At 39.9% G+C, this 72,089-nt stretch overlaps 3 long non-coding RNA genes across 4 annotated transcripts; 1 reads left to right on the plus strand and 2 right to left on the minus strand.

Moving 5' to 3' along the window:
* Positions 1-3,424: 3,424 nt before the first annotated feature.
* LOC128787195 (uncharacterized) lies at positions 3,425-4,792 on the minus strand. The gene is made up of 3 exons (XR_008430604.1): positions 4,553-4,792; positions 4,356-4,432; positions 3,425-3,507 (listed from the first exon to the last, which is right to left on the minus strand). It is a non-coding gene; the product is annotated as an uncharacterized LOC128787195 (long non-coding RNA).
* Positions 4,793-20,877: 16,085 nt separating this feature from the next.
* On the plus strand, positions 20,878-21,712 carry LOC128787196 (uncharacterized). 2 transcript variants are annotated; one of them, XR_008430606.1, is made up of 4 exons: positions 20,878-20,949; positions 21,038-21,131; positions 21,229-21,291; positions 21,490-21,712. It is a non-coding gene; the product is annotated as an uncharacterized LOC128787196 (long non-coding RNA). The 2 variants fall into 2 exon arrangements; XR_008430605.1 differs by having other exon boundaries at positions 20,928-20,958.
* A 17,717-nt stretch (positions 21,713-39,429) lies between these two features.
* LOC128786578 (uncharacterized) lies at positions 39,430-50,933 on the minus strand. The gene is made up of 2 exons (XR_008430345.1): positions 50,789-50,933; positions 39,430-39,552 (listed from the first exon to the last, which is right to left on the minus strand). It is a non-coding gene; the product is annotated as an uncharacterized LOC128786578 (long non-coding RNA).
* Positions 50,934-72,089: the final 21,156 nt, after the last annotated feature.

A 72,089-nucleotide genomic window follows, 5' to 3' on the forward strand; every position in this document is an offset into this window, starting at 1 on the left:
ATACTGAAGTGATTATATTCTATGAAATAGCTGATCTTCTGACAGTGTGGCTTTTGTTACATCTTCCTTTGTTAGATTCTGGGATTATTCTTGGCTTTGCAAAAGACAAGGTAATATTTCTTAAGCTGCAAGCATCTGTAAGTGAGCTCTGCTTCCCTGAGGACTGGTTCTCTTCAAGCTGTCTGCCTGGCTTTCCCTCCTTTGGAAAAGGGAAGTTTCTGCTTAGTCCCGTTCCATTCCTGCCTGCCCTGTGGCTTCTGGCTAGAGCATGGCTCTGGTATCTGTGAAGAGCTGCTGGTTCTCATCAAAGGATGCAGCCTTTGTAAACAAATCAGGGGCACTTTCATTTTGAGCATTTGGAATGATAAACTGAAACATGACTAACTTAATAGAAAAGTTAAGTCTGATAGAGTTCTCTAGGAGACTCCTGCAAACATCTTGTACAAATCTCATCAAAAGCTGGAATTACAGGTCTCAGTTACTTTCCCGGGGCAAAGCAGAATCATAATATTAATTTGCTTAGTCACAGGAGTCAAAACAAAGCACTAAAGGGGGTATGGTAAAAGGAAAACAAAGTTATTAACCTGACAGTGTCTTGGTTGATCAATTGCTACAAACAGGAGAAATGAAACTGTGGAGCCTTGCAGAAAAATTATGCAATGTTATGAAACAGATGTGGAAGAACTGATTAAATGCACATATCCTTTGTACTTGAAAATTATTTCTGGAAGCTTCCAACCCTAGTCATGGCCCTATGTAACCAATCCAACCCTATGTAAATATAGTGAGCCAGAATCTCATGCTGCTGGATCAGTATCTAGAGATCAAAAATGACAAAGCACCTGCTGAGCATTAGGGTACTCCTTTCTGTCTGCTCCTTCTATCCAGTGCCTTGTGAATGACTTATTTAATGACATTTAAGAATTGATTACGGTTATTTGAAAGCCTGCTTATATTGATGATATCTAGCCATCTCCAAACATATCTGGGTTTCAGATGTAGCTTGTTAAGCCTTACCATGTGGTTGCCCTGCATGAGGAATCACTAACACTCTTGTCTGTGAAATGGCATCATTGGTCAAGAGCCATGCACTTTTGTTCTGTAGGAGGAAGAATTCCCTGGAGTGAGCTGTCTGATTTCCAACACAGTCCCCACTGCCATTAAGATGCAGAGGCCCAGATCCTGCTGGAAACTCCACTGGTTCAGGTGTACTTTCATGACAGATCCCAGCATCCTATGAGACACTCCAGGAGCAAGAGGTTGTCACACTACAAAATTATTTCAGCTATCTAGGGTCTTCTGTGACATACCTGTCACCCCTAAGTAAGGATAGGATGGGGAGCAGCTATTCAGCTGTGAGTTATGTGGCCTTGCAATAACAGCACTGAGGGGTCACGCCTGAACCAGGTCATAGGCTTCTTCCCACTAGAAGGGTGACAAATAGGGGACCTTAGTACCCCTTTTTAATTCAAAGTATAGAGAAGGAATTGTATGTAAGATTTTTCTCTGGAATGACATACAAAAAAGCAAGGGGTTTTGCATGGTATCTCAGCGTGTAAGGGATGGATCACCAAGGCTCCCCCTTGGCTTAGGGTTATGGATGAACTCTCCCCACAGCTGAAATGCTACAGACCAGCTGGTAACGCTCTGAGACAAGAGGTTGAGAGGTACTTATGGCTGTATACAATACATTTCATGTGGAAAAAAGGCAAAATAAAAAGTCCTATGCCACTCTGAATATGTGGCCTCTTGGGGTAAGAAATAAAGGAGATACTGGGTCTTGCTTAATGGTTCTCAAGCAATGAATATTGGATCAGCTTTGGTTTCCACTTGGGCTGAAGGTGTGGAAGCACTTTGTACTAAAACACTTTATACTAGGGGCAGCTGGATGTCTGCCTGAAACAGGAGAATTTCCACTGAAGTTCATTGTCTGTTTTGAATCTACTGTCATTGGAATTTTTGCATAAATGGTTATTTTTTCAGAAAAAAGGCTACATATAAAACTTACGCAAACAGCTCTGCTGAGTGACCTAACAGGGTAATTAATAGGAGGTTTTTCTGTTTGGGGTTTTTTGTTTGTTTGGATTTTGTTGTTGATTTGTTTTTGTTTTTTAAGATGTTTAGATATTCAAGTCAAGCAAAAGCTGAGACATAATAAATTTAATAGCAAAAAAACAAAAAAAAACCAAAAAACAAAAACAAACAAAAAAAAAAAACCCCAAAAAACTAAACAAAAAAACCCCACAAAAAAAACCCACAAAAAAACAAACAAAAAAACAACACCAAAAGCCCCCGAACTCTGGGAAGGACTAAACTTCTGAAATTTTAAAAGCTGGATATTGACTGGCTGAGGAGCAAACTGGGCATGAGGAGTAGTGTGCTCTCGCAGAAGAGAGGGGCATCAGCATCCTGGGCTGCATTAACAGGAGCGTAGCCTAATCCAGGAAGGTGATCATTCCCCCTGTTCAGCACTTGATTGACCAAATCTGGGTACTACATCTAGGTTTGTTTTTCCTTTCAGCTCCCCAGCCAATACAGGAAAAAGTGTTAATAAGCTGGAACAAGTTCAAGGCAAAGCCATCAAACTGGTCATGGGGGGGCACTTGGCTGTGAGAAGAGGCTGGGGGACAGGAGCCTGTTTGGCCTGGAGGAGAGGGACTTTCAGAAGGAGCCATCTGCAGAGCCACAGTGCCTGTGGGGAGGTTAGCTGAATGGATACAAGACATCCCATGGCAGCAGTAAAGGATTGGAGTGGGTAGACTCTATCACTGGCATTTAGAAATCCCAACAGGACCAAGCTCTAAACTCACAGCTGGCTCTGCCTGAGCAGGAGGCTGGGCTAGAGACCTCCTGTGGGCCCTTCCAACTTGAGTTACTCCATGGTCAGATGGTCAGCTTGTGTTTTAGGTTAACAACAGTAACACCTCCAAGTCAATGGCATCTGGATATTTTGCCAGATCTGTGCATGATGGATTGAAGTCCTTCAGGCGTAGTATATTTCTTGGGATAGTGTTAGTCTCAGGTGCTGTCTCAGGTGACAAGTATGAAGCCCAGCTAGCCAGCCTTTAAGAGGAAATCAGTGCTCCTACAGCTGAAGAGCCATGAGAATTTTCTTACAGACTATCTCTCTCTATAAAATCCCCTTCAATTGGAGACAAGTAACTACAGTGAGTGGGAACAACTAGACTACAGTCTTGGCAGAAGGGATTGTGTTTTTTCACTTTGATGTGAAAAGCTCTATTTGATCAAAGAAATTCATACTTCTTAAATGTTTTAAACGTGCAAGAAAAATCAAATAAGACCTTGACTTAGAGAAGGAAAAGCTTTAGTTTTCTGAAAGGCAGAAACTGCTGTAAAATTAGCTGCAGTGACAGTAATCATGTTGTTTGTCATGAGTTATGATACAGTTGAGAAGGAAGATAACCTCTGTGTAGTGTCAGCTTTATTAATACAGCTTACCTTGGCTTATCTGACACACCTCTTTTACTCAGCTACCTCATTGCAAGGCTTGTTGAAAAAATGGAAAGGGGCAAGAATTCAGATGGCTTGTTTAGGTTGCAATGTTTACAGTCCCAACAAATACTGATGCCTTCATGGATGAATCCAACTAGTATTGTACTAGTAACTAGTATTTGATATTTAATATACTATTAATATTTAATTAATAGTATTTAATAATATTTAATTTAATATTGTGGACTCCATAAATGCATCATACACATAGGAACCCTTATTTAAAAAAAACAAAACCATCATAAAGTGTTGATGATTCTGACTCTAGGCATATTACGAGTCTGACAGGTACTTGGAGGCTGCATGATATCTCTCTGCCCAAATGGTCATGTAGCAAAATGCTGGGAAACAAGACGTATAAAAGCACCTGATGTCCTGGTGGCAACTCACTTAGCTTCTGAATTAAACTGGCTTCATTATCTTAGGAAGTAACATAGGATAGAAAACCTTCAGCAGCTTTTGAGACTGTGACTATTTTTAAATCACATGTCTTGTGAGGCTTGTTTTGACCACATTTCAATGTCAGTAACCTAAAGTATGAACTTCTGTGCTGTCCATGCTGACTTGATTTTTAGTCTCTATATTTTTCTTCTTCTTACTTGTAATTTAAAAAAAAAGTGGTCTTGGTGGTCTAGCACATTTGCCAGGGCTCTGTCATCTCCTTGCCATTCACAGTGTCTTTTAGGCTGTCATCAGATGTACAATGGATGCTTTCCCAAGTTTTATAAATTATTTTTTTTCTTGATTGTACTAATATCAACATTATGGACATATAAAATCTCATTCTCATTCACTACATTTCCTTGCCATAGGCAAGAAGAAATTTCTTGCAGAATAATCACCTTTGTCTCACATATGAGGTCTCCTTCATCTGGTATTCTTCTGTGTATCCCAAGATTGTCTTTGTAGCTTGTTTTTCCTTCATTTGAAGAGTTTGTTTAAAAAGAAAACAAAGTGCATGCACACACACATGCTCCCAAGCTCCAGCCAGTTTAACTACCTATTTCAAATGCTTTCCTTGAGTTACCCGACACCTTACCTGTGTTTGGGATATGTCTGTGAACAAATTCTTGAGTTTTAACAGCCCATTGCTCTTGTTCTAGGCAGGGTAGGTTTTCCTAATTATTATTCAGTCTCCTTCATATTCTCTATCAAATGCTGCTCTACTATTAACTGCTTTACTATTTGTCTTCAGAAATAGCAATTGCACATGTAGTGACCTTACACATTTTGGACAAGTAGCAGGATCTGACAACATGTCCTTGTTGACAGTTCCTGATGCTCTCAGTGGGCTGAGGTCACTGTTGGAACATTCCTGAGTGTTTCCAGTGCCATGCTTTCAGATGGCTGCTGTGGTTACCATTGTCCATGGCAGTGTTCTCTTCACCTGATGCTGTGACTTAATAATGTCACATCACCATGGGAAAGACATATAGCTGTTGAATACTTTTTTTCCCTCTTCATCTGTCTGGGGACAGGAATCTGATTTTTCTGCTCCTCTTTCTGCATCTTTGATTTATTTATTTTCCACTATTGTGACTTTCTAACTTCACTTACTTGCAGGAAGCTGTTCTCTTCTGCCATCCTGCTCAAGATTCAAGGGTTAAAAGTAATACAATATGAGACATTCAGATGATGTTCCTTCCTTGCTATCTACTTTCTCAAGGCCTTCATTCAAATGTTCACATGTAGTCCTGGCTCTCTAGCTGGTCAGACATGTAGAAAAGTGTCAGGCCAATAAACAGAGATGAGTGATATGGGAACACTGAAGTGAAGGACCAGTTTGTTCTACCTATGGGCTTTATTTCACCCCTCTCTCTGCTCTTCCTTCTTGCTGCCTGCAGACCACTCAGTGCCAGTGAGGCTGAAATAACAATAAAAAGGATACTGTTTATTTCATACCTTCCTTAGAAAAGTAAAAGAGGAGATTGAGGGGATCTGATCTGCCTGGCTTTAGTCCTTAACATTTGCACTACTTCATTAGCTTTAGCTGTTAGGACTGAGGAGGGGACAGACACCACACAGGCCCCACCTCTTAGCTGTGGGGAAGCCATCGCATGGACACGTCCCATCTCCTTGCGGATCTGCAGAGACGCCTGCCTTCTGCTCCCCTGGCAACACTTGGGTTTGAGACCCCTCCTGAGGGTGCCCTGGCTCTTCTCAGGAAGAGATCTAGCTCTCAATTTACAGTGTAGGGAACTGTAAAATATGGCACATGTCTGTCCTGATGGGAGCCAGTCCGTGTGGTGGTGAGGTTGTTGTTGTCTCTAGTGTGTTGTTGCACTGGTCACAGCAAAGGTTTCTCCCTTCAGCTAACTCCAAAGAGAATTAAATCTGTCTCCCATCCTAGCAGCCCTGATCACCAGGCCACAGTGAAGTGTTGCTCAGGGTCTGTCTGCCTTGAATTGGTTTGCAAGTAGTTTCAGGCAAGAAGCAAATGTTTAATGGATTTAGTCACCTCCACAACTGTGCAGGGATTTTTAGAGAGACCAGGCCTTCATTTGGGATGTTGACAAAAGTAACTAAAATCTATCCTGTCATAATTGTTAATTAGATGTCCCAAATCCTTCCCCATAAGCTTAAATTGGTGGGTACTATTGTTATGTTTAACAGCAATTCACCTAACATTTAATTTTGTCAGCTATATTTGAGTTTGATGTAGTTCAGTTACTACTGCTTCTTTTAGATTGATGAATTTAATTTACAGACAGCCTCAACAGCTTCACTGCACAGACGAGAAATTAATCCTGTGTTTAAACAAAGAGGAAATAGTAAATATTAACTAACTGCTTTCAGTCTTGAAGTCCTGATAAAATGTCATGTATAAGAATTGAGCTGTAGCCTGTCTAATTAACCTTAATTTGAAACTTAACCAGCTTCATCATTAGCAGAGAACATTAAATACAAATTCTTAAAGCTATTCTTGGCAGTGAAAAATGAGGTCATCCTGCCAGACAGCTACATCAAATGATAAACTACATAACTCTGCCTCCTCCCACCTCCCTGCTGTGACTAGACCATTAGTGATAACCACCTAATTCTACCAAAGGGGATTTAGTTGTCAGCAAACAATCCTGGTCAAGGCCAAAAACCTAAAAAACAAATGTAAATCTAATTTATCTCATCTTCTTTCTGTCTGTCTAACAAACTTTTAACTCCAGGCAAAAAAAAGTTTGCCTGAATAGAAAGTAAGTAAGAACATGTCCATTCTTCCTACCACAATAAATATCTAATATTTGATGCTTCTCCAGTCTATCACAATTGTTTTTCCTATCCGTTCTTTTGTGGCAAGGGAGAACTACAAATGTTTAGAACTGAAGACCATAAGTCTGCAGGTAAAAGTATCTCAGTAATAATGTATTAATCCTGTAAGTTTTCAAATGGTTTTACATTACAGAATTAGCTGGCTTCAAGTTATCCTTGTTCATGGTCTTCCATCTCCTTGCTCAGCACAGCTGAGAGGCTGGCCTTGTTTATTCTGCTTCTCCCTCTTTCCATGCTGTTCTCTCAGTGTGCAAAGGAAAAGGAGCTTTTCAGGGAATTTTGCTGGAATTTTTGTTTGTTTGAGGTTTTTTTTTTTTAATTATTATTTATTTTTATTGTATTTGTTTATTTACAGTTGAATTTACCTGCATTTGTATTGTGTCAGAGCTGCCAGCATGCTTTGCTCTTGTGATGTATTCAAAGCACTCACATCACCCTGGATATTTCAGTGGCAGCTGCTGACTCTTACCCTGTGTTGTTAGTTGTTATCAGGTGCTGATTCCTTCAGCAAACATAGTGAAAGGTATCAGTCATTCCCTCAGCTTGCTAGGGTTGCTTCAGCAGTGGCCCAGGGGGAAGGAAACTGTTTGTTTCCAAAATGGCCTGTTGGTTGGTCCTTGACTGGTGTGCACTAGGGACAGAGACAGCCTAAGAGAAGGATTTAAGAGAAGCTGAGCCTTTTCTGGGTCTGAACTCAGTAAGGCTCAGGAGCTCCTGGTGGCAGGTTGTTGCCAATGAGACCATACATGTAAGAATCCATATACACTTCTGTCTCCATTATGGACCTAAAACTGATTTTTCAGGCTCACACATACTTATTTCAGACTGTGGCGTGGGCCATTGTACAGCCCTAAGGTTTCTCTCAGCAACAGTTATTCAGCTATGTATTTGGTAACAAACTTCTCTGCTGAGATCTTAACGGAGACTTACTGATTTTCTTCTGACAAAGAATTCTCTGAAATGTAAAGAATTATCTGAAATTAGAAACCAGAAATACTTCCAACAATAGTGTCTCCCTATTGTTAGAAAATCTGAAAGTGTGAGCTGTTTTTTCATGATTAAAAACATTTATATGAATGTTACTAGTCACAATTACTGGTTGAATTGAAGAGAAATGTTTGCTCAGCAGTTTGCTAAGTAAGATACAACCTTCACATAGCATGAGATTTTAAAATTTTCTTAAATTTCTTATGACTTCCTATCTGTGCCCAGTAGGAGCTTTTGTCTGAGCTGCTGCAGGAGCCTGTGACAATCTGCAGAACCAAAATATTAAGGCATTGTTTCCAATATAAGTTGTAAATTGTGGTAACATTTCTGGATTAACCAGTAGGATGTATGGTGGCAATCTTCCTTTTTATTGATGTGAACAATTCAGACCTTGGGCTTAGTTCTAGGTAATTTGAAGCAAATAAATTGATTATTAAAACGAGCCTTGTCAAATGAAAGAAGGCTGTGCAACAAAAACAAGCTCAGAATCTGTAGTCTTTTCAAATTGGCACCAGATAACAGTGTTCCATCAGATTTTAAATCTAGGACTTCACTCTTAGTTGCCACTGAGAGGCTGTTCTGCTGCATTGTATTCCTCATTATGCTGTCAATAATTTTACAACAGACATCTTAGTTAAGATTCCATTAAAATTTGCAGTCCCCTTCGATCACACCTTGGTTTATTTTAAAAGAATTATCAACCTAAGAATATTTTAAGAGTAAACTTGAACAAAACTGATTGCCTTTAAATGCTGCAGATCTGGAAAAACCCCCTTTTTCTGCCATATAAAAACTCACTCAGATTCTGAAGGCTAGGACACCGTGGTAATCTGAATGTGTCCCATGTAAAATGTTTCTCAAGTTTAGAATCTTAATGCTGCATTTCTAAAGCCTGAGATGTATAACCTAGATTATTTCATTCAATATGTGGGTTTTGTGTTGCTGTTTTATCCAGCGATTTAATATAATCAATATAAGTAATAACTGTTGAAATACTTACAGCTCTCCCAATGTTACTGGTATCAGTCTTGAGAGCAGGCTGTCTTCAAGATGATTGTCACAGGAAAAAAGAATGGTGCCTCTGGGTGCTGTTTGAAGTTATTGGGAAATCTAGCAGGAGATAGCCAGATAAATTGTAGATGTAAGTGCTGATCTTGCCCTATAGAAAGAGAAATTTCAGCCTCCTGAATGGTTTAGCAAGAATATTTATACACAAACACTAGTGTTACCTGAAATCATCAATTTGCAAACAGGATATTTGCACCAAGTAGGGAAAGAATGTAGATGCTGTTGGTTTTGTCTTCATGCAGGAGCATGGATTAGACTAGAATTATGGTCTGTCATTCAGGGACTTGTGCTCAATGAAGTATCAAAGGCGGTACATGAAAGCATTGCCATGAATTGAACGCTTCAGTCACAATCAGCTGTTACAGAGATGCAGATTTGAGAGCACTCTTAAAATATTTGCATTAATTGCATTTGTAATCTTATTTATAGGAATGAAAACACGACTGTAAAATAGCTTATTAGTCTAAACTATGCAATGATCTTTCCTGACAAATGTTAAACAATAAGGTATGTCAATCAATTTGATTAAATCAGTCAACTGTTTGATTGATCATGCTCTCCCCAATCCAAAATGTCTGTCAATTCTCTTAAAATATATCAATGTCTTAGATGGCCTCTAGAATCTTCTTTCATCTTTATTTTATTTGCCACTGTGACACTATTCGTTAGCAAAAAAGTATGAAATAAAACATTAACAACAAGAATTAGTGGAAAGCCAAGAGACTAGAAATTAAAGTTAACTATAAATTTATGAATATTTGTACTAACCTGATGATAACCATCATTGCTATTATTTTTGCTCTCAGTAGAGCATGCCCTTATTTTTCTGAGCACCAGTCTAAAATACACTGAAAACCTTCAGTAAGCCCATTTTGAAGCGGGTAAAAATCCTGAATCATAAATTGTAGCAGAATCTTTAGCACTGTTAAATGCTGCTTACCTTTCCTTTCTAAATGGGTAGACTACTAAATTTAATTTTTTTAATGCACCCGTCATACTAGACTATCAGCTGATGTCTACTGTAATTTACTGAGACAGGCTTGATATGCCTGGAATATGGAATGACATACTCAATTCCCGTGGTCTCTTCCTTCCTTCTCAGAGCCCTAATTTACAGAAGATTGCTGTTTCAGCTGAAAAGGCAATGGATATTTTTGAATGTTTTCCAGAGATTTGCCTAGCTTAAGGTCAATCATAACTGAGTCTGAGAAGACTAACATAAAGACTGTGTATAAAGCATACTTTTATTAACACAGCCCTCCCACCCCTTAGAGTACAAACCATGTAATGATGCCTGCAATATCAATTCACAGTGTCAAGCAAAAGTGGTTGGAATAGCACTCAGGCATACATTTATTTATAATCCTATCTTTAACAACCACCTGAACTAAAAATAATATAGTCCAGTAAATGATTCGTGAGCATTAGAGGAAATGGATGACTTCTCCAGTGAAAGTTAGCTGTCCAGTGAGGGCATTTCTACTTTTCTCCAAGCATTTTCCTCCTTTATTTTACCTACAGCAAATTCTCCAATGACAAACTTATTTACAGATGGTTGAAACTCTCCAGGGGTAAACCAGCCTGAAGCATTAAAGACAAGCTCTCTGAGAATAGATGGCTGAAAAATATCAGAAGGTCTATGAGGAACACTTTGTCTCAGCTGACCAGAGCTGTCTAGCTACAGCTCAGCTTTCTGTGCACATGGTAACAATGGACATGGTCTCTTGTTACCCTTTTCCTTGACTTTAGACCACTGCCAGAAAAAGACTTAGCAGGCATATCAGCAGTCATCTGCAACCTTCCCTTCCAGACCTTCTCCTGCATAGGCTTTCATACGCTGTAAGAAATTGTCACTATGCAATTGTTACAATTGTTTGACTGTTTTAGTTCCCTACACCTGTCTTAGCTGCTGCTTGTAGGTACTACATTTTTCTCTAAGCTAATCCTGCAATCTTTTTTTGCCCTCTTTAACCCCTTTTTGCCTTCAAAAACCTGACATCAAGTTGGTTCTCACCATTACAAACAGCTTTAATTTGGTACAGGGAAAGACTGATCCACAGCATCTGCATCTGTCTCCACAAACTTCACTAACAAAAGCTGAGGAACAGTTTTCAACCTAAATTTTGAATGATAGAAGTAAAAAAAATGCTTATTCTTGTGTGATAAAGGCAAAGGAAACACAAATTTCTGTTGTCATAACAAATCACCTGCCCTCCTGCCTTTCTTTGCCTTGAGCCACCCCCACCATTTGCTGAGATGGAAAGGGTAGGCAGCTTTCTCTGACTCTCCCAGAGACTTACCAGCTTGATGAGAGTTGACCTCTGGCAGCAGGAGAGCTTACAGTTAAAGGGCTGCAATATTTTATGTTGGAAAATTACCAAAATGAATTCTCCAGGCAGACAAAAGACAGTCAACAGCACTAATGCACATCTGAGTGTGAATAAATACAACATCTTCCTTGCTTTCCTGTCTGCTTTTCTTCATGGTCAGTGTTCATGCCATCCCTTAGATGATGGATCTTAAATATCCTTTGCCATGATTGAAATAATTTGGGTAGGTGTGTGTTCCTCTAGGCATTAAAAATCTTGAGTTTCCTGTTTATTGAAAGTTCTCACCATTTAGAAATCAGGACTGAAATTAAACCTTTATGGGACGACCAGTGACTGCTATCCTGCTGCTGCATGAAGTCAGTCCCCTGGAACAGAGCCAGCCAATATTTTTGGCAGTGTTCCTGAAACAGCAAGAGGACTTGCTGACCCTGACATCTGGTGCACCTTATGAAATCCAAGCAATTAATCGTGATCCGAGGTAGAATCTCTCTAGACTGGCTAAGAATGTCTGTTTAGCAGAAACCTTGTGGTATTCATTAAGACCCTTCCAGATAATTTCCAACAGGTAATTCTCCTGGTCTTGAACAGCATTAGGTAATGTGTTATCCAGAGCCCACTGTAACATTCATCTCTGCTTTTTTGGAAGGTAAAACTAGTGATTATTTATCAGGGGATATGACTGACTGAAAGCAAGACTGAGAACAGAAAACAATCTTTTGTGCTATTGTCTAAGGTGCCTTCAAGGTTCAAAATGTTGTGCAGCAATGTGGATGTTAGTAGCACTTTTCTGTTGTAAAATGGGTCTTGCCCTCTATTGTGAGTCACACTGGCTATATGGTCACTGTAACACTCACCAGTTTCCTGGGAATGGGCCATAGACATCTTTTCAGCATAACTATTTCTTAAACTTTGGTGGCAGCAGGTTTTGTTCTTGCTACAGATGAGCAAAAAGGAGCAAATGCAAATTATATGTCCTTGAGTGTGAATCTGCTTCCCTACTCTAATGGAGGAAGGGGAGCAAGCTGCTCAGGTAGATGTACAATGCTCCAGCAAACCACTTATTTTGAATGGACATGGCATGTACATACATTTCCTAGAAATAACCAGGAACCCACAGGGGAAATTTAGCCCCAGTGAAAGCAGATAACAACCTGGTGAGATTAAAGGAGTTTACTTATTTACACTAAAATTGGGTATACTGTCCCAGACCCACTGCAAATGGTGTCATGTTGGAAGATATTGTCAAAAATTATAAATTTATGAATCAATTTATAATATTATTTAAATTACCTTACATTGGCACTGAGGTCAATTTACTTTTTTTTTTTTTTTTTTTTTTTTTTTTTTTTTTTTTTTTTTTTTTGCCAGTGTTTTCAGGAATTTGTTAAAAGGCATAATTGGTTGAGTTTATACCTGTCCACATAAGATTTTTGACTCCTAACTTCCAGATGGCATTTACACCATTCAGGGATACTGTAAATATGGACTTTGAAATAATATCTGGCTCCTTAAAAGCAGGATCAGAACTAAGTGGTGGAATTGATTATTGCACAGTTTGTACTTCAAATAATTGTCAATACCCAAAAATGAAGCAAAACTTGCTCTGGTCAGGTTTGGAGATCTTGCAGTGCAGGTGCTTTCTTAATCCTATTGCTACACTGGGAATCGTGAAATCTCAGTTAATGTGCGCAAAACCAACTCATCATGCAAAAAAAAATTCCCAGTTTGTAATAATGCATGGATTTTTCCAGCATCTGAGGTTAAATTGTTCTCAGAAGGATACTAAGGAAAAAAAAGTTCCTGGAAAAATTGTTTAAATTTCCTGTCCATTTCAAATAGGTGTCATTTCACAGACCCAAAGTTAATGGAAGGCATATTTCTTGGCACTGTGTTTTTAACAGTAAGGTGGGCTTTAAACTTGCTTTCTCTGGCAGAGAGTGAGCAGATACTTTAGAGAAGGGCCATGCATAAAACCAGAAACATTTAGATCCCATTCAGCCAAATGAGTTAAGGGTACCCAACACTTGAAAGAATATTGCCCTGTAACCTTGAATACATAGTTTAGTACAAAACAGTGTCCTTTTTCATCCGTATTCTCTTTGTAGGATAAAAATGCTTAAAGTTTCTCTCCTATTACCACTTCCATGCTGTGCTGTTCATTTGTTAATCCATTTACAAGTGTCTTGGTTGGATATAATACTAGTACATAGGAGACCACAGCAAGAGCCAATAGAGTTTTGAAAATGGGGAGAAGGTAGCTCCTATTTTCCTGTTTGTATGTGAAGTACTTCAGTCACACCTTGGGGCATAAATTAATTTCTTGTAGCTAAGAACACGAACAGCCACACTGACTGCAGAAGGGTCCATGAAGATGTTCACACCCAAGTGATAACTATGGTTTTCATTGAAAGGAAGTTGAACTGCAGGAGAGCAGGTTTGGCAGTTAACACTTTTTTATTTTGAAGAAAGGTATTGCAGGTCTGGTTTTGAAAATGTCACTTTAACACCAAGGGCTTCAGTTAAGTCACTCCTGCCTTGTGCTGTTACAAGCAGAATCAGGCCTTGTTTGAAAAATAAAACAGGATGTTCCCTTCAGTTTAACTGCAGGACTCATTACATGCTCTGTATTTAAGTGGTGTTGCAGACATTCATGCAATACAGGCAATACATCTTTGTCATGGTGACAGGTCTCTTTTGGAAGGGAGAGTTCTTCTCCTTCCCACTATGAAGTACTGTATGTTCTGTATTTAATGTGCACAACACTCTCTGAATTCTTAAGCTTTTAATTCCCTATGCACAATCTGTACACTTTGTTGGAGGATGGGATGCTGATGAAAACTCTCCTGTGATTTGCATCTGCCAAAATGGTACCTTTAAATCATCACCTCTTTAGAAAGAAGGTGATTCTTGGTGCTCTGTCCTGTTGCAACCCTCACATCAGCATATCTCCTCTGAAAAATCTTTCTAATGCTGTAGTTGGTTTGTCATGCACTCCACAGTTGCATATGGGTGGAAGGTTCTTCCAGATGATAAAAGAATTATGATGTAAACTGAATATTTTTTAGAGGAAAAAGAACCATAATGTTCATTTGTCATGTATTTGTGTGTTGAGAAAAAGAAAAAAATGAAACAATGTTGATTATGTGCAAAACTAGCAGCCAGTATCAGAAAGGGGAGAAACTGGGGAGATTATTTAAAAGATAAGACTTTATTTCTGCATCTACATCTTGTAAATATTTGACATTAACAATTCTGTTGACTACAGGGGGACTGCTTGAGAGACCCAGAATCTATTTTTAATTCTGCTGAAAACCACTTAGTTTTGACCAATAACTGCTGAGTAATAGAGGAGCAGATTGCTTCTCTGTTTTGTTTTGTAAAGGAAACTCAAAGTGAAGCTGCTAGAAAAGGGCAGGGAGCGAGGAATGGCAGCTGGAAAGGCAGAGGTATGTGCCTACCAAAGTCCTTGAGGAGTATAGGACAGAGGCACAGCGAGACACAAGTACATGTAAAGCTGGGCTATAGTTTTGCTCAGGGAATTCAAAGTCACCATTTATCTTACTACTTGGCAGTCATGTGCATAATGAGGGCCATCTTTCTGGGAATGTTCCTTCTCACAGTCACTTTTGCCCTTCAATCTTTCTTTATCCGCAGTGGGTATTTTTTTCTGATGGAAGAAATAACTTTTTCTGTTATTTCTGTTGAAGAGCTATGGCTTCAGTCTAATTTCTTTTATTAATCCATAGAATTTAAAGCATTTTACAGAACAGGTCGATACAGAGGCAGAAGACCAAGCAGCTGCTTGTGCTGTGTGTGATCAGAGACAGGAAATGCACAGAAGGAACACAGGTGGCTCACCCTCCTGGCATGTTATAAGCAGATCAGTGATATTCAGGAAAGAAAAGTTCTCATGCATGAAGAAGGTAGAGTAAAATACATCTACATTACCATTTCAGCCTCAGAGTATGCAAACTGCATCCCTTTGGGGAGAATGAGTGGGAAAGTGTGCATGAGAGGAGCACTTCTGCTGCAGCCAGTGGTGGCAGTCCTGTCCGTGCAGCTGGACTGCTAGACCTTCTCTGAGGTGGTCCCTGGTGAACTGGGGATTGTATGGATGTCATATGCTTGGGACAGGCTATTTTGCTTTACAGGTCTGTTTCTGTAGTGCAGCTTTACTTACTCATGTATGCAAAGTCCCAGCGAAGTCACTGGGCTCAAACCATGTGAAATGTGTGGAATACAGAATGTTAAATTTTAAAGATGAAGAACTTCTTTGTGGTCATTTTCACATTCCCTATGCAACTCCTCTTGATACAGTGAATTAATCCAAGAAATTCTAGTGGGCTAAATTTCAATAGTTCATTTTTTTAAATGTCTGGGCAATTACAGAGCTTCAGAAACTCGAGGAATAATTACTATACTATTTTAAGATGATTCGTTACTGCCTTAAGATGTGCTTCCAGGAGAAAGGAAAATCCACTCAGCTTCTTTGCAACAATTGCACATTATTTGAAAGACTTATAACTCACATACAGCCAGTTCTGTGAAAGATTTATGTCTTTCTCTAATCATCCAACAACAGCTGAGGAGAAGTTCCAGACCAAGAGTACAGCTTTTTAAGTGAGGTACTTGCAGAGGCTAGCTACAGAATCTCTTAAAGATGGGGGGAGAAGCCCACAAGCCATGTTAGAACTTGCATCTGGAAAGAAAGCATTCCTAAGGCCTGCAGAACGAGCTCTAATATCTTCTGGATTTGATGCTTTGTCTCATGGGTCTTCAGTACGCATTGTAGCAAATGTGTTCTTCAGGGGAGGACATGGGGGCTGGCTAGGGATCTACTATATAATTTGCTCTTTTGAAGGCTTCATCCTGCCAAAAATTTCTGGGAGGAAGTAAATCAATCCTAAACTTTCTGTTAAGAAGGAAAAAACTCTGCAGTTACTTGCCACTAGATGTCAGAAAAACTACATGGTTCAGCTGGAATAGAAAATCTAACTGAGAGATTTTGTTGGCTGTTTAAGCACTTGCATAACACTTGGACGGGTCCCAAGGAAAACAATTAGACATTTGAGTTTATTTTTGTTTGCATGAAATAGTAAATATGCTGTTGGGTCAGACTCTCCTCTCATTGCCTCCAGAGAAAACTGGAAATAAACTTTTTGTCAAGAGTTATACCACCCTGGAAAATAGAACTGCTTCTAGTCTCGTCAGCAAAACCTTCTCATCTAGATTGCTGTGGTTTTCTATTCTTTGTATAAAGCTGGTCTCTGAGTTTTAGGCAACTCTAGCAGAAATGTGGTGGAGGGTGAGTGGATTGGTCCTGATTCAGCAGAAATAAAAGCTGTTGTGGTTGGGATGCTTGTGCATGCGGAGTAAGCATCAAATGCTATGTTTCACTATATAGGAATATACGTAATTCTTAGTTCCCTGGATAAAACTGATGCAAATTGAAAGTATTTATTATGAAGAATAATGCCTGAAGCCTCCTATAGAATTGTGATGAAATATATGCAGATTGACCTTAAACTGTATCCCTAATTCCACAACACAGTTCAGCCTTAAGAGGACAGTTTGCCCTTTATGGCTACTGTTCTGCTGCTTTACTGATGCAGCTGCAAACTTTCTTTTGTAGTTCTGGCTGCAATTCAATACATAAATGAGTGGTCAAAATTATATTTGTTAGTTGTCTATAAGGTGAATAGACAGGGCATTGTTTTCCACATAAATGCATATATATCTTACTGCTTTACAGGCTGAAATACACTCTGGAAACAGCACAGAAGTTCACACTCAGTGGATTGATTTTATATTCTAATGTATGCATTTCTCTCTGGGAGAAAAAACATGTCCCAAATGAAAAAAAACAATATGGCTTGTCAAACATGAAGATTTGTGAAGCAGTTCCATATTTCTAAGCTCTTGATGTTTACTAGACATACAGAGTGTTCAGTATTTAAGGGTCAGACTGTAACCTTTGAAGCAACATTTCCAGGAAAACTAGAAGGATATTGGGCCAAAAAGAAAGAGTCTGAGACATCCAATTTACTCAGTGTTGATCTTCTATGTAAATAAAAAAATAGAGTAGCCAGTGGTGAGAGGTGTAAAGGCAGAGGATGCTGTCTTGCACCTTCCCTGCTGCAGCTGCTGACCAGCAGGAGAGATGGGCATCGCAGACACCTTTTCAGGGACCCTTCTTTTCCCCAGGAGCCTGAAAACAGCAATTGACTGGCTTTAGTTTAGTATAGGAGAATAAATATTACCTCAAAAGCATAACCTGGAACCAAGGATTCTCACTGGGTCTGAAATCCAGGTAGCCACACACAAAATATGAACTGCATTGAAACCTACTTGGAGTTATTTCCCAGAAGGCTTCTCCTTGAGCTTTCTTTTCATCATGGCAGAGCTGAGGTCAAGGCTCAGCCAACCTTAGGACAGTCTGACATTTATTCCTCCACGAAAACTCTGTGTTTGGGGCACTGTGTGATATTTACACTCAGCTATTGTCTCATGCACTGACATTTATAGTTGCATTTTAGGGCAGAAGAATTGTACTTAAGCTTCTGCCCTTTCCTTTGACGTGTGTATGTTTGGTTGTTTTGGGTTTTTTTTTTCCCCCTTGTGTGCTCTGCTACCCTCTGTCTGTTGCACAGAAAGCAGGGAAGCACGTTTTCCTATTCCACATGTATCTGCAGTGCACAGCTTCTGCATTGCTAGAAGCAGCAGCCAGATAATTGCCTTGTCTGCTGCACAGCAGGGAAAGACATCGACTTGGGCATCACACCCAAGTGAAACTGCAGTTGCCTGGTGTCCATGCCACTGTTGCTTGAAGGAAAGGAATTTGTTGAGGTGTAGATGGGTACATTGCTAAGCCTGAGGCTGTCATGGAGAGCTCTCAGGTTGTAAGCAAATTTTGGATGCAGTGAGTTTTTCAGTCCAGAATATATACTGTGATTTGAAATTGTATGCGATAATATTTTAATGCAGAAACTGCAGTCTTCTGACTCTTGTGATCTCCAGACAGGTGCAGTCTTTTCTGCCTGATGTTGCTGTACAAAAAAAAAAATCTCACTGATGATTTATAGTGACTGTTTGATTCATTAATTTTTTATTATGTCTTTCCTACATTATTACTTTCTTAATATAATTTTAATAAAACTGTCATTGTGGCTCTGTTGTAACACTTACTAGAAGGCTTTTTCCCAGTGTTGTATAGATTTTTTTAGTGAGAAACCTGCACTAGCTTTGCAACAATATATTTAGAAATGTGATTTTACACAGAGGCATTTGGAGATGGAGCATAAAATCAAATTTTAGCATCTAAGCATCTAATTGGAATGCTCAGAAATACATCTCACTTATCATTTGCACATTCAGACCTTCTACATTTTGCGTTTTGCCTAAAAACCTGCAACATGAAAGCCTTCTGTTGAGAACCACAAATGTATTATATGGTGAATACACAGGGACATTTTCTACATGGTTTAAATGAGAAAACTTCAAAACCTGTGTAGCTGTAGCTTCCAAGACAGAGTGGAATTACTTCTATTCCAAAGAGCTCTGATTTTCATTTGAAGGTTTGTAATATTCCATGATGCTGTGGGAATCAAAGATTTTCTTCTTTTGTGCCACTACACCCATTAAATCCTAACCAGAGCAGCGTTCTGGGTAGGAAATAAACTGTTGCATTTGGAGTTCCTTTGCACTAAAACAGATGTTTCTTCTTGGGAGTTTTTTATTTGTAAGAACATTGTTCTGAACCTATTATTAGGATCTAGATCCAGTTGGCAGATGGTTATATGAGGTCTCATTTTAAAAACAATCTTGTAGAAGTTAAGTGTCACATTTCTGGAGTAGGAGTGCACACATACTTCTATGTAGACACACACATGCATGTGCATACTTTTTGTTTGTACATAAAACCTGTTGTTTCTCCTGGTTAGCTCTTAATTGTGCAAAAGTGACCTGACTAAAGTAGAAATTAATTGTTCTCTTGTATTAATATAGGGAACATTAATATAGGAAAATATGAATATAGGAGAAAAAGAGGAAAGTTAGTGGAAGCTTTTGTGTAATACTTTTATTCATTAAGGATATCTAAGAAGAACATACTCCAGCTCTTGAATTACAAATTGAATTCTTGTCATGACTTTTTGTCTAAGGACAGAATGGATGAAGAAAAGTGTAGCTTGAATCCTTAAGTCATCCAAATAGAATTTGAATGCATTGAGTAAGCACTTGTTAGAAGATGTCAGTAAAAAGGTGATCTTTTGCAAGGCAAGAGACACGCTTAACATATTGTGCATCTTTTTCCAACCCAAAGAAGCCAAACTCACATAGGTGGAAGATAATCACAACAATCTGTAAGGATTTTCAGGAAGAGGTTTTGGAAATAACAAGCATGCCTAAATCTAAAGACAGCAATGGTTGTTGATCTCCACCATCATGTATAGTAAGAGTCTAAGATTTGGCAAGACTACCCCTGAATTTTTTATGGGAGCTGGCTTCTAGAGGATTCTCCCCTAAAATTTTCTTCTGTGGGAATAAATAAATGCTTAGCTGTACTCATAGTAAATGCCATACAACATGATTTGCTGCCCAGAGACCATGCACATGTCTTGTTTAGCACTAAACTTACTCTCTTCTGTATCTTCTGATGTCGTAGATGCACAACAGCCGGTGATTGAATACAGATTCCTTAGTACTGTTAGTCTTGTAAATGTAATTATGAAAAATGGAAAAATAGTGCAAAATGGTGAGATCCATGCCCCAGCTTTCTCTCAAGATGCTAATTAAAGGGATGGCAGGATTATAAAAGCATACAAAATCAGTCCAGGAAAATAACACTGCCAGTAGCTGTTCCTGTGTTAGAATTCTAGACAGTCCCTGGAGATCGTAGAGAAAAAAAAATTCTGCTATGATTGCAAAAAGAGCAGTAACTGAATAAAACCAAGTGAATGCTACTTTCTTTCTTCAGCTTATTTTGTACCCAAGTCAAAATTCTAAATTTCACCTTTATGTCTCTGTGTATAGAAGAGCATCTCACATAAATCTATTTTGGCAGATACATAAAATTCATTCACAAGCTTTGTTCAACATATAAAATTTAATTAGATCTTGTAATATTTGTACTTGTTATAAATTCCATTATGCAGAACATTCACTGAACCGTGTACCTATAGGATTTAATTATGTCAGCTATAATTAAATTGTGGAATGGGAAAGGAGCACATAAAAATTTCCTGCATATTATCAAGGAGACCAGTGGTGACGAATTTGCAAATTTTACCCCTGTAATGTCTTTGCATTATGCTGGCATGTCATGGAGTCAATAATTCCTGACAATGTTCAAAATACTATTTCCTCAGACCTTACAATTCTATAGCTGCAGGAATTTTGCAAATGAAGGAAACCTAAGAGAAGTGAAGACATCTAATGCACTCATGCATCCTGCACATGCTAAGAGGACTTGGTGTAACTATCCCACCTGTAATTTGAATCCCTATCTAGACAGCAAATCATTCACTCCTTTGATGAGGAAAAAGGAAGAAAACACTGTGGCTGAAGATGAAAGAGAGACGACAAACATGTCGGCTGGGGAATAGGAACAAATCAAGAAGTGACCATGTCTATCAGATTCCCTGAAGTGACTGCCCTGCCCATTTTCTTGGGTACCTCTGTGTGACTGTGACTTCATGGGTGCTCTCAGACACCATGGCTGGAAGCCGCTCTCTTAGTGAGCTCTTCTAGCCTGCCAGGAGAATGAATGAACAGTTTCCTTCCAGCAGAGGTAGATAAGGTTTGCTGCGTTCCTGTCATACTTTTATAGATCCTGTGCATGGCTGTTTGTCAGCTTTGACATATGTTTCTTCTTGCAGCTGCCTCCATTGGTTGCCAGTGCATTCAGGCTTAGTTCATGTGGCTGTTCCAAGCACTGAGATTAGGAGTGGAGACACCCGTGTGAACAGAAATGTAAATGCAACTCCCCCAGCAGGTTCAGAAGACACCCCTTGCTAACAGGCTAGAACAGTTGCTGGTTTGTTCAATAACACTAATTTGCTACTACCAGCTTAAAAAAATAGGTGCAGGAGACCTGCTTTAAAAATGAAGGGAAAAAAAAGGAAAACAGAAGGTATGTGTAAAGAATGTGCCTGAATCCAGGAAAGTAACACCAATGGAAAGGATGGTACAAAGAAAGGTGGTTATGTGTTAGAATTCAGCAAATTACTAACAAGTAAAATACATGATAATTAACTGTAATTTGCAAAGCAAAACACTATAATGAAGAACAAATTACTATAAATAATTTGCTTCTTCCCCTCTTTGCCAGGATAAGTAAACATGAACCAATGCCAGCTTGTTCCTGCCATATGTTTTCACAAGTGCATTTCTGTTTGGTATGGAAGAGAACCTTTTCCATAGTGTGATCTGATTTTTATACTAATTCATGTGACTTTAACCTAAGATCTGATTACTTCTTGGAAAAGGAAAATTAAATTACTGAACTGTGTCCTTTGTGGAAACAGAGAGGACACTGTTCTTGGATTCTTCAATTGTTCCTGTAGAGGGTTTTGCAAACCTTTGAGGTCTACACCTTCCCTCTGCCACCCCTTGGAACTGTCCTGATCTTTGTTCATCCTTTTACGTGGTGGAAGTGGCCTTTTGGCTCACATGAAAGATTGATCTATGTAGATCAAATGTTTCTGCTAGGCCTGTTTAGCTCATTGTAATAATAAACCAGAAACAGGGTCCAAAAAAAAGTGCCTTGCATTTCAATTTGTTTTCTTTTATCATAACTTAAGAGATCAGAATGTAAGATGAAACACAAATCTGCTTTTGTTGGCCTGTATCCTGGGTGTATTATGACAAGTGAATTATTGCAGGCTTTGTGGGAATACATTATGAGGTATATTATGGCCCTGAGAGTCTGTAGAGGACTGGGGGAAGAAGGAGGTGCAGCTATTTATTCTATGAGTCGTGTTGGGATGTGCCACTTGTGGTGCACAGTGTCTGCTGAGAGGAAGTGCAGGGACCTCAGTGACATATGAGCTCCTTCCTGGCCTCATGCTGCTGGCTTGAAATATTAGATTGCTGGAAATGAAAGCTGCTGGACAAGCCCTGGTGTCACCAGCATCTGCTGCTCTGCCGTGGGTGACAGTCGCCTCCCAAACCAATGCCTGCTGAATTCACATGTCCCAGTCACTGCTGATGGGGGCTGCAAGAGCAAACCTGTGTGCACAAGTCCCAGCTCACATGGGCAGGGAAGCCTGTGGGTTGGGTGCTTTTAGGTGGGATGGCAGCCCTGTTACCCAAGCTGCTTATTATTTCCCACACTAAAACTCTGGCTTTTGTGTACTGCAGCATGTAGGAGATTTTTCCATGCCTTGGGCAGGTTTTTGTTTCTGAAAACATCAGTCAAAGCAGTTCTGCTGTTTATGAGAACAAAAGCAAAGGGTAAACAATGCACTGGTTTCCAAAGCTGAAAAAGGTTAAGTAACCTTTTCCTTAGGAAGTTCAAGTGCCTTGGAGCTTTGCAGTAGAGGCTCTTGGTTTGGCACTAGAGCTGCCTTTCTGTCGGGGATGTGTTTTTCAATCCTTTGGGGAAAACCCGGTCATGCTTTGCCAAGTCATAAACAGTTGACAAATTGCAATTTATTCATACTCAGAAGAATTTAGCAATGAAGATCTTTGTGGTGTGTTGGAATGTCTACAGCTTCCTGTGCTGGACAGACCTGGCATAGCATGCTTCAGGCTCAGGCTTCAGGGATGCTGCTAGAAGGATTCTGTGATGCCCCTTTCTCACTTCTTGGTCTGTACATGGTCAAGAGGGGTGGGCACACCTGTCTTTCTTCTGAGTCCTCTGCCCTTTGCACCCAGGCAGGCTGGAAGAAGAGCAATTGTATAGACAGAGAGACTGAAATCAAGTGGGGAGGCTGACTTGCTGGGATGTAGGGTGAGAAAGGAACTAGCTGGACATGGTGATTAGAATGAAATGCTGGAGAAGGGAGAGTGCTGAAGAGGTACTGGATCTTGAAGTCAGATGGGTGTGTGTGAGAGATGGCTACTTGTACTACTATGCAGATGCATTTTTTCAGGAGAGCAAATTTATATTCCTTCTAGAAGTTCATGTCCCTGTTAGTGTCAGCTTGAAAAACAATATCTGGATGATACTGTATTGTTGGTTTTGTTATTTATTATTTTTATTCTCCTACTACTGGTAGTCCATAAGTATTCCTGAAGGTACAGTAGCTAAGTTTTTTTATTACTTTTTCTATCATTTCAGACACATATGTGACTTACATGACAGACGTAACAACTTCTTTCTTGTTTTGACCCCTTTTGGAAGTGTGAGATTGCATTCATACAGTACTTACTTGGTTTATAATTAACCTTTGACAACAACCATATCCACTGCTGCAAGAGCATCACCAAAGAGCAAGGTTAACAAGTAGAGTGTGTGGGATCTGTATGTATGTTGTTTACACAGGCACACATTGCAAGAGGGAGAATGGACAAGACACTGCACGTGCTTTGTAAATACTTTTGTGAATTTATAGCAACGTGGATTCTCCTCCCACCCCCACATTTACTCAGGACACCTGCACAGTGCTGTGTTAATTTTTTTGTGTAGGCACTAAAAGCTCAAACTCATTGCTCAGTGTTGTGTTTCACAGGGCTGTTCTAGCAATCCCTAGACCTTGGTCTTTGGGAAGACACCTCCAGGCTTTTCTGTCTTGCTTTGCCATCCTGCGCATCTTACAGCTCTTAATGTCTGTTTGTCAGCCTTCTCTTGGCTACTAGAACCCCACACTGCCAGCTCTGGGCAATGCTCTGCTGGTTTGGCAAGGCTCCCCTCAGGGCTGGTGGGGCCCTGTGGGAGAAGCAATGGCTGGCTGCTGGGGAGCAGGAGCAGACGCAGGCGGGACATCAGTGGCACCAAGGGAAGCTGGCTGTGGGCAAACTGAACTGGCACGTTGCTTATAGGTCTGTGGGGCCATGTTCAGGCAAAACAGAGCCTCTGCCAAACTGCTAATTGTAGCTCTATTTTCTTGCCTCTTGCCTTCACAGGCTAGGAATGGAAATTAATCCCTTTGCAGAGTGCCCTGCCTTCCTGTAGCTCTGGGGGGACTCTAATCTGCTACCACTTCCTGTGGTGCATGGATAGCTGTCTGACAGTTTTCAGCATCACTTTTAAAGACATTTTTCTTTTTTTCAAATTCTTCCCTTACCTTGGCCTGACATATGTTTTTGCTTTAAGAGCAAAATGGTTTCCATAGGCAGCTGGTGAGGTCCCTGAACACATGTTCCTCCAAAACACAGAACTCTAGAAGACATCAATTCCCAGTAGAAAGGTTACTTACAGCTGCAGAGAGCTGCTTAAAAGTTTTTTGGAAAATAATATTGTAGTAAGCTGACATCATTTAGTCACTTTGTTTAGTTTCTTTTGCCTGATTACTGAATGACCTGAATAAAGACAAATAAGGCTCCTTCGAAGATCACATCTATATGCACTTTAGTAATGACCAGAAAATAAATCATCATTTGCTACAGAGCTATAACCAGGGAAAATGTCCCCAGGATATAACCAGATTAGCTGGGCAGTATTTAAAACAAATGTAATTACAAAATACATGTATTGTAGCCAAAAGTGTTGTTTGAAGTGAAGATTCTCCTATGCTTTCCAGTCTTAAGTAACACAGGGAAAATGTTCTTTCTGAAAGGAAATAAGGGAATTAAAGAGACAAAGGCCAGCTTAGGAAACAAAACCACATCCATTCACCCACAAGTTTTCTCTTTTTTTCAGTGCATGTGGAAGAATGGGCAGGTTGTAAAATCAGAAGAAAAGAAAGTGTTTTTTTCCTGAGAATAGGCACTGGATTTGTGTAGACTGATCCGATTTCTGGGTGTATAGACAGAAATATACTCTTTTCTTTAGGAGCACTGTGGCTTCCTCTTGCACCCTGCCTGCCTGTAGAGTCCATCAGCCCCATAGCACACATTGTGCTTTGCCAGACAAGGTGCTGAGCTTCAGCAGTAGAGGGTGGAGGGGCAACACCAGCCCTGCTCTGGCACTTGGCATGGGGCATCTTGGGAGCATGCTGTGGGATCCTTTCTGTAAGGGAATATGAGACCTGGCTATTTTAAAAACATCTACTTTTCTTTCCCTGCATTAAATAAAGCCATTTGTGAGAGTCTATTCGTATGCTGTGTCTTTCCTGTCCCAATTGTATTTTTAAGTGACTGCTTGGACCAGCCAGCACTGTTCCTTTTTAAGTGTAGGACTTTTGGTTTTCCTGTTTAGTTTCTTGTGGTCTTTAATGTTTGCACTCACAGTATAGACCTGAATCCCTAACTAGGGTCATAAAAAAAGGAAAGAGAAAAAGAGAAGTGTTCCCTGGATTGCAGTCCTTTCTTAGAGAACAACCCAAAGGACAAGAGGTCACCCTATGGGTGTGCACCCTTCCTGCCTTCAGGTTGCATGTAACTTGTAATAACCTAAATTTCCACGTTGGCAAAGGAGGTCAGATCAACAAATTAAAGCCAGAGTGCTTGTGAGAAGGCTTCATGACAGCTTGATTTGCTCCTTTCTTTTCTCCTGCATTTTCTGGTGCTGGAGAATGAGGGTGGTTCGTGGTTGTGCTTTCACGGTGGGTCACAGTCAGTGCTGCAGCAACTGCTTTGGGCCATCAGAAAATGTAGGACAGCCATGCTTGGCTTCCTCATTGCTCACTTCTTTTCCTATTTTCTGTGCTACCCTGAATGGAATCAGAGGTCATTCGTAAGCTGGTGTGTTTGAATTTCTGTCCCACTCTCTCCAGGGTCTTCTCAGCTTGACAAGCGACAGCAAAGCCGTGCCTACGTTTTTTAACCATGGGGTTTTCCAACTACTCTTTTTCTTTCAGGTTGCTGCCGGTGGGAAGACTGAGAGCAGCTCTAGCTCAGATCAGAACAACACTGGGATGGGATTTTCAGTCTGTGACAGAAACTATGACCTAGAGATCTACACACTCAGACATGAGAGCTCATAAATGCTGGTTCAAACTGTTGGGATAAGATCTTATGCTTGAAGTTAGAGGCTTTGCTCAGGAGGCTGTGCCCATTGATAGAACCAAGTGGTTAGGAGTGTCCATAAAGGTGTCATTATAATTTTTTTTTGTTATGATATGGATGATTTTGATTTAAAAAGAAGCTATGAGAAGGCAGGGTAGTATTTTTCTTAGACTTCCCCTACAGAGCTTCATTTTCTTTAAAGCATTCATTTGAAATCAACAGAATGTGGGTTTGTTTTACCTGAAGATAATTTAGGAGTATTAGTAAAGATTTGTTTGTTATTTTGATATTAGCAATTTGGTATTAAATTGCATGAGGTCATTTTACTTTTAATGACAGAGTTTAATGTATTTATCTTTAACGTGTCTACCAGCTGGATAGTAATTTTTGCCATGGGCACAGGCAACATGTCAACAGCTCAACGATCCATTTCAGAAAAAGAGATTTTCTGCCCTTATTTTAGAAAGAATATGGATCTGCTCAACTCTTTCTATTAAACAGAAGCCAAAGCTATGGAGGAAATATCTAGCAGTTTAGTGTTTTAAAATATTAGATTATGCTAATCCAATGTCAGTTTATCTTAAAATAGGAATATGTCACAACATATCTTTTTGACAAAATGGCAGATCCTGATTAATTCTGGAGTAATGTTTCTCCTCAGTGGTATCAAACCTTAAGTCTCTTGTTGAAAGCACTGAGATATGTAAAGAAAAATAACTGGTAAAAGGCAACACAGTTTCTCAAAATGAAAATCTCCAAAGAATAGCTCAATGGCTTTTTAAACCTCTGTAAGGAAAAACTGCCAGCCACCCTGGGCTGAATACTTGTGTTTTAAACTTATAAATAGGATTGCAAGGTGATAAAATCTGCGGGATGATTTTCAGACAGGAAGCTGAAATTCTTGCATCTGAAGTGCTAAAATTTGACAACCATTACATGTATTTTTAAAACAGGTGTGAAAAATCACAGCTATCTGCTTTCAATAAGAAAGAGCAGGAAATCCACAATAAAGCAATAAAACCATAAACCTTAAAATATGCACGTGCAGCAGGTGCTGATATGTGCAACAATATTTGAATGCAATAAAATGTCTCACTATTGTCCAAAAAGAACTGCTGCCAAGATATGGCATTTGGCTATATTCTGCCCTTGGCTAGAATTTGTTCAGATATCCAAAGCTAGCATATGTTAGATAAAGAGAGGAAATTTCTTTGGGAAAGACAATGGGAAGTGTGTTCTTGTTCAAGTTACTTGCTTTACTCTGTTGAGAGGTCTCTTTTGTTTTGGGGGTTTTTAGCTGGTTTTTTTTTCCTGATGGATTCATCTGAAATGTGAATTTTTCACTCTTTCATTCCCAAAAGTTTTGTGACAATGGTTAGCTCCCAGAGCTGCTAGTGAGGTGAGGACTGTATGCATCTCACCCACCATACAAAGCAATGGAAGCAAACAGGCTTTGGTTTCCTTGTCTGTGTGAGCTCTTTCTGCCCTGCTCCTATTTAGAGCTTGTCTGCTTTCCTGGCATCAGCAGCAATTGAGAACAGAGCTTGGCACATCTCTGGCCTCCTTCTCTGGGACACAGAATGAGTGGTGTGAAGGCACAGAGGAGATCTACCCAGTGAGTGTCCAGGTCAGTGATCATCCAGCTGCTGAGAGCTGGGCTTGGAGGGGTGAAGATCTGAACCCTCCTTGTATCCTTCTCTGAATTTGTATTAGTATGTAGCTAAAGGGAAAAATATGGACACTGAATAACACCCAAAGGAAATGTATTAGATATGGACACAGAGTAACACCCAAAGGAAGACTGAAAAAGGAGTCTCAATAATAATAAATAACCCACAGTCTTGCTATCCTGGCTGATTAATCACCACATACACACTGTTAAAAGTGTGACTGCAATCTTCAAATTGTCCTTGGTACTTTTTCTTCATGGCACTGCCCATATCCTAATTTTCTGGTCTGACTGTGAAAATCTGTGAAAACATTTTTGGTTTTGGAAATAATGCTGGTGTCTACCAGAGGCTCTCTAGCAGATCTCTAATCTAGACTGCTCAATTTCTCAGATTTATCAACTGCTGCAATGTTCAGGTGAATAACAACCCAGGGTCAAGATCAAATGCTGGTGCAATGTGCAGCTGTGCATATGGGGTAGGAGCAGTTGCAAATCTTTTGTTGGTAGATTTATAGAGATTTGTGGTATATTTACCTTTAAAAAAACCTCAGTTATGTTTTAGGCTATGGAATCATCTAGATCCCTTAGGCATAGCTGTGTGTCCAGTCCCTTTCTCTATAATTCATTCTGCATTCCTAGGCTTGTCTTCTGGACTGTATGATGGGCGGATACCATCTCCTCAAGTATAACCAGACACTGTAAAACAATCCAATTTTACAGCCCCTTGGTCTTGGGTGAAGCAGCAACCTACTCGTGATCACCTGTGTAATTCCACATGGAGGCAGTGTCAAAATGTTCACATGAGTACTCCAGTATGTATCCCACCTGCACATGAGACTCCACCCATTTGTCTTCCTGTACCTGCATCCTTCATTTCCCTTGGCCCTGAGTAAAACAAGGCTTTCAGAACCCTTTACACAGAATTGTTTCAGTGGCACGTGGATAAAGCAGTTTATACGGATGCAGCTATAACAGCTCTTATGCCTTCTCACAGTTTTTGGTGGGATGCCACGCTTGTCTGAGCACTAGTACTGTGATAAAACAGCATCTACACTGGAAATTTTTGCCAGCATAATTATGCAAGGCAGCAGGACCTCTTTGGTGCATGCTATAAATAAGACCCATATTATAAACAGATTGAGAACCACCACAGACTTCTCCCCTCCCATGGATTTATTCATTGTTTCTCCACTACAATTGCCAAACCACTGACTGTAAAACTTCCTTCAGGCCCTGCTTTATTTTCATGGTGGGCCCCACAGCCTTATCAACATGTGTGATATGCATAATGGCAGTCACTACTGCTTTTTTCTGCCATTCCCTACTCTTCTGCTACTGAAATCCAGCAGCGTTCCCCTCTGTACAGGAGCAGATCTGTGTTTTTTTTTCCAATCAGCAAAAAGCAAGGCTTTTTAACAAGAAAAAACTGTGTGAGAAGGGAAGGGAAGTGACACCTTATTAAGAAAAGAGCTTGAGCTGAGAACAAAAGTCTCAGATTTATATTTTTCCTTAAATACATCTCAAACGCTTGGCACTAGCTTTGTCAGCAGTGAAACATCACTCATTACATTGGACTCCTCTCCAAAGGCTGCAACAAATTTGTTTTCTTTTTCCTTTAAAATGTTAATGTAACTGATGATTTATTTTACAAGAGTTAGAGTGGCATAGCTGTTTTGGAGCAACAAGCTGGGAAGTGCAATGGTGTGAAGCAACAGTCAGTGCCTCTGCTGTGGGGTGGATTTTGGATAGGGGCACGATGCACATCTGGTCTGCAGCTCCTCTCTGGGAACAATTCTAGTCACACTCTTTCCACTTAGCTTGTGTTGACTTTGAAGCTCATTTGACATACACATTTGAAAGACAACACTTATGCAAAGGGCAGGGCACACTATAAATAAAAAGAAAAAAAACCCAAAAAAAAAAAAAAAAAAAAAAAAAAAAAAAAAAACCAAACAACCAAAAAAACCCCCACCAAAATCCAGAAGGGTCATTCTCCTTATTCAAGTTTGGTTCTGTATGGGTTTCAAATGCACAATGTAGTTGGTGACAGAGGTTCCTTCTGTAACATATTTCTTTCTAAGGAACTTTGGGAAAGAGGGGAAACAATATGCTGACTGCATTAAGTCAAAGAAAACCTGTGAAGAGCATGGGTCCTGGTGGAATGAAATCACAACTTAGTCATCAAATCTAATGGTCATTTTAGGAATCTACTGAAAAGAAAAGCCTTAAAAAATTATGTCATAATGGTCATAATGTATACTAACATTTCAGATGCTATTTTATGTGATGGATAGAAGCCTAGTCAAATTTTGCTTGCTTTGTAAACAGTTTATACCACTGGGATATAAACTAAGAGAACTATAGGGGGAAAACTGCCTTGCACAATAATTCATGTCTTAAAATTGTATTTGGGGCACTTTGCTTTTGATAGAAAGGAACAAAATTATTTACTTTCACTTAAGAGGAGTTCTTTACATAAATTACAAAGAAACAGAATTGCAGTATGTTTCTGCTTCCAAATTCTTTACATAAATTACAAAGAAACAGAATTGCAGTATATTTCTGCTTCCAAATTCTGATATAATCAACAAGTAGCTGAACTTTTTTCAGGCGTTCACTAAGGTAAATGAGAACAGCGTAATATCTCTTTTCTGTTTGGTCATTGTTAGACATACAGCATCTTTTTGTATTGCTTTGTAATACATCCTTGTATGCAACACTACTACTGGCCTGAATCTCAGGGTCTGGATTCTTATTTCAGGCTTGAAGTATTCTTGTGTAATCTAAGTTTACTACATTTATTTTCCTGGGCTTTAAGCCTAAGGTTGCTACAACTCTTTAATGATCATTTAATTTTGATTGATCATTTAATTTCAAGTAATAAAGAAATAGCTACTGATTAGACAAACGAAAATGCCGAAATAAAAAGTCATAATTTCAACTTGAATCCTGTATGATTCGCACAGACAAATTGTCCTCATTTTTTTCATGCATTATCCTACCAAAACTACAGATGAAAATCCATACAACTTAAACAATAAAACTGTGAACTTTATACAACTAAGTCTATTTAGCATTATTGCAATACAGCAAATTGCCTAAGTAAAACTACCAATAAAAATCTGTGCCACTATAAACTACTGCTCTGGACTCATGCAAGCCTCTTGTTCATAACAATCCAGGGGAAAAGGTACATGGTACACAAATGAGATTGAGTCTGAATTAGGTGATTAGTACTTTTATCACTAACTTTGCCTGCCTCAAAAAGTCTGCCTGTCAGATCTTGTCTTTGAATTCTGATCTGCAGCCAAAAAAAGGATATTTCCTCTCCAGATAAATCCTTTTACATTCAAACAAACTGGAGCCTGAATGAGGAGATACAGTCAGGGCTCTTCCAACAAGAAAACCATTAGCCCTGCTGTATTTCTGCTGGCTCAACAAACAGCTGAGTCGGATTTATTTGCTGGCAGATGGAGGTGACTAATGATATAAGCAGAACTTTTCTGCATGGGCAAGTTCAACTAAATGATGCCTAGCAGAAAAGGCAAGAAGCATCAGATCTACATGTTAAAAAAGTACCATTCTTTCTAATTTAGTGCTTTGCTCAGTGGTTTGTTTTATTTTTTTTTAATTTTATTTTAGTCTTTTTTCATTATGATTTTTTATGGGTTTTTAGTTTGTTTCTTTGCTTGTTTTGTTTTGTTTGTTTTGGGGTTTTTGTTTATTTGAGTTTAGTTTTTGGGGGGAGGTTGGGGTGGGGTTGACTGGTACCTAGACACATCCCTTTAAGAAAAGTGTCTACTTAATACAAATTCAGTAGCATGTATCCATCCCCAGTAAAGCTATAAGCATTTACTCTGTTTGAGAACAAAAGGGAGAGTGTTCTGATGAAATAGCTCTTACTTGGTTTGGCTAAAAGATCCAGAATACATTACAGAGACCACCAAGTTTTATTGACTGTACTAATCCTGCTCAATTCAACCCCTTGCTTGAGACTGGCATCACAAAATTTGTGAATGTGTCAATCAAAACAGAACAAAATGAGGTTTTGTGTGGTGATCAGACAGAACTTGAAACGTCAAAAAATGAGTCAATCTCCATGAACTGTGCTGTTTGAACCCATTTTGAAGCCCCCACAGCTTTCTTATCTGGTATTTGATTCTGAGGCTTGAGCTGGTTCTGCTTTATAATTTTTTTTTTTTTTTTTGGAGACTCTGGAAGCTTTTAGTCTTTTATCCAGAACCTTTTCTGTCAGCAGATGCCAAGCACTTTCCTCAGAGATGTCCTATTTTCTCACATGATCAAACCACCCTTTGAATGTTCCCCTGGAGAAACCCATTCTCCTGAGATACTGCCCAGATCTCTGGAAGAACATGTTGCTGTTGTTCAAAGACACAGTTGATTTGTCATTCTTCAAAGACCATGTCACTGAAATCTTTCCTGGGACATGCAGGGCTCCTCCATGCTGGGGAGGCCACCCCATCCCTGTGTGTGGGAACCCACAGCACTGGGACAGTGAGCTGGACTGGAATGAGAGCACCAGGAATCCAGTCCTGTGGCAGGGTTGTGGCTCATCATTTTCTAGTAGTGAGCAGCCACCCTGCTCTGTACACTGACCAGTGTAATAACCCATAAATGTATATGGATTTTGGAACCAGAAAAATTGTTTCAAATCTGAGGTGCAACTGTGTATTGTATACTTGCTTACCGTGGTGATTATAAGAGCTGCAAATAATTTCATTAGGACTGAGGTTAATGGTGCACATGTACTTTATTTCTGCCCTTACTTCTTGAATGTGAACATAATGTCTGCTGCTGGTGCTTCACAGACAGTTCAAACCATTGGTTTTCTTGGTTCTGACCTTCTTTAGTTTCCTCATTTTTGAGCTTTACTTTTATGTGGTTTAAGATAAGTAATCAGTTTGATTAACATGTTGATAGCACTTACATTGCAGTGAGTTTTGCTTCATGGTTCAACTCCTGTGTGTCCTGAACTAACTTTTCTGAGCATTGCTGATGCAACAGCTGCTCTGTGGGATGATCCCTGTATTTTCAGCACCTATGTGTGCAGCTGAAACTGTGCTTTGATATTCTTGAATATTGTGCTCTCAGTGTTTTCTTGATTAGGAGATTAGGGAACATAAATCTACAGGCATATTTGTATTTTTGTCATGTCTTTATGAGGGAAATAAATCCTCCCTGCACAGATTGATGATAGATTTAAAAAATATCCCTCTGTTCTTCCTCCTCATACAATTAATCAGGATGCCTGTCATCATAAAGTCTCTGTCATCATTAGACATTTTTTTTTCTCAATGTTAATTTATGTTTTGGATTTTCTTTGAAGGAAAATTTGGCAAAGTATTTTAACCATTTCTTGTTCATTTTGAACTGGTATTCATATCAGTCTAATTTTTTGTGCTCAAATTGCACTTAAGTTTACCCAAGTACCTTCCCTTCCTCAATTCTCCTTGGCAAATTATTTGTAGTGTCCCTTAATCACTAACTAAAGAGTCTTACTTGACGTGAAACAGCATCAGTTTTTTTTTGTTTGAGGATTTTTTTGCAATATACTTTTCTGTCCTCAAGCTGTCTCTCAAGTTCTGTAGAAATTTTGTCCTGAAATGATGGAAGAACTTTGTTTGATGATGCAAATTTGCATTCCTATTTAGAAAAAATATACAGGTATTTGAGGCGTATTGAATTTGATAAGTATCTTTCCATTTCCATTGCATTTTTGATCCAGCTGTGAGACACAGATGGGAATCTTTGAAGTTAATTTCAATCATTTCCCCATGTATCTGCAGTTTCTCTTCAGCCTTATAAACCTGTAGCCTTCCTGAGGAAAATAAAGTCATATCTGGTGTATTTTTTTATTTGAGGAAATAGTTGAAAACCTTTGACTTTTTTACAGCTCTTCCTCATAAACTGATCCTGTCATGTGTCATCTGAAAGTGAACCCTTCCTAAAACAAATGTCCCAAGTGATGACTTTGGAGAAATAAGCATATGGGAACACAATGAGAATTCTGCAAATTTTATTCACCCTGGAAAGCTAGTTCTTAATGAGTCAGAGTCTTCCTTCCCTATTTATTTCTTTAGACATTTGTGGTATTCCTAGAATTATGCTATTTGATAAACCCTTTAACTTTCTTCTTCGAAGTCAGACCAGTGGGCTTAAATTGGAACAATATCCAGGCTATTTTAAGTGAGCACAGCCCAGCCAGCAGATATGACACACATCAGCCTTTTGGTGTAGCCCTGGGCTGTTACCTCCCTAGTTCTGGCTGTGATGAGAGGAGAGCCCCTCACTCTCCCATAGTGATGCTCTCTCAGGAAAGATTTCTTATTGACAAAGCAGAGGATGGCACTGTGGCCTCTTCCAGGGAACACTGCAGATGGTGTTGTACTCAGTGTCACTGATTAGGCAGTCAGGGCACTACACAAGGACATAAAATACCCCGTGCAATTTGTTGGAAGCAACATTTTGCTGCACTGCTAGACTTGTTTAGCTTTCTATCTGATGTGAGGGCAGTGTTTTCTTCTTTTGTTTCAAGGAAAATGGAAAAGCACCACTGGGCAAGTGCATGGTACTCTAATAATAGTCTAATTTAATTTTTATGTGAAATCTTCAGCTGATTCCAATAATATTATTGGCCCCAACCCCAAATTTCTTGTAAAAATTAAATGCAGAGAGAACAATTCAAGCAGCCTCTCTTCCAGTGCAGAGCTTCAAGTATCCTGAAGGTCCTGAGAGCAGCAGGAGTAACTCAGTGAGTAGGGCTGGAAGCACACTGGCAGACCTGATGTGTCTGGAGAAGAGCTCCAAAGCTCCAGAACTTCCAAAATATAAAAATGAACATTTTGCTCTATATAGCATTTTGGGGTAGAGAGATGGACCTAAATCCCTGCTGTGCCCCATGATCTGGTTGATCTGCTTTGTCTCAGGCCTGTGTCAAAGGTACAGAAATACTTTAGGGTAACTGTAATCTGTGTCTGCTGTTTGTTTGCAAATGCACAAAGGAAGGACAGGGGTGCAACGAGGCAGGCCAGAGCAGGAAGGACAAGGGTTCTTTACAGCCCTGAAACTATTTTGTTATGAGAGAAGAGTGACGCAGAGCCAAGTCCTCAGCTGGAGAAATACCATGAGATCCATGTTGTGTGCAATGGCCATTGATGCCAACAAGACTGCCTGGCCCACATGGCATGTGTCCACATCTGCTGGTGCCTCCTGCCACAAGCACAGCTTTGATGAATACCATTCGGCCCAAAATAATTTGCTTTGGTTCCATATCACTTGGAATCAGTGATATCTCATTTGATTCTACAGAAAAGAGGTAAAAACAGTGAGTCAGAATATGTGGCTGAATAAAATAAAGATAAAATTTGCCGGTCTTTGGGCCTTAGGTAAATATTTTAAGACTCAAGAGCCGAAATAACAGAGTTACAGATATAGGTTTGTATGAGGATTTAGAATCTTTGGAGTTAAAGTAGAGGACATCCATGACAATAAAAAAGAAAAATCAACACTTATTTAGTGGATACTGTCAAAATATGAGGAATGTGTCCTCGGTTTGTATTGATTTTACCTCTTTCCCATTGCAGATTGCAGATACAGGTCTACATGCCTTTGCTGTATCAGATATGCTCAATGTTCAGAGGGCTGGGTTTTTGTGGTTGCTGCCCCAGTCACTGTATTTTCAAGAAATTTCTAGATTTGTTTGGCATGTTTTGCAGTTTGCGGAGCTTGTACATACATGTGGGATTTAAGGGCTTTGTTTAAAACCTTCAATGTAATTTAAACAAAGGTCTTGTACACTAAGTATAAACAGTATACTTTTTGAACTCCAGGTGTTTCCTGAGGGAGGTAGTGAGAACCTAATAATGCAAGATTGCACACACCAGAAAAAAAACCAGTATTGCACCTGGGCATGGTCTCTACAAGAAGATAAGTATATTTTAATTCTGTTTTAAAATCCATCCTTCATAGAGGCTTCTTATTCTGATCATGTGCCTGGCCTTAAAATTGAAAAATAGTGCTGGGGTGATGCATAATAGACACACTAATGTTGAAGTGAGTGTTCAATAACAGGGTTTCAGAAATAGAGGTAGAGCTGATATAGATATTATAAGAAAAGAACCCCAACAGTTATAGATCTCACCACAGAGTATGTTAGAAGACTTGAACTCTCATCATTTCAAACATTCATGCTGTCAATGGAAATTAATAAAACTAACACATTAAAAATAAAACTACTAAATTCACTGATTAAACCATATGAACCATAATATTGTAGTGGGTCTGCCTTATAAAATTGTTACAGATTCCAGCATAGGAGCTAGCTATTTGAAATCTTTGAATTTACAGAAATGGTTGTCATTGTTTTCCTGCTGACTGTAGGCCCTTGCTCTATGCTCATGACTTAACTAAAACTTAAGGGCAGACATTTCAAAGTGTCACGCCCCAAATCAGTATTTTCCCTTCTCAGCTGTGGGAAGTAGGTCTGTGGAGGACTTAGGTCACTTGGCCAAAATCTCAGAGGTCTCAATAGCCTTACTAGGAATAGAAATGAGATCTTCTGCTTCTACTAATTTTTATAGGTTTCTGTGTGGCTGTTTTAGAAGAGGTTGAGCGATGTCTTCACTGTTTTTATAGCAGTGGAATGTGCTGAGAGAACAGCCAAGGCAACTTTATCCCGCAACAGCTCTTAGCTTTGGTGCACCTGTGTTAAGCCCATATAAAACTGAAACAAATAAAACCTAAATTCTGAGTGCTTCATCTGAGACACGTCAGTACTTTGTTATCTTTATGAGTCTCAAAGTGTCCCAACTTGTGCACCCGAAGGGATAACTGAAAAGAGTTGGGGAAATGGTGCAGAATGAAGTCCTATCACCTGCAGCTAGAGCATTTACAAGCCAAATTTCATGACTGCTTTTTCACATTCAGTGAATTGTAGAGTTGGTGAATAGGATAACAAAAGCTAATTTCAAGATGCTAAGCTAGGAAAACTTTAGTGAGGCATGCAGTTGAAAGCAATAGTACATATCAGTGTTAAATATTAAGGTTTATTAAAACCAATTTTTTATGCTAATCAGAATTAAGTAGTAGATCTGCTATGTTTACTTATGTGTGACAAACTGTAGCTAAGCTAAAGACCTTGAACACTGTACAAAAGAATAATTGATATTTTTGTTTAAAGAAAAATAGTCCAAACCTGAACTCTTTGGGAGTCCAACCCCTGTTTTGAAAAGGGGTTGAAAAGGTTGCCCCCCAACCTTGTCCCCTGCAGGTTGGGACAGGAGAGGAAAACAGGAAGTTTTATTCATCTTAGTTTCTCAATTTTCCAAGTTGTAGTCTCCAGCTGTTTCCATCAACTTTGTTTTCTAAAAAAAAACCCAAAAAAACAACAAAAACAAACAAACAAACAAAAAAACACCAAAAAGACAGAGAGAGAGAAAAGACTTCTATGGATTTCTTTAGCTGTCTTTAAGTGACTCTTTGTTGAAACCTGCATTGCATTTTTCAATAATTCCAGAGTAGTTTTCTTTCTTCTTTTCCCAAAACAAACATCTCTTACCCAGATTCTCCTCAGCCTGAAAAAAAAGGAGATAGAAGCAAAATAAAAGCAGCAGGCTATGGGTGAAGGGAGAGGAATGGTGTCTACAGCAAGAAACATGGCCACACAAAGTCAGACATCGAGTCTGTCGCAGTGACAAGTGAAGACCTACCTGCAGGCAAACAGCAAGGATGCCTTCCACTTTGCCAAAAACCAACAACATTTTACATAACATTTCCAGATAAAGGCTGACCACTGCACCTAGCAGGTAGGGACTGATGGGCTGGTCTTCACATAATCTGCATCACATAATCTGCATCACCGCTTGCAGGGCAAGCTCTCCCAAGTACCTCTGTTCCCAGAAGTGCCTTGACCGCAGGGAATGTAACATGTAGAAACTGGCTGCTCTCAATCTTTGGCCCCTTTTATATGGGAGCAGGGCAGACGCCCCTGTAAATGCTGGGGATCAATTAGCCATCCTTGATGAGGTGACTGAAATAAGTGACTGCTGTTCCTTTCTCCCTTTCTTTGCAGCTCAGGGAAGTGAAACTATTGGGTGTTTTTCAGAAGGTATCAGGTAGTAACTGTCTGAAGTGGACGGGGATATTCTGCAGAGGTGCCTTCTAGTTTTGCAAGTCCAGCACAGGTATTGAGGCCATGTGGCAGGAGGTAAAAGAACAAATCATATTTATAGGCAACTGATTTAACTGATTTAAACAGCATTAAGATCAAATTATTAATAGCCTTGGATAAACATTTTAATACAGTATTTAATGCTTTGTCTTGTGTCGTTTTTTATTTTCTGCTTGTTTTTAATGTGTCATATTAGCGTGACTATCATCTGTACAGGGTGTTTACACAGTTGGAGATATAATGACAGGTTATGTACAATTGACTTTTATTCATTTTGGACATAGACCTATTCTTGTCACCTGAAACATTTCCTGGTTTTCAATCACTTAAAATTTTGTGAAACGTTTACCATTTCAATGGTAAGCATCTGCTTTAGTCTGATTTCTCCTGGACAATTTCTGTAAACTTTTCAGATGTTGCTAAGAATGAAACAATGGGAAAAGAGTCTTTTGTTGACTAAAGATTTTCTAAAGGAAAAGTGATGAGTTTCAAATCAAAGTCCAGAACAGGAACCTGGTGGGAGAAACTATGTATGACTGAATGAATGTCTGTAGGTCTGAAAAGAGTACTATATGTTTATGAGAAGAAATGGGACTGGCCAAAGATAAAGAATTAACAGGGCTGAAAGAATAAGAAGAGTCTGGTGGAAAAATGAGCCAGGCATCAATATGTGTGTTCCAGCTCCCTGGTAGGGGAGCCTGACACCTATCACCATTTTCTGCCCTGCCATTAGTCAAACTACAGAGGTCTGTGCAGTGCTTTTTAAAGGCTCCATCTACCTCTTGGTAGCTATTGTGAGTTGTCAAATATGGGGACTTGTTCCTGTTTTTGAGAAACAAGAAAAATATATGCCAGCTGATTAAAGTATTATCAAGGATGAAAACTTTGGTACTTCTTGTCTTTATGCAACCTGTGTTTCATGAAAAGGTTGATTCTATAATCAGGACAGAGAGTTCCAGGAACTGAACATGGTTAAAGATACCATGAGACCTGTTCCCATTTCATTGGTCCCAGAAATGGGGAAGAGTATAGAGAATGAAACAGAATTTAGCAAGAGAGCATATGGCAAGGGGGTGATGTTCTAGCCTGGAAAATTGGATACTCTCCCTTTTTCTGTCAAACAGCTCCCATGTGGTGATAGCTGAGTCACTTGAGCCAATCTTTTCAGAAGCTGTCAATAACTTTACATTGCTTTTATTCTTAGTGCAGGACTTGTAGGCGTGCTGAGCTTTCTCAGCTGCAGTTGAAGTCAGGGAAGTCATGCTCCAAACACAAAGTAGTACACAAAAAAAATCTGGTTTTGGGAATTTAAAATCTTGTCCAACATAGTAATGTTTGGCCTTACTCTTCGTGGGACTCACCAGTTTTCAGTAGGAAGGGATATGGCCAAGCCCTCTCACTTTGAAGTGATGCTATGCAGGAAGTTCACTGTGAAGCTCTCTTATGGCAACGAGGGATGCTGTCTTCAGAGCAGGTTGTGAACACTGTAAGGGAAACAAGGCAAGCATGAGTTATGTTGAGCTGCAAGAAGAAAACAACCTGCTCATCTCACTAGCGTGCCATATTTTCCGCACAGTGTAGGTACAGCAAAGACGTGTCTGTATATAGGATTTGCTGAATCCTGCACATGGGCCATAACAGCCCCTGCCACACTACAATCTTGCAGGAGTAGTTGCAAAGTTACCCAGTAGAAAAGAACCTGGCAGTGCTGGTCAGCAGCGGCTGAACATGAGCCAGCTGTGCCCAGGTGGCCAAGAAGGCCAATGGCACCCTGGCCTGTGTCAGCAGTAGTGTGGCCAGCAGGATCAGGACAGGGATTGTCGCCCTGTGCTCGGCACTGGTGAGGCCACGCCTCGAGTGCTGTGTTCAGTTCTGGGCCCCTCACGGCAGGAAAGACATTGAGGTGCTGGAGCGAGTCCAGAGAAGGGCAGTGAAGATGTGAGGGGTTGTTTAGCCTGGAGAAAAGAAGGCTCAGGGAAGACCTTTCCACTTTCTAAAACTGCCTGAAAGGAGGTTCCAGCCAGGTGGGACTTGGTCTCTTTTCCTGGTTAACAAGTGACAGAATGAGAGGAAACCTTGCGCCAGATTTGCATTGGATATTAGGAAAAATTTCTCCACCGAAAGGGTTGTCAAGCATTGGAACAGGCTGTCCAGGGAAGTGGTGGAGTCATCACCCCTGGAGGTATTTAAATGATGGGTAGATGTGGCATTTGAGGACATGGTTTAATGGTAAACACAACGGTGGTGCTGGGTTGACAGTTGGAATGAATGGTCTTAAACGTCTTTTCCAATATTAACAATTCAGTTATTCTATGATTGAATGTCTTGCCATCTACAAATTACTCCAAATTCTCCTCTAACTGTATTCCATGAACATTTAGTAGATTAGAAGGAATATAAATGAAGAAATAGATGGTTTCCCCAGTTTAGTCAATTTCCTGAATAGGAAGACAACACCTTTCTCGCTTGCACTTTGAAAAATCGCACCGTCAGTATCAAGGCAAGTGATCTCAGTCCTCTGTCAGGTCTGACAGTGCCAGCATTTTCTCAGGACCCATTTTGACAAAAAACAAGGCAAGTACAAGAGGAGAAAGAAGCCACTGAAAAACATACCCACCAACACTCTGCCCTGCACTATTGACTCCTGTCCCATTACATGGCCACTTCACGAGCTTGTCTGAAACCCTCCTGAACTGCAGCTCTTCCAGTGCAACAGCAGTGGGCATATTAGAAACATAACTGACTGACTGCTGAACTGGGTATGCTGTTTTAGGGGTAAATAGAGCAATAATATTGTTTTCCAAGGTGACTGTGTGTAGACTTATGTGAGCTGGGTAAAAGTCTAAATAAAACCCTTGGGTCATAGGAGGTTCCAGCCAGGACAAATTTATGTTTTCTGAAATGAGGTTTCTCTGATGCAATCCCATTTAATTTCAAAGAAAGTACAAAGCTCTCTCTTTCTTCCCACAGCAAGAATTGCAGGCATGGCCTGTGTTTACAGCTCAAGTCTATTTTCCATTAAACTCTCTAAAAGCTTTTTTTCCTTTTTGTTTTAGCTTTTCTCAGAGGCATATTCCTGGCCCTTGTTATGTCTGTGATGTTGGCTTTTTCTTGCCACCATCTGTCTCTTCCTTTGATCTTTTTGTCTCTCTCTCATAGACACCCAGCTGATCACAAAACAATGTCCAGTAAAAACCTTCCACCCATGTGTCTTGCAGGTGCTCTTTTTTTGGACAAGGACATGTGCTGGTGGTTGGAAGGAAAGCTTTGGTACTTCCAGCTATCTGCTCCTATAATGAACTTAACTGCTTCTTACAACTGACCACTATGTAGGTAACATGCACCCTAATTTTGAGAGATTTTACCCCAAGGGTTTATGAAACTGTTGACGAGAAATCAGACTGTTTCTCAGCAGCATTGAGAAATATTGAAAGCACAGCACTTAGGGCTGTACCAGAGAGAACAAAGATTCTTTCATCTTCTGGTTACAATCTCTGCGCTTCATCTAGTTATAAACTTGATGCTTTTTCTCAAAGCTGTTCTGACTTAGAAGTTTGAAGAAATACACTTCATGCATTTAAGCATTACTATACTTCATTGTCATTCATTGCAAACTTAAATGTCACTTGTCATTATTTGCCTAACTGTGAGTTGTCTGAGAAAATAATATCTTGGCATAATATACTGTTTCTCATCAGCACTACTTCTCCTAGGTGACTCCTGAAGTTTATCCAGTGAATTATGGAATCACAGAATTACTGGGTAGAACTTCTTTTGGAGTTCTCTGGTTCAGCCTCATACTCACAACAGGAATATTGCTGAAGTCAGGTCAGCCACTGGTTTATCTGCCGAACTTTAAAGACTGTCAGATATAGAGACTTCTTATCTTCCCTGGGCAGCCTTTTCCAGGGCTGCTCTGCCCTCCTCCTGGTGAAGCTTCTCCTGAGCTCCTGCCCAGTGCAGCAGGCCCTATGTCCCCAGGTGCCCTTGCACAGTGGGTATGAGGCTCTGCAAGTGGGACTGAGCAGTGGCAAGGATGGTGGTTCATACAGCACAGAGGTGCTGCTGAGGTTAGGAGCTGTATGTCCTTCATCAAAACCACTTCCATACAGAAAAAGACAGGTCATTGTCAGAGGAGACGCTCTTAAGGGAAACAGAAGGCTCACTATGCAGATCTGACCACTTAATGAGGTCTGTTGCCCCCCTGGGACCCGGGTTGAGGATGTGAAGAGAAAGCTTCCTACCCTGGTATGGCACTCAGATTACCCAGGTATGGCCCTCAGAAATTACTAGTTTCTCAGGTAGGCAGTGATGAAGCAGCAACAAGAAATCTGAGGGCAAAGGAGACGAGAGCCTTGGGATGTCTATAGGTAATGTGATTGTTGTGGATAGATAATGTTTGCAAAGTTTCTTGCTGGGCTAAGCAGGAAGTAACCTGCATATGGCACTGTTTTGTTGACTTTTACAATACAGATAGGAAGTGGTCATCTCATTCCAGCACTGGTCATGAGTGAGGACAAGTACAGAATGAAGAGAAATCTTGTATAAAGCTCACTACAGTATTTTGTTGAAACATTCTAGAATTTTAAAATCTTTCTGAAGTAAAAAAAGCATAATGTTAGATAATTTCAAACACAAGATAGATAAAACTCATTCTGTTGCAGCACCAGGACAAATTACTAACCTGGAAAGAAAGTCTGTATTCGCTGCTCAAAGAGCATACAGCAATAACCAAAGGTAAGGCTCCTCAAAATAGAAAAACCAGACTGCTAATAATTAGATTTTTCTTTGGACTAGCCTAGCATCCAATACTTTCATCCCAGAAGATTTAGAAGATTCTTTCTTTCTTTCCATTTAACTCTAAAAGTTTCCACAGGCTAAGTTTCTTATTTGAGACCAAAGCACTCCTGGCAATCATTTGCTTATATCAGAATCTCATCCTTGATTGGAAAGAGCAAAACAAAACATGGATGTAATGAAGATTTCAAGACATTTCTTTCAAATACGGGCTTTAATCCCACCAAGAGTCTATTCTCCATGTACAAATAGAGTGAGAGTTCTCCAGTGCCCTTCTGCAAGCTTAGGGCTTAGGGCTCTGCTGGGTGTTGGGCTTTTAGGTCAAACTCAGGGTGTTTTAGGACACAACTGGTTTTACAACTTTTTTTGTTTAGAAAATTTGACTTCTTCTGGAGTCTACACTTTTCAAAATGGACATTGTCAAAATGGAAGTTTCTTGGAAGAAATATGCAAGAATGATTCAGTCTGTAAAGTTTCCCTACTGAGGGATTGAAGAAAAAGTTAGATTTCTATCTTGGTCTCAAAATACTTACGTAAGGAAATTATTTTTTTCTGGGAATAGATGACAAGTTATACAACAGCAGAAGGAGATTTCAGCTCTGGAATCCAATCCTAGAGAAGATTATGCTGGGAAAATGGTGCATGTTTTTAATAGCAACATTCATATGCTGAATCCCTATTACTGGTGTCTTAGACATCAAGAATTAATGTCTTTTCAACCATTGCACATTAGCAACCGTGGGTAGGGCCAGGTGGAGGAATGACTGGTAGAGACTTTGGCCAGAAAATCAAACTAAAAGCTGACAGCTTTTGCAGAGTGACTTTCCTGCTGCTGCCTTGTCTTGTCCTTCCTCTTCCTTTCTTACCACCTATTTTTTCTCCTTCCAGCTCCAGTTACTGCCTCTTGCATTGCTTCCTTGGCAATACCATCCTTTACTTCTGTTCTGGCTTTGCCTCTTCTGTTCTGACTTTGCCTCCTCATTTCCCACACTCTGAGTATCCCCAGGACTGCCTTTGAGTAGCCCCACTGGCTTCTATTAGTTTGTGTGCTACTCTGTAGTGCCCCTCGAGCTGCAGTATAGCCGTCCTACCAGGCAGGCACATGCATTGCTGGCAGGAACAGGCAGCTCAGAGTATCTCAAACAAGCTCTTCCCTGTCCATCTGAAGGCACAGAACAATCCTCATGACAGGATTTAAACTACATCATCATTTCCTGTAGCTCTTTTCTACCATCACTTTCAGACTGCATCCAAACAGTGTGTGGAAAAAACCTCTTATTTGGTTCTGAGTTAGATATGAACAGTTTATGGGCATATGTGGATTTCATGGATAGATAACAACAGTATCTGTGGCTGAAGATCAGTGGAGGTGGTTTAAGGTTTTGGCTGTATTTTCCAGCTGTTCACAGCCATTCAGAAAATGCCACAAAATTACCCTTCAGAAATCTGTTTATGGAAAACAGGAAGGGTATCCAGGCACAGGAACATAATATGTTCTGCCATATCTAGTGCAAAGTAAGGCTTTCTACCACTTTTATTTTAAGCAATGAAACACTGAAAACAAATGGATATTGGAGAAGAAACAGTACCCTCTGTGAGGTTTCTGCTCTGATAAACCACATAACAGAATCCAGGTCTTTCACCATATAGTGAGACCTGATATAGCTTCAACATTTTCACTGGCTTTTTAGACAAAAAAAAAAAAAAAAAATCAAGAAGCAAGGCCTTGACAATACAAATATGTGACTGAAAATATGTGTGTTATTAGCATGAGAGTGCTTTTGGCAAGCCTGTTTTTACTATGCCTGCTCTGGTGTTTTACTGGCTCTCTGCTGCTGTAAACAAATTTGAAATTGGAGGAAGATTTAGAAGCTAACTAATGAGTGTGAATGGAAGGAAAAGAAGATGAATGGCTATTTCCTTAGAGAAAGGAAAGGAAGACAAATGACTATTGACCCTGCTCTCCCTTATTAGACATCAATTGATTTTTCAATTGATTTTCAGTTGATAAAACTGCTTCATCCTATCTGATCCCCGTGGTGGAATTAGGCACTCAGTTCTGGGGGGACCATGTTTCCAAATAACACCCACAGGGCAAGTGTTTTCCAGCCATCCTTGAGCCTTGTCTGGCTTTCTCCATCTTAGATTCCTCTTCTGTGGTCTTAGGATTAGCCTTCCTCTTAAATTGCTCATCTGGGTGACACTGAAGGATGTTGGCATTTTTGTAGGCTCTGTGCAATTTTGAGATAAAGTGGAAGGCTGTGTCTTGGAGCCAAAACTGTATGAAGTGGATTTTCACCTCCAGAACAGCATTGCAACTGATTTCCACTATATAATGTAGTGCAATCACAACATTACGCTTTGTCTGGAGTTGATTCTCCAGCTGTTGAAACAGTATCTTTCTTCATTAAATTAAACCAAACTGTAGCCAGCATCAACATCAAGCTCCAAAAATGTAATGCTTAAGTCTTTTAGGCCAGGTGCTGATCTCTGAAACACTGGTGTGAGCCTAGAGGAATTACAGTTTTACACTGATGTATGTGAGATCAACAAGCTTATTTTGGGCCAGTGATCTGCTTTCACAGGTGTGCCTTATTTTAAGATGCCATCAAAGTAACTTCTCCCCATCATTCCAAAACTGTTGAAGATTAAAGACAAGCTTTACTGGTAAACAGAGAAACAAAGAAAAATATGTGGAACAAAGGTTTCCTTTCTGTCTCAGTTAAATGCTAGTTAAGGAAAAAAACATTCTGGAATGCTTCCTTTTTATCAATCATAGCAAAATCAAAATAAGCTGACAGAGTATAATAAAAATGCTGTTTCTTAAAAAGAAAAACATTCACAAAAGTTTATTGATAAAAACTTAAAGAACTATGTTATGTTCCCTTTTTTTTTTTTTGTTTGTTTTTTTTTTGCCATTGTGTGTAAATCTTCAGGTTTTATTAAAGACAGCTGATGTAAGATTCATTCCGTTGCACTCCCTGTTAGCTTAGCTTGGCTTCACTATGAGAAGTCCTTGGGAGAGTTGGTGAGAAACTGTTTTTCTGGGGTTTTTTTTGTTTGTTTGTTTGTTTTTTTTGTTTTGTTTTTGTTTTTTTTTGTTTTTGTCACAGACACTCAGCAACTGAAGGGAGAGAAATTTAATTAAATTTTAAAAAAAGTGTATATGAGCATGAGGAGTGGAGGGCTCTGTTCTACACTGCTATACCTCAAAAATAGCTGAAAGGAGTTTTCTAATAATTTCCACATACCATGCACAGTTCATCCCTGAACTGGGACCAAACATATAAAGGATCATACCCCAAAGGAGAATTTGGAGGGGGGGTGGGGGGGTGGGCATGGCAGTGTCACACTACAACACAAAATAATTCACACAAGCACGTTAGATGTAAAAGAGAGGAAGAAAAGAACCAAAAGAGAGATTTTATTTTCTGACTGTGCAATATATAGGATTCCAAAAGTGACAGTAGATTGGAGGGTGAAATTGCCACCTCTCCAACCACACTGGTCAAACCAACAGTCCATTAATTCTCTCTACCCACAAAGAAGAATGCAAAACAATCACTATTTACGTGAACATGTGTGAGAACTCCAGTAGAAATATGTAAACATCAGAATGCATAAAAAACTTTTAGAAGAACTTTGAAACTTTTAAAAGAACAGGGTGACATGGCGGCACTTAAATAAAAAGGAAAGTGATAATGGAAATCTGCCCATAAGCAGAACTTTTGCATCCTATGCGGAAGGACATACTGCCTTCAGAAGTATTTTTTTGGTGTGCAATAGCATTTGAAGTGAAGTAGCCAGGCAGCACTGTGCCTGCCTCATGTCCTTTGTGTTTGCACTGAGCCCAAAGTTCCCACAGGCGTGGGCTTGGCACATTTGGAGCTGCACCAACCCAGTTGTGATTCCCAGTCTTGTGCTGGCTGCTGGAAGCATCCTGGGGAGGCACGTCTGAAGCATGATACAGCACCATGAAAAAATGTGCTTTACAGCCTTGGCTTGCATTCAGCACTCAAGCTGTAGATTGCTGGCCAAGAGTTTGACCCCTTCTTTGCTATCCAAGACCATGCTCAGGCCCTGTATGTGGCAACACTGATGCTCCCAGTGATCATTGCCTTCTGCAACAGGCATTTCAAGCTTTATTGCCAGTTCACAAAGCTTGCAGAAAAGAGCTTAAGTCCCAAGCACAAATTTTCTTAGCTGTGTACTGGGCTAAGAAAAGTGTATTAATATATCCACAGTCTGAAAATAAATTGATCCAAGCCTTGAGGAAGCTTGGGAAAAAATAAAAATACCTTTCTATGTTCCTTATAGAAAAAAATCCCCCATTTTTCCTACTAGATTTTCATCAGTACAATGACATAACATGATTATGTATTTATGCATCAGCTTTTCCATTCTCTGTCATTTCAATAAAAACAAGCAAACAATGGAATCACTGAAGCCATTAGTATTTGTAATTTGGTAACTCTTCCAGACAAGTCCCAGCATGTTCCAAGACAGCTTCATGTTTTGCCTTGATGATTACTTTTACTTCTTAAATAGTGTGAATTTATCTGTTTCATAACATGAGAAAGAGAGAAACTCATGTCCCTTCTCATTTCTTTCCACCCCCAAATCTTTTCTTAACTTTTAATTTAGCAACATGATATGAAATACATTAGTCTTGAATCCCAAAGCACAGTCTCATGGCTTTTAGCATGAATTATGCATTGCAGTTTATATATATAAATAGCAGTATTAAAACCAAATTGCTTTCTGAGCCAAAATCCTTTAAGCAACAGAATGAATATGGTGGTCATAAAACAGTCCAGAATAATATGATATTAGAAATTCAAGCTGAAATGCCCTTCCATGTACATTAATAAATTTACTTGTTAAAATAAATTACTCCTTATGTCATCTTTATTCAGTTTTATTACCTTTCTAGTAATGCTGTAAATAGATACCTTGGCTAACCTCATTCTTGTTTCATAGAGATGCACATGCCAAGAAGACCTGGCTGACAGTAAATTCTGCACAGGAACAAACCCTCATTGATGGGAAGAGCTGGCTGACTAGTGACCTCAGTGAAATATTCTTCTGTGGCATATTTTCATATAGAGTCCCTCTTGCCTGTGGTAAAAAAAACCCAGCACACTCCAGAAGCAACAGGAAACTCAGACTGAAGAATGAGACTGCACATAAAACAAACTATAATGGAAAGTAACATGTCAAGGTAGTATTTTTAATTCAAATATTTATTATGTATTTGTATTGTAGCATAGTTTAAAGGCCAGGGCTACTTTGTGCTAACCTTTATTCAGGTTTTAAAAAGTGCCTAAGCTCCAAAGGTGGGCCTGTCTGTATCTACATTTATATTTACTAGTTTAATTTTGCTCATTTGACTTCAGAATATCAAAGCTTTAGAGGAAATCTCATCCACCTTCCTTCCTTTCAGACCTGAAATGCCAAGAGCTCCAATTCAAATCTTCTGTATATTTATTGCTTACTAAATGAGATACAGGAAGGGATTATAACTCGGGCTGCAAAATTCTACCTTCAAAAGTGAGGAAATGCCAGATTAAATATGTAATAGCAATTCAATTCTCTTAGGTATTATAAACAGTATGATATAAGGTGTAATTTTTCCTTTTCCCTGACAACCTTGCCTCATTCTCTGCAAAGGAATCAATAAGTCATGGCTCAATGTTGCCTTTGATTAAGGTGGCTGAGTGTATGTCAAATGCCTCCTTCATTGCATGCTAGTCAATGTCCTGTGTGAAAACTAGACGTTTTTCTCAGTTTTCTGAGGTGCTTCTTGAACATTTCAAAGTTGTTTTTGATTTGTTTTGTTTTGTTTTCAGAAAATCCCTTTTTACATTACAGGGAAAAACGATACATGGACTGGAACACTGCTCTTGCCAGATATGTAAATAGTGGTTACTTTCATCAGAGAAATAGAGATACTGGGGAAACTGAGGTAGCTTTCCAGGATCTGAAGGCAAGAATACCCTCAGAGCACATGCTTTTTTCTCTTCCATGAAGTTTCTTCACTAGTCTGCTTGAATTTCAGTTTTAACCCACTTTCCTCTCTTTGTTTCTCCCATCTTCCTTCGTCAGGCATTTCATGATGGTACAAGCACCTTCAATTTTTAAGTTTTCTTCTCTGAGCTCACAGTCACTGGGATAAATCATACTCCTCACCATCCTATCTCTCTCTCCCATTGTCATGGCTGTAATTGACATCTGCAGGAAAAAAAAAGTGAGTGGAATTTTGACAGGAGGGCTCCAGTGCCTTGAGGGCTGCACCAAATTTCCTGTAGTGCCTTTCAAACCAAGGTCTGGGCCTGAAAGAGTAATTTATTGGCATCCAACTAACACTCCAGGACAGGAGTGGCCTTCTTGCAGGTATTCGTTTCTCCTTGTAAAACTCCCACCTTTTCTGAGGAATGCCTGAGAACAAACTGTCAAAGAACGAGCTGTCAACACTCTTCAGTGTTGTAAAATAAGTATTTCCTTGCCCTAAACCACTTTACAGAATTATATCAGGGCCTAGTCCAAGTTTTGAGAAAAAAAAAAAAAAGACAGTTTTCTAGATTATTGCATAAGAGTTAAAGACTTGTCATCTGTGTTTGAGAGTGTTTTAGTGTATGGTGATCTGCAGGTGCTGCTGTAAGATACTTACTTGCCAATGTAATTTTCGCAATTAGAAATACCAATGAGGCAGGATATATAACAGAGGAGCAGCAGGCAAGTCTGCCAGAGAGACTGTCCACCTGGGCATGCTGTAGCTCCAGTTGCAGTCCACCACTATCATGTTTTTTTAACGAGAAAAGCTTTGACACAATCAAGTTACAGATGAAAACAAGTTGCATTTAGAGCTGCAATATCACCAAGATTTTCAGTGCTACCTGTGTCTTCTGCAGGACAGGCTGGCTCAAGTGCGCTTTGTAATCCATGTAACAGATCAGGTATCAAAATGAGCATTTAAAGAAACACAAATCTTGTTGTGGAGTCACCCAGATCTTCATGCAAGTCCTTGTTAAAGAAGTGTGAAGAGCAAGTAGCACCTGAAGCAAACGTGGGGGAAGGAACCAACAGCTGTGGTGTTCTCTTCTGCATCTCAGTGTTCGCTGGGTGCCCCTTGGTGACGGGACCCTGAGCAACTCTAAGCTCCTCTGGGCTGGCCAGAGGAGCAAGAGAGCTCACACTGGGTCCCCAGGTGTTCAAACAGATAGTCTCTCAGTACATTCACACATTTGGAAAGTTGTTTGAGAAATATCACTGAAGTGTCCACTCTGCTGTGGCTAGAGGTTTGTTACTGCAGAAAGAGTGCATTTTTAGAAAGAGCTGGCTGACCTAAGAGACACAGCACACTGAAATAATGTAATAGGCAGATTAGATTTGATTACTATTGCTAAAGATCAAAGTATTGTGAACTGAACTTTTTGGATTCACTTATATGCTATGCTAAAAACATTTGAAACCATTGCAACTGTAATGTAGGGATGTAGGTTTTTATATGAAAAGCAAGACCCTACAGGTCCCTTGGCTGCAGTGCTCTCTCCTTTTTCAGACCACTGCACAAGACCAACATCACCCTGTTGTCCCACACCAACAAAGCACGTGTAGATTCCCACACAGGAGAAACTTCAGCGTTGTTTCACAGCTAGTTCAGAGAAGGTTAATGATGTGAAGAGCTTAAGGCCACTAACTTCTCTGTTAATGAGGCCATTACTGAAGACAACATACAAGCTGGTGATGGTGCTGTGCAGGGCCAGGAGTTGGGCTTGGTGATCCCTGAGGGTCCCTTCCAACTCTGCCTTATTCTGTGATTCTGTAAAGCTGGATATTCTTGCTGTTGTGCTAGGGGCAAGCAAGCAGCGGAACCAACCTGTTTACAAGCTCTGTGCTTTGTCCTGCGGGGCTGCAGCTCACCTGTAGGGCTTCTCCCCCGGCAGATTTGGGTGCTCCGTAGTGACCAGCCTTGCTGTGGCTCCGCAGCTCTCTCCGAGCCACCTCGGCGTGTGACAGCAGAGGGCAGCAAGAGGCAGAGAAGATCGTTTCGTAAATCGGGTCAAATTCCATTCTCTGACATGTGCTGTCCGCACACAGCGCCCGCACGGGCTGCCTGCGGCTCCTGGGCCGCATCCCCGGCTGGCGGGCGGCGGGCGGGGCTCGGCTCCGGGACCGTCCCGGGCAGGGGATGCGCTCCGCGGGGCCAGCGAGCAGGGATCTGGCCTTGCACGTGTGCACCTCACCAAGTGGGTTAGAAAGGGAATCATGCTGATTTTGGAGACTTTGCCCAGATACAAGAGCGCCATATGGCATTTTATCATGCTCGTCTTGAAACGCTATAAAAATCTGAAATTAGCTATGCTTAGCTTTCACCACACAGCAAAATGTAGCACTTACTTTAACTGTGAATAAATAATTTCTTATATAATGATGAGAGCTGCTGGGCTGCATTCCTCTTCCCCTGTACTCTGCAAATCTCTAAAGAGAGGTGTACATTTGGAAAATATTTTATACTGAAGGACAAAGCAAAAGGGTAATTGCTACTATCTGATTTTTAACAAATGCTATTTTTTTCCACTGGAGGCTCATAGAAATACACCTTTTTTCCTTTCTTGGGTAGCATTTAGATAAAAAAAAATCTCTGCAGTAATGCAACTTTCCCATCACTTTTCTGCAAGTATTTACTCAAACCAGGTGGTTTTGGTACAGAGTGGAAACCCAGCTGCGGGTGTCTTCTCAGGTGACAGCAGGAAGAAATGTGGCAGCCAGGTTCCCTGGAGGTGAGAGTAGCTGCCTGCAAATGTAGGAACTGAAACTGCTGCCACAGTTGGTCTTCATACCTACCTGTAAATCCCATGTTGGTAACATGTAAACATGCATATGACTTTAGGCATGTACAAATGAGCTCTGTGATCTGGAATGGGCAAGTGCACCAGGTTGGTTCCGCTGCTTGCTTGCCCCTAGCACAACAGCAAGAATATCCAGCTTTACAGAATCACAGAATAAGGCAGAGTTGGAAGGGACCCTCAGAGATCACCAAGCCCAACTCCTGGCCCTGCACAGCACCATCACCAGCTTGTATGTTGTCTTCAGTAATGGCCTCATTAACAGAGAAGTTAGTGGCCTTAAGCTCTTCACATCATTAACCTTCTCTGAACAGATGATTTATTTCCATGATGAACAAACATTTGCAAAATTCAGCACAATCTGCATGTTAGATAAACTTCTTATGTCAACAGAATAATGGTGGACATTTCCTCCTACACAGTGAAAAGTGCAGTTGAGCTCACAACCTTCAAAAATCTCTGTTTCTCCAGTGTAGGGACAGAGAAGCTAAAAAAACATGGCAAGTGGTTTGGATGGATTAGAGAACTGTGCATGTGGGGTAATAGGAGGCAGAATATAAAGAACAATCTGAAGGCACCTTCTATTTTAATAAAAATATGTTTCAGAATGGGATAGTATTTAGATGTGGTTGTGGTTTTAATTTCTTTTCAATATTGCAAACTGAGACAGAGCACTGTCCTGTAAGCATGTGTCAGAGTGAAGCTGCCTGGTTTAGTTTCACTGAAACTTCAGGAAGTTCATCCTAGTTCAGAGTCTCATTAATCTGCTTAACGTTGTACCCACGGAGTAATTGTAAGTGTGCTATAGCACCTGTTTTACTTTTTACATCTGCTGTCAAGAAGTGTCCACCTCTGCCAAGAACGGGGCCAAACCCTGGCATTTCTTCCTTACTGTCACTGGCTGGCAAAGTGATGAGAGTAGTCAGCATGGCAGACCACATTTTGATGTTCTACAGCAAATAAGACAGACCTCCAGATTAATGCAGTTAAGCTATTCTTATGTTCTTATGTAATGTACTCCTAACACTTTTTTTTAGTTCTGTTTAAACATCTTCCATTTGGACCATTTTAGTTCTGTTTAAACATCTTCCGTTTGGATCATTTTCCACATTAATTTCATATTCCAAAGTTAAGTTAAATTGTCTGATAAAATTAATTGTATTCAGTGCTGCTATAATCTGAGACCAATATAAAAGAGAGTTGGTTTCTGCCTAAACAAATTCTATATTTTTGGTTTTTTTCAATTCAAAAGGAGCAAGATTTGAGCTTAAAATTCAGGGCAGTCTCCATGTTGAAGTCAAAGCAATGACCATCTTTTTCATAAACAGGCTGTGGTTGCTTATATTCCACAGTAATGAACACCATACAAAAATCACAGACACAACTTGAGGAGGCAAAAATAATGAAACTCGGTGTGACAAATACTGCTCTGCTGTGCAGAGCAGCCCATTATTCCTCTCCAGAGGCTCTTCTTCACAAATTTTTACATAATGGTCTAAGAAATGCCCTATATGCTGATTTTTTTTAGTTCAATGATGCTGTCAACTGAGAAGTTTTCAAGTGGATTTTAGAAGCACCCCATCATCTAAGAAAAAAACCCAATGTAGTGTTTGTTGACCAAAACTCCACATGGTGGAAGCACATTTCACTTTACATTATTAAATTTGGTTGTGATTTTCCAAAGACTTTAAGGATCTAAAATATAGAGTTGAAATTAAATGTAGTTCTAAATGAGAAGGATTCTAACACTTTAAGGTTCTAACATAAAACAGGTAATACTGAAATTTCTATTCCCTTATTTTTGACAATGGAAAATGAATGCTCCTTATAAATTTGGAATAAAAGTTTGTGGGTTAAATTTTATATATGGTGAACAAAACACATGTATAGAGCCTGAAGATGAAAATTTCACTCTTTGTCCCTGACCTGCTACAGATTAGAGATCTGTCCTTAAATTCATTTTAACACAATTTAACCCACTCTAATATTTTGTAGAAATCCATGAAAACTACTGCAGAATATATTTTTCCAAAGTGACATATATATCTGTTGATATATTCCTTGATTGTTTTTATCCCTAAAGATGGAAGTATTGTGAACTGAAGTACTGTAGTACTGCTGCATAGTGAAAGCTCCTACATTCAGCTTGTTAGTGAGCTGGAAGAAGTGCTGTGTACCCCTGCCTTTAGGCATAACACTGTAACATCATCCTGTACAATTAACTGCTTACAGAATGTTTCTTTCTCTCACTGTTCACGGCACAAATTATGGATTACTTGCTGAAATTTGTCTTGTCACCTAGAGCAGGAATCTGCTGCATGGCAAATTTCCAGAACAGATCATCCAGGCATCCAGATAGACTTACTCTCCATAGCGTGAAAAATCCTTTTCCCCACCTGGACTTTCACAGTGATTGATTTCCTGCAAAACAGCTCACTCCAAAGTGAATTCAGAATTGGACTTGCCTCCTTCCTGCTTCAGGAACCAGGAGCATTTCAATAGCCAAATTCTTGCGTTAAGCTACATTTCTCCCAGAAGTCTCAGGCTGAGTCCACTGGACATGATGGCACTGGGGAGGTGTGGCCATGAGTTCTAGTTTTAATCCTTTGCTCACTCACACACTATGTGGGCTTGATCAAATAATCTGGGGCAACGTTTTTAAACTTTTCTTCATTTTGACATTTCCTACAACTGACAATTACTTAGTAAACCTTTTCTTTGCTCCTGCTGCTCTGTGCAGGGCTGTTTTCAGAAGTGCTCAAGTGAGTCTTGTAGGTATTGACAAACAACTCTGTAAATCAGGTTGTGATTCACTGCTAATCCTCCATTCTAAGCAAGCCTGAAAGTCTCTTCCAATTTTCTAGCCTCACCAGCCCAATCGGTGTTTTTTTTCCAAAGCTATAATCTGTCTCCTAGGAAGTTAAGTTGATTTCTACAATAAAACTGCCCAAGTATTGTGTTTTTCTGTAATTTGTTACTGCCATGAAAAGAGACATTTCCAAACATTTGTTAGAGATACACATTCTGCTTATAACTGTTTAGCTAAGAAAAATGAATTGCCTCTCCTAGATTTATTTTGTTAATGATGCCTAGTTACAGTGCTGTTGGGGACATTGGAAATTAACCTCAATAGAACTGGCCTGGAGAATTCATTTGGAAAAAAACTGAAACCGACTAAATGTTTTAGAGATGCAAGTGTCATCAAAAATTCTTCTTATTTCAAGTACAAAGTGTTTTACATCTGGCTTAATACCTTTATGCTATATTTCAGCCTGATTTTGTTAAAAAAGTAAGAAGAAAATGCTTGAAGAAAACTTTACAGAGGAAATTATTTAATGCATTTTTTATTTTAGCAGGTAAAGGGGATTTGAAGCCTAAGAACACACATGTAAGTGGCATAGGAGGGGCAATTAGTATGACAGTCTGGCACATGGGATAGGCATACAGTGTTTGAAAAGCATCCCCAGAACCTCAGTATTATAAAGTTCTTTTTTGGCCCAAGTGCCTAACCAAAAATACAAGTCCCGTAAGATGTTCCTCTTGGCAGGGAGAAGACAATGTGGGATCTAGACACTTTCTCTGATGCAGAATTTATGAACCAAGCATGGGACAGATGAAATAGGGAAGTATTTCTTTATGGAGGAAAGTTCCTGGTCAAAGAGTTCAAAGAGTGATAGAAACTCATCTGCTCAGCTGTGTGTGGGGGCTGACCTGTGGGCCTATGCTTTGCTATGCTACCTTTCTTTGTCCCAGCAGACACCAGTATGGGCTTCTTGTACCTTTCCAGCATTCTCTCCGGTCTTTCCTGTGTGCCCACTTTTGTCTACACACTTGTTTATGATTTATTGCTTTTGCTACACAAATGTTTCTAAATCTGGTTTTTATTTTAACAGCCTGAGGACAGTAAGGATCTAGACAAAATGTTTACCTGCAAGTCCAGCCCCATTTTTCTCACAACATGAGATGAAAGCTGTCCCCAATAGCTGTGGAAATCAGCTTCAGTAAAGACCTTGTCTGGGTGATCTAATAGCCAGTCACCATCTTACCAGGGCACAATTTTTTCTTTCTGTCCTCCCTCTTTTTCTTCTGTGGGAACAGGAAATTGTCAGAGTTTCTGTGTGTCTACAGTACTGATTCAGTACTGGGTTGTGTAATTTTTCTTCACATTTCTTTGGTGCTACAGAACAGCCTGAAGCTATTTCACAATCAGCATCATCTAAATAACCTGACTGTAAAAATACATTGACATTCACAAATCAATCACAGCTAACTCTTAATCCTAAAGACTTCTGTCAGCATTTATACCTGAACCAGATAACAACATTACATCTGTTTGTATCTGGTGTGTCTTTACTGCCTTCCTTCTCTGGTGTTTCTGACTCTTATCATGCACACCTGAAACTGTTTAGAAGTAGAGCCATGAGTTTTCCTTGGGAGACCCATGCCTTCTCTGTGCTTTTTGGGGAATGCTGATACATGCCTGGTTTTGGCAAACTATTGTTTCAGCTGCCTGGTTTTGAAATGGAGTTTCATGACACTTAGAAATTCTTGTATTTATTATTGTTATTACAGCACTAGTGCCTCCTATAATGAGATCTCTTTCCCTCTTTCCATATCCCATCTCCTCTTACATGAGCAGATTTGAATCAAGTGCTCAGTGCTGAGGGTTACAAGCATTGCTTTGTCTGTTTTGCAGTCAACAGTGCACAGTTCAGTGCTGAGGCTGCCGTTTTTGGGTATCCCCCCAACTCTGTTGTTTAATCACTGCAGTGTGCCCTAAATTCCACTGACACCAAATGGAAGACAAGGTTTGCCATCTGTTGTTCTGTTAGCATCTCAAGGAAGCCAGAAACTAGAAAGAGAAAGGTACTAGGACAACATTCTTTTCATGCATTAAAGCATAGGCAATTCCCATTGCATATTGCATTGAAGAGAATTTTTTGATATCTTGAAAAATCAAATGATTAAGTATTAAATATTGAATTTTCTCTTTCTTCCCTACCTCTGGGAATACGTATTGCATTCTATTTCATTCTACCAAAAAATCCACAGAGCTGAGGAGCAGTGTGCTCTTTGGGATGCAAGACTGTGTTTTGGGGAAATAAAACATTAGGGCAATTCACAAAGCATTTAAGCAAAGCTCTTTGGCTCCTACATGGCATTCCAGTGCAGCAGTGAGCTGTGGAGAACATACCAGGTAATTCATTCACAAAAGAATTCAAAAGGAAGGCATAAAAATCTATTTTTTTTTTCTGAAGAGCAGAAGTTCTAATCCTAAAATAAAAGAAGGAAATTATGCAAACAGGATTTGGCCATGAGAAAATCACATGCCTTGGGTGTGCTGAGGGATTTTTCCCATGGCCCATATGCATTACAAGGCTGTGTAATGCCCAGATTGTGGCATGCATTCACAGTCCTTTTCAAATCAAATGTGCTTGATGCTGTAACAATGAGACAATTGCACAGATATACCTCTCACTGTTCCGTGCCATTTAGGTGAAGCTAATCCTTTTACAGTCAAGATTGTAAATAGTTTCCAACCAAAAGCCTAATTTAGGTATCAACATTTCATTCTGTGTTTATATAGAGCCTGGTGCAATGAGATCCTAATTCATGACTGGGCTTCTTTAGCAATACTGCAATAAGATTAACAGATCTTTCCTTTTGTGCCAGGAGTGCTATGGGGCCAAAAGAAAATGTCAGAACACAAGAAACAAAGTGCCTACAAGGAAAAAAAGAGGAATCCAGAGTATGCCTACTCTTTGTGGTCGAGTGATTAGATTTCTACTGATATCACTGGTATTGAGTTAAGCAGTTGGTGGTCGGTGGTTGACATAAAAAACCACAGAGAGATGGAAATAATTATTTTAAAACCCCAGATGGTCATGCTGCAAGATGATTTCTCCATGTTTATGAATTTCTGAATGCATGAAGGAAAGTTCTCCTTACAGATATGAACTTCAAAACTTGGCATTTGGGCTGATGAAGTCTTGACTTCCCATCTGCAGGTAGTCCTACTGCACTGAGCAGATTCCCTTTTGGGTGTAGAGATAAATTGCATTGGACTGTGTGAAAATATCTATTCTTAGTAAGTAGTGCTTCAGATTAACAGTTGTTAATCTGTCCTTTCCACATGCAGTGTCCTCTCTGCTGAAAATTCAGAAGTATTTATTAATTTGCTTTGAATCCTGGGTGCACACATGGCTGACATTATTCCCTTTGTAGTTTTAGTCTTTGAATTGCATTTTGCCTCTCCTGCTTTTCTTCACTTTCAATTCTCTTATTCTCCATGAATTTACTGATTCCACAGAGATTAAAGTGAAGAAGAAAGTGTAGTTTAACTGTTTATTTATACTCCCTTTATATAAGGAACTTCAAAAATTTCACCTATTTTTCATCTTTGTCCGAAGACTTTAGACTGAAGCTTTTAAGACGTTATAGATGAAATCATATGCCCCAAGATGAAAGCAGATGAGATCTCTGATCCTTGTTAGTATAAACTGAAGAAAATTAATTTTTGATCCCAAATCTAACACAACTGCACTCTGGGCAGCTAACTGAGACATACAGCAGGTTTTATCAGCTTTATCACAGCCCTTGGAGTGAGGGGAGAAAGTCTGACACACTGAACTGTGTTCATGGCATTTTCAGTCCATGCTGTACCACGTCTATTGTGGTGGGATCCTGGTCCACATCTGGGTCTCTTTATCAAGTGGCTCTGTCACTGTGCACCACAAAATCACCTTCCTGAGCCCCCCAGGAGGTGAGTGAGGCCCTGAACTTTGAGATGTGATTTTGACCACTGTTAGAGTATAGCACTGGGTATGACAGGAATACTGGGAATACTGTGGGTATGTCCAAGCTGGGTACAGGGAGGGGATCTGTAACAAAAGGAGTCCCTGGCCACATAGAAGAGAGGCTGGCTGACCATCCAGCATTCACCTCTGTCCACTGAGCTTTTCTCCTCAGAGCAGATCATCCTACTCCTCCAGAGCAGTGTCCGGTCTCACATTGAACCCTGTTAAGGTGAGGCACCATAGGAGGTGTCCTTGGGAATCTGGGGCAGGCAGAATCCTGGCTGATCCCTGATTGCTGTGGCTTCAGGACATCAGAGTCCTCCATGCCATCTGGAGACCTGGCTGAATGCCCTGGGGCATCTCAAGATACTACTTGCCACCTGTGTTTGGGAATCTGATTTGTGCATTTGGTAATAAGTTCCTTCTTCCCCTTTCAGGCTGTTTTCAAGTATAAATAGTCACATATATCTAACCTTAACTCTCAAACCTTGTCTTTTCCAGCATGAATAAACCTGTACTCTGTTTCTCCCCAAATGACCATAAATCTTTTTTATGGTGTATCATGTCTCTTTAAGAAGCTGGATAAGTTAAAAACATTTTCTGTGCTCCCTCTTGTATTCCCACATCCTCCTCAATGTATAAGCTCAGCAAAAGAATGAATTTTAGCAATTCATTCAATTTTAGGCTGTGCACAGGGCCAGGTTCCCTTTGCTACCTCTCTTCATTGTTTCTCTTCGTATTTATTGAAGGCTTATGGCAGTCTTTAGTGGTGGTATTTACAGTTACTGTCAACAATGTGTGAGTTGTGGCTGTTATCACAAGTCTGTGGCCATCACCCATGTCCCTGACTCCGAGGTGCAGGTTGGACGGTGACCGACTTACCTTGCAATTCAGATAACTCAGCCTCTGCAGTCTACTATTCCATTATTTTTATTTTCATCTACAGTGGATGCCATCAAATACTTCAAGTTCCTAAATGATTGATAAACTGTTAGTGTTGGCTCAAGGACTGGTCTCCATAGACAGGACTAGAATGACCTTGGTAACAGCTACATCTCCATTAAGACATGATGAAATTCACCAGTGAGGCAGTTTTTAGTTATTTTAATATATACTTTGTTATTCCCCTTACAATATTTTAAAACAAATTATCACCTGCTCCTCAATCAAATGCCCTGCAGAAATCAATGTAGACCATATCAATACATATGACCTTGTCAACTATGCCTGAGATTCCCTTGAAAAAAAGGTATATTTAATGCCTTGATTTTCTGTTACATGGGACAGCATGAGTGCCATTTCATCAAGCATGTGAAGTATAGCCTGAGGCACTCATTAAGGGTGTGTGAAGAAAATGCACCACCCTTAAAACTTTTCTCTAACCCTGACTAAAGAGTAATATTAGTGCTTTGATGAATGACTAGAGGTAACTGAGTTTCTGAAATTATTTTTGCATGCCATGATTTGCATTTTGGAAGGTTGATATATGAAAAGAGGCCATTCGTTTACAAATACTTTGGATTTTAAATCAAGAAAGGCTAAGCTTGTCACAAGAATGACGTGTTTGTTCTGGCCAACTTTGCTCAGACACTGTCAATCATTTTGTGTTAGGACTGGTTGGCATTTTTTTTCCATTTTAAGTGATGGTGATCCCACAGAGAACATAGAATTATTCTTCATTGTAATTTGTTTCTTCTACCTGATTTCTACTTTTATTGCTGTTATCTAAGAAAGTATCAGCTTGGAGGCAACTTGGCTAATGTTGCAGTTCTTTGTGTATAAAATCCCATATACTTCAATAAAGTGTACAGAAGGTTTCAGTATAGATCAGTGAGCCAAATTCCACTTATATAACATTGTCTCCTGGAGACTTGCAGTCTGGACCATTACTCAATTGACAATTAAAATTCCAGCCAGTGGACTCCTATTCTTAGGACTTTGCCTGAAATATATTGTGTGTCTTTTTGAAGATGACCTTTGAAATTAGAAGAAGCTTTATCCTAAATAGATCTGAAGATTTTAGCCCAGAAGATATAAAACAGATGATGATATGTCTTGTTTTTTCTAATTCAATTACCATCTATTTTTATCTCAGACAGAATTTGCATAGAAACAATGTAAGTGAAGGAAAATGGTATTGAAGAATCACATGGAAGATAATTTGATTGGTGAGACCTCAAACCTATTTATCAACAGTTTCACATTAAGCAACTCTCTAGAATGCTTTTTGTTTCTTTCTTATCCCTATTTCTGTAGGGTGGCATTTAATCAAGCACAGCAAAACGTTGTGGTAGGCTTGATCCCATTTCTCTTCATCACAGAACTGGAGCAGCTCAGCCAAAAGAGCTACTGCTAAAAATTGCTATATCTCTCTCTTTTCGGAGTCACTCTTCACAATTTGTAATTCACAGAGAATCCTCCTTTCTGCTCATATTTCAGGGTCTTAAAAACATGGGTGTGTTGTAAGGGGGGGCTGCAGGAGTGACCCCTGCGGCTCCCTCGGAGACAGGCTCTTGCCGTGGGGCACAGCAGCCGCCCAGGCCAGGGAGCGCGGTGTCGGGGGAGCTGCTGCGGGACATCAGGGGCACAGCTGCCGCGTGCTGCCTCCGCAGAGGCGGGGAGAGCTTGGGCTGAGCACCGTGCAGCACCATGGTGGTTCTTGCTGCGCGGTAACAAGGAAGAGCTCTGCTGCCTAGGTGAGCTTCCCCGGTCAGCGAGACCCGAGAGCCTGGATTTCAGCTGGCAGTGGGACCTGGAGAACTGTGTCACCTGGCAGAAAAGCAGCCTGCCCACCCCATGTGCAGGGGTAAACCACTCCAACCATCAAGACACTGAGGAACTAAGTACTGTAAAGTTACAGAAGACTGTGATAGGGAAAAGAGAGTCAGTGGAAGTTAGAAACTGAAATATAAGACTGAGGGGGATTTTTTGCCTTTGTTTACATAATGCTATTAAAATAAATTGGCAGCTTAAGTCATCCTTGCAAAGAATAGTTTACAAAGATTTCAGACTCTGCAGAAAGCATTTATCAACACCTTTACTAAGTGGTTGTTTGCCCAATCTTTTGCTACATTTTGTTGCTGCATTCCTTGCAGTCACTCAGTACTTTCATAGCAATAAGCCACAATAAGCAGTTGCTGCCTGTGAAGGCTAAGGCAGCATAAGGAATTTAGTGATAACTCTGTGCCTACGGACTGCACAGGGAATTTGGTTTCCTAAAGCTCCTATGAGGTCTGTGGAAAATCCCATGTTTGGTATGCCAGCTTTGAAGTTTTGTGCCTTGATAGCTCTAAAGAGATTCCACTGCTTCCTCACCCATGGGGCTTTTCATAATGCCAGCAGTGGTGTCCCGGAGATATTTACTTGCCTAACTGGTAGTGGAATCATATGGGACTTAGAAACCAGAACAGCTATGCTGCTTCCCCAGCTGGAACAAAAAGGATTAGCCAGAGAAATGCAGCAGACAGCATATTTAGCAGTGTGAGCAAATGCAAAGAGCTCCCCTTGGCATTCTGGCTTGACCATCTCCAGTCTTGGCTAGCGGAAACAGTGTGTCAGATGACAAATGTGGCAAAACATAGCGCTGTTTGCTCTGGGCTGTGCGTTTCCTGGATGTGATTACATGTCTGTGGGAAGCAGCTTCCTTCAGCCTTCCTGGCCAATTATGGGAGAGCACGAGATGTTGAATGTTATTTGTACCAGGAGGTTGCTGGTTCAAATATCGTCCCAAATGGCTTATAACTAAATATCATTACAATTTGATTAGAGCTCTGTCTTTAATATCAATTAGCCAGTGAAAAAGGAACTTGTGGTTTTACCTTGATGCTTAGTAGGCAGATATCCATATCATATCAACTGAACCCCGTGCAGCTCACCTGGAGTGGACAAGGGAGGCATTTGGGAAAGCAGCTGACCATAATCCTGGGGAAAGCCTTAAATGATTATGAAGTGTTGCTGTACCCTTTGTGGCAGAATATTTGACTTTCCAGTTCTTTTTGCTTTCACATCTCCTAATCAAGTGATTAGGATCACTTCTCTTTAATTACTTGCTTCTAATTAAGAATGGAAAGAGAGCACAGTTGTAGTAAGAGACTCATCCATCATACAGTTAAGAACAAATCCTTCTCCAGGATAAATTGACATTGCTCTAATGACTTAAGGGGAGCTTCAGTCAACTGAAAGTCTTCCCCATTTATTTGGACAAGTTAAGCCTATAAGCCTGTTGTGATCCTCAATAAAGATTAGCATGCAAAAAATACTGGCATTGGCCTCTTGGCAATGATGTTTGATTTAATTATTTGAAGACAAAGTTCAGGGAGTGGAGGTCAGTCACAAATAAGAACAAGTGCAAATTCTGTTCTCTGAGTATTTTCTTACAGCTGTACCACAGCCTCCTACTGAGAAAAAAATATCATACCTGAACTTGGGTGATGAGATAATAATGTGAAGAGTAATTCCTGAGAAGACTTTATCTTTTTTTGCCTTGCCCCATATATCCTCAGCTGCATAGCAGAAATGCTGTGATCAGAGATGGACTGCCTTGAACCAAATGCCATATAAATTTGGTTTAAAAGAAATACAGGTAAGATGGGGGCCTTCCCCATAATGTTAATCCATCATTTCCCCTTGTAAGTGGAGGGTGTTTCTTACCCTCACCTTGGGTAAGAGACCACCTCCAAGATGCCGAGTCGAAAAGCTGAACATTCTCCTAAGCTGCAAAACATCAAAGAACACAGTAGAAGTTTTGGAGTATTTACTCATATGTTTCAGATTCATGATGTAGAAGCTGACAGGAGGAAAAAAAACCCCACAGAACCCAAACCACTCAGTAGCTGGTTGCAGCAAAACCCATCAAGGTTTATTTTTATCCAGTCCCAAACTCCTTTAGTCAGAGTCCCTAAAGTCACTTTATATGCTGAAGAGAAATATGATTGTACAAACATGGGAAGAAACCTTTCTCTTCATAAGTAGAAAAATATGGCCTTTTATAAATGTTGACTTTTCTTTAGGTAGTCTATAATATTTTAGTGTTGATAACAAAAATAACTGAAATCCAGTACAAAGAGCAAGTGGGTGGTCTGGAAAGAAAAGCAATATAGATTGAGCTACTTTTTTTTTTGTGGAGTCTGTGATGGAGTGAGACTCTGTGAGACATTTTGAGCTACATGACAGTTTGACTTTTTTACCTCTGATTATTTAGTATGTGATAGTAATAATGGCTGCAAATCTTCAAAAGCTTTGCTGCCTAGAAAGCTGTGAGACATCCCATTTAACTCAGTTTTCCAGTGTTTATAAGGACACCAAACGTATTTATGGAACTGGGCCAATTATATAGGAAAAGAGTATAGGAGATTTCTGAAGACATACTGAAGATTTTGCAGATAGAGGAAAGTCTTACTATGGATTTCCATTTTGCATATTTAGTAGTTGATGAAAACTCACAGGAGTAAGTACTGTACTAATAGAAAAAGTGAAGTATATATCAAACAAGATACAAGTTAAAATCAATTGCTTTGAAGTGTTGATCTTGGTTAACAAAACTGGAGAAAGGAAGGGAAAAATAGCTTATCTGTGACTAGGTAATTCCAAGGGGTTCATCTTGCTAGAGGTGATAATGCTGTAGTTGGGAAAATGACACTGGGGAGTTTCACAGGGCCACCTGAAGGGACTTGAGCAGCTTCTGCGTCTCTGTCCCCTCCCAGTGGTACTGGGAGATGTTGTTCATTAAATAAAAAAGCAGCACTTGTTTGTTTTTTTCTTTTTTTACCCCAGAGAAATGCTCAGGAAAATGCAGTGTATTCATAAGAGAAATAGAAAGGCAACTCTCCCCCAACCTAGGAATTTCAGATAACAAAGGTTGCATAATCTGTGTATTCTTTCTTACAGCTCATTGAGGAACTGCCTGAACTTTTGGCTGCTAACTTTACAGTGTAGGGAGTGGGAAGGAACAAAAAATAGTGGTATCCATTTACTGCCTGTCCTATTAAAAAAAAAGCATGTGCCAAAACACTCTCTGGTAAACAAAACTGTTGTTTGATTAATAAATATTAGACTGTACAGTAAAATGCTTGAAATAGAATTAAGAAAGGTGTAAAAAATCAAACGTCCTTTCCCTCTTCATTATTTATGCCCACTGTGTTATTCAAATATGATAAAGCAATTTGTTGAGTGATAGGTTTAGTGTTGACATTTCTTTGTTGGAGCTGGATCCATAAAGATAAACTCAGCTAAGCATTAGTCAGAGTTTGCTGACGTTAATGAACAGGGATGATCTATATATGAATAAACTCATGGATGCCTGCCTATTAGTTACATGAGCCAAATTCACACAGAATCAGTCTGTATTTTGTAAGGAACCTTGAATCAGATGATGTATGTTCTTGGTCTACTGTGTATTATGGACATAGACTGAGCCACACTAAATCTGAAGACTTCTGAGAAGAATATTTTACTGTTTGAACACAGGCCTTCATATAAATATCATACTTGGCCATGATGCCTTGGTTACAGCTGGGACCAAAATCTTAATCTATCAGACTTCTGCAGAGGTGAAGAGGAAATTAAAATCCAGCTCTGCTTGTAAAGGTCAGATTCATCTGAAAAATAAACACCAAGTATAACTTTAAAATGACAGCAGATCATGAAATCACTGAGCAAACAAACTAGTACATCTAGTGTTTAAAAGCCACCATTTATTGACAGGCTTGAAGACCAGTGCAAAGCCAGGGTTATACCTGCAGGGGAGCACCTTAAAACCCCATTAATCACCTTCCCCTTATATTCAGATGCCAAAAGACTAAACACATTCTACAGACACATGAATGGCTGGAGATTACTCCATCTCTGATGGTTTGGTTTTTTTTTTTTTTTTTTTTTTTCCTCTGTGCCAGCTCTTGCTAAACAACTCACATTTCCATACATTTGCAAAGCAGTGATCAGAATATTCCTGGTGGTACAGCTGCTCTTGATAAAATCTCTCGTGACAAGAAAATGTGTGCATGGAAGCATGAGAGGCAGCACCTTTTTGCAAGTGCATGAGGAGGGACGATTGACTTGGTAAGTGAGGAATGGTGCCAAGTCCCCTCAAAACATGTGGGCACTGTGTGTCTCAGGGGCAGCTTTTGTTGGCAGGGTGAGGTACAACCTTGCCACTGCTTCTTGCAGCTCAATCATCAGGGTTGATGCACTGAATATCCTTTGCATCAGTCTCATATTTTGCAAAAGTGAGCCAAGTTTTTGATATTTACTGTGATTTAACACTGCCATTTAGTGAGGAGAAGAAGAGACTCATCTATTCAACCCAAAATCTTCAGTTCAGGAAAAAAATGCAGGGATTCTCACAGAGCCCTTAATATTGTCCACAGTATAATAAAAAACTCCAGTAGAACCATGGGTGTCAAAATTTAGTGCTCATTTTCACTTAATTTTATAGGGACATTGGGAACTGAGTTAGCTGGACAAAAATGTAGACCTCGGAAAAAAGCAGGACGGTTACATCCTGAATTTCAGTAATAAAATGAAGTTAGAGTGTTAGGCAGATACCACCAGCTGGCTTTTAAGGAAGCTTAACAAACAACATAGGTTTTTTTAAACCCTTTATGTTTTATTTGGATTTGGGGTAAACATCTGAGCTCTACAATGCATGTAAGCTGTGTGAAAGATTAATGTGCAAAAAATAAGCCACATTTATGTACATCTGGAAATAATTATTGCATGCTTAACAGCAGGTGTAAATATTGTCATAATTCCAACCAGGAAGGCACAGGAAGCTTGGGAGCTCATTAGCTTTTCTCCTTTAGAGAGACAAGTTCAAAACTTGTTTTCCGGTAGGAATGCAAAGAGGTTTGTTATTCTTGTTTATTTACCATGTGCTTGAGTAGTCTAGTAACCATGGGACTTGAGGGCATCTTATTCTTATATTTTGGGAGATCCCACCTCCTTTCTTGCTGTTTTCGTGCTCACTCTGGCAGCCCTTCCATCCATCCATCACACCAGCGTGCTGGCACCCTGCAGTCTGCAAGGGCAGAGTGCACAGGCTTGACTGACTGGCTGCCCTCAGTTCAAAGCCACTGCAGGAGGCTTCTCTTAGAACTGGGGCAATGTTCTGTGGCTGAAACAGCGACCTGAGTGCTGTAATTCAGACTTTCTGAGTAAAGCCTGCATCCACTGCCCTGCTGCCATCTGCCCCTGCGGAGCTGGTGGAACAATGGTGGGAGGGAGGTGGCACAGCTGGGGGAGTGCTGTGAGGGCTGACACTGACCTCAAGGTTTGCATGACAGCACTCAGAGAAGAGATCTGCACAAGATCTGGGTTATCATAGAATCACAGAATGGTTAGATTGGAAGGCACCTTGAAGATCACCTAGTTCCAGCCCCAGGGGCACCTTTCACTAGACCAGATTGCTCAAAGCCCCTTGAATATTTCCAGGGATGGGGCCTCCACAACTTCTCTGTGCAACCTGTCTCAGTGCCTCACCACCCTCACAATAAAGATGCTCTTCCTAGTGTTGTTTTAGCCTACTCTCTTTCATCATGCAAATAGCAGGGGTAAAAAGAATGGCTGCATTTTGAACAAGAGAGATTGACCACTCAGTGGTATGCTCTTTTTGCATCCCACTAGTGATGAAGTAAATGGACATGGGAACATCTGTAACATTTCCAATATTTTAGGACACTGAAAGATGATGCTGACAGCAGATTTCAAAAATTGGTAAGAAAAGCACTATTGACATAGAGCAGCATATGGTCTCGTTATCCAGTCATTCCATCCTGAGTACACCCTTACACACAAACAGTGCTGTAAGTGAACATTTTGTAGTGATTATGTAGTAGGTGGCTTAGAACAAGTTGTTTTAAAGGGTGTCATCTGTATTTAAGCTGCACTTACCATGACGAATCTTCCTCTTGTTTTCAAATGCAACACCAGCAAGGACATGCTTTGGCCTCATTTATTTCTCTCAAGAAGCAAAAGCAAAATGCTAAAATTTCTTGACCCTGCTGCAATCCAGGAAAAACAACAATTATACCCGTGGTCTTTCAGGAGGAGACATGAATGTTTCCCCCTCGAGGCATCTAAAATGTTGGATCAAATTGAAAATGAGAAGGATGCTATCTCATGAAATAAAATAAAACACCAGGAAAGACACATGAAGGGGTTAAGTGTCAGGGTCAGAAGTAAAATGAGAGCCAATGTATTGATTTCATGACTGCAAAATGATGGGTTTCACAGCAAGGATTTATTACTCTGCACTTCACAGTCTCAAACAATAAAGGCCTGGCTTTAATCTCAGTTACAAAACTAAGACATTAATTCATAGTTTCCTTCCCTCTCCCCCTGAGTTGTTTACTTTAGCCTGGATTTTGATTTATCCTGTAACAGAAATAGAATCTGGTATCAACATTTGGATCTTGACCCAAATGTACTACAGAACTGGGCCATATTGAAAAAAGATGAGATTTTGATACTCTGGCCTCTTATTCTGGGGTCAGGTTTTTGATTACATGTAAAAACTGGGAACAGATGTTTCTGTATGCTGGTTTGCAGTACTTCATAAGAGAAGAGAGTGGTCATTTGATCATGTACAGACAATCCCAAATGTCTAAACTGCAAAATCCCCACTCTGAGCCCACTGTACTTCATTACATTAAAGTTCACCTGGCCATAAATACAGAAGATAAATGTTTGTTCATAAAATGTATGTGTCTATGCATAAAGATGGTGTTTATTTGTCTCCTTCAGCTATTCCAACTATTGCATACGGTGGAGAAATATCTCCTGAACCTTTCTTTGCTGAAATCACAATTTTTCCCCTTTAATTTTTAGATTAAGAAGAGCTGGTAACTGTGCCCTTGCCAATAAAAATAACTCCTGGTAACAACATGTATGAGGTGAATTATTTGTTAATCTTCTGAAAGAGCAAGGAGCACAAAGAGGATGAGATGGGGCCACAGGAAAAAAAAAAAAGTGACATGAGGGCCAGGGTTTCACCACTAGAGAGTGTAATTTTACTACATAATTTGACCTTTTCTGCTCCTAGAGAGAAACTGATTCAAGGAATTAGCTTAGAAATATGTGATATGTTGGCTAGGATTGCCTGAAGAACTTTCTTTAGGTCTTTTATCAAAATGAAAATCAAATGCTTGGAAGATAAATGCATTACTTCCTCTGTGCACTACTTAGCATGAGTTTCAGGTGGCATTTTGCAAAGTAAGATGTATGTAAATTAGAATAAGAGCTTATATCAAAATTACCCTTGAGGCAGATGGTTATGCATTCAAATTTAAATTTCAAGCATTTTAATAAATTTAGTCAGCCAAAATGTATTTATATGTTTTTTTTATTTTGTTTTCAACTCTCTGTGTTCTATCACTATGCATTCCCCTTGGGCTGATGGTGCAATTTTTACTTCAAAGACAGTTTAAAAAAAATTCTGCCTTTGCTTTTGCTGGTATGACTCCCAAACTGCACTGTGAAAGTCACTGCTGTCTCATGGTTTAATGAGAAGAAAACCAGGCATGTAATGGTTAAAGAAATAGAAGAAATGAACCTCTCACTTACATGTGATGCCACTTGTGTTTACAGATGCAGAACTTTGTCATGAGGCTCACATGGGGATTCTTCACTGACTGTTGCAGTCTGCCTGTGGTGGCAGCTTTAGGTCTCTTTCAGCATCACACAGTCAGGCCTCAGGTCATATCTCACTTGTTAATGCCTGGGATTTCTCTGCCTTGCTGCAGCCTCACTGCTTCTCACTGAACTGAGAGATGAAGCCACAGCTGGCAGCCAGAAGCAAGAATTGGCATCGTCAGGACCTGCTGGAGGGCATGAGCTCTGGGGGCTCTGGAAGCCTGTGGCATGGGTCTAGCCACAGGCTGATGCTGGCAGAGAAAATGAGGGTTCTCAGGTCATCTCCTGTGGCCACTGTTAGATGATGGGAGGAGCCTGTGAAATGTTCAAATCAACCTCCAGCTTAGTTAGAAAGACCAGAAGGGTCATTGGACCTGAGCAAGGATAAGGCTACTGAGTATTTCCCAGTAATCCATGGTTAAGGGATCATGAATGGCTCCTCTGTGTGTGTACAAAAAAATACAACACTTGTACCTGCAATTTAGCAGGTTTAAGAACCAGCTGACTGAATTGTGTGTTGTCCCTTGTCACTCATCTCCCATAGAGTATTTTGGGTAAGAGTTTTTATGACAGGTTCCAGTAAGCACTTAGATGCTGTGCCTAGGAACCTGGGAAGGGGTCATCATATGTGCTGAGATCTGTGAATGTGGCTACACCTCTAACAATGTCCTTGAATATAGGTCTTAGCCCTGAAGCTAGTGAAACATTTATTTTTGAGTGTAACTGCATTTATTTCAGCTGAGTTTGCTGAATGGGTGAATCTGACAAAGTTTTTCTCTGCTGGAATTTAAAAACTTTGCAGTGAATAGAGATATATGTAACTCAGAACACCTTTCAGTGTTTTAAAAGTTTTGCTCCATTCTCTTTTTAAAACAAAGCTGGTATAAACTTTCACCTCACATACACTAAATGCAGCAATTAACTCAGTTATAGCATGTTCCAAAGAACATGTTGTTCTGTGACTGACCACTGAAATACCAAACCAATTATGTTAAATTCATTTATCATTTAGGCAACACGAAGCATTTAAGAAAGAATGGATATTTTAAGTGAGCTTTATATCGTTTCCATGGTGATGGTACTAAAAGAAACAACAATAGTCTTAAATATGTTTTCATTTAGAATATCTTGAAAAGAACTTGTTTGGTTCTGACGTGCTGTGTTTATGCTATAATTTGTTCCAAATCACCGATTATTATAAGATGTAGAAAAATTGGTGTGGCAGTATTGTTCAAACACTTTACTAGAACACCAAAATAGTTCAAAGCTTGTTGCTCTTTATTTTTATCCCAGCTGACATGCACATTAAAGTGGGAAAAAGTTCCAAAAGGCAGTAACATTATGATTTAAATATGGTGCCACAGTTTTGCATTAGGCCATCTTCCAGAGTACATTTTGCTCTTGCTGTTTTATTATAGAATTCAGGAGCTTATCAAGAGACAGCTAAACTTTGTTGGCAGCTTCTCAGTAACACACAGTGGTTCAAAACTGGGAGTATTTGCATAGCAGTGAGGGGTAGGAGGAACAACTGTTACACAGATTGAACTGATAGCTCTTACTTTGGCCTTCCTTTAAAAAAGAATACAGAAACCACGTCATCCTTGAGCCCACCTGCAACAAACAGCATAAAGGAATGGTGGGACACTGCAATAAGTATGAAGTAAGGCACAAGGATTTGGGGGAGGATTTTTGCAATAGAGATTTTCAGCTTGAACGTCACAGTCTCCTGGTTTCAAGCAATGATTTCAGTTACTACTAACCAACTACAGGATGGAAGCCTCCTGAAAGGTGCTACTGCCTCTTGAAGCAAGGAAAGTGAGCCAGCACTTGTTATGCCTGCTGGGTTCAGCCAGCAGAGATATATGTTCAAAGCTATTCTTTCATTTAATTTTAGTGATATTTTGCCTTTGTGTTTGTTTTCTGAATTAGGAGCAGCATACTAGTGAAAGCCGTACTTTGCACTAAAATTGTCCTTCTCTCACTTTCAGGTGACCAAAACTAACAAAGTCTCTCTGAGAGGATCTGCTGCTTCCACTGAGCTTGGAAACAGCAAGCGCAAACGATCGAGAAAAGAATGGTTATTCCCTAAAGCCTCAAATTGTTCTCTGTTTCTGAATTGTTCTCTGGCAATGCTAACACCTTCCATGGCAGGGGGGATGGCAGCCTCAGGAAGCACATCTTTCTGAGCTCCCTCTTCAGTAAAGGGATGGGAACAAACTCCCCCAGAAGGCAGCCTGGAGCATCCAAAGCTTGCTTTCTGTACTGGATGACCCTGCAGAGGTGCCCATCTGACTCCAGCCATGAGAGGTGCTGGGAAGACCAGGCTTACCATGCTAAAGATAGCATTTATAACCATCACCCCTCCACCTACACATGCTTCAAACCTACCCAGAGCTAAGTCTCTGGCCTTTAGATGAAGAGGGGAGCAAGGCACCTCTGAAAAATGAATTGGAGTGAGTATTGAACAACCTAGTCTTGGGCTCACAACTGAGGAATTAGGTGAGTTTAGTCTTTTTGAAGCTTTGGATTTCACTACCTTGTGTAAGGTGGCAGCATGAATGAAAAATCCTTGTATAATTTTTAAAAGTCAGTCAAGACTAAGTTATGCTGTTCTTCTGTGAATTATAAATGCTGCAGCCACAGTTAGCCTCCAAGACACAGATCAAGCTGAATGACATCTGGACTCTGAGGTAACCTTAGATGAAAATGCTCCTCCTGTGTTCAACTGAGTCTTCTTGGAAGCTGCTTCTCCATAAATGTTTAATAATGCACAGTAACTGTAGATACTGGTCAGCTGGGAGATGGATGCTTTTGTTCATATGCAACTACTTTGAAAAATTGAGATAATGCTAGGAAGACAACTGTACTTGAACTGAGAATTATTTGTGGTTATTTCTCCTCAACTTCCCTTCCATATCTGAATTTTGTCTTTCCTCAAGTCTTCACAGAAAT

This window comes from Vidua chalybeata, chromosome 4 (assembly GCF_026979565.1).
Source record: "Vidua chalybeata isolate OUT-0048 chromosome 4, bVidCha1 merged haplotype, whole genome shotgun sequence".
Taxonomy (NCBI): Eukaryota; Metazoa; Chordata; class Aves; order Passeriformes; family Viduidae; genus Vidua; species Vidua chalybeata.